Source organism: Ranitomeya variabilis, chromosome 8 (assembly GCF_051348905.1).
Source record: "Ranitomeya variabilis isolate aRanVar5 chromosome 8, aRanVar5.hap1, whole genome shotgun sequence".
Lineage (NCBI taxonomy): Eukaryota > Metazoa > Chordata > Amphibia > Anura > Dendrobatidae > Ranitomeya > Ranitomeya variabilis.
Genome location: NC_135239.1, coordinates 44,541,129 through 44,603,447, shown reverse-complemented (window position 1 = coordinate 44,603,447; position 62,319 = coordinate 44,541,129). Strand labels below are relative to the sequence as shown.

Below are 62,319 nucleotides of genomic sequence, written 5' to 3'. Positions count from 1 at the left end.
GCACCTGATACCCCAATACTGAGCCGCTGCTGCCGTATGTGTCCCTATTACTGCACCTGATACCCCAATACTGAGCTGCTGCTGCCATATGTGTCCCTATTACTGCACCTGATACCCCAATACTGAGCCGCTGCTGCCATATGTGTCCCTATTACTGCCCCTGATACCCCAATACTGAGCTGCTGCTGCCGTATGTGTCCCTATTACTGCACCTGATACCCCAATACTGAGCCGCTGCTGCCATATGTGTCCCTATTACTGCACCTGATACCCCAATACTGAGCCGCTGCTGCCGTATGTGTCCCTATTACTGCACCTGATACCCCAATACTGAGCCGCTGCTGCCGTATGTGTCCCTATTACTGCCCCTGATACCCCAATACTGAGCCGCTGCTGCCGTATGTGTCCCTATTACTGCACCTGATACCCCAATACTGAGCCGCTGCTGCCGTATGTGTCCCTATTACTGCACCTGATACCCCAATACTGAGCCGCTGCTGCCGTATGTGTCCCTATTACTGCACCTGATACCCCGATACTGAGCCGCTGCTGCCGTATGTGTCCCTATTACTGCACCTGATACCCCAATACTGAGCCGCTGCTGCCGTATGTGTCCCTATTACTGCACCTGATACCCCAATACAGAGCCGCTGCTGCCGTATGTGTCCCTATTACTGCACCTGATACCCCAATACAGAGCCGCTGCTGCCGTATGTGTCCCTATTACTGCACCTGATACCCCAATACTGAGCCGCTGCTGCCGTATGTGTCCCTATTACTGCACCTGATACCCCAATACTGAGCCGCTGCTGCCATATGTGTCCCTATTACTTCACCTGATACCCCAATACTGAGCCGCTGCTGCCATATGTGTCCCTATTACTGCACCTGATACCCCAATACGGAGCTGCTGCTGCCGTATGTGTCCCTATTACTGCACCTGATACCCCAATACAGAGCCGCTGCTGCCGTATGTGTCCCTATTACTGCACCTGATACCCCAATACGGAGCTGCTGCTGCCGTATGTGTCCCTATTACTGCACCTGATACCCCAATACTGAGCCGCTGCTGCCGTATGTGTCCCTATTACTGCACCTGATACCCCAATACTGAGCCGCTGCTGCCATATGTGTCCCTATTACTGCACCTGATACCCCAATACTGAGCCGCTGGTGCCATATGTGTCCCTATTACTGCACCTGATACCCCAATACAGAGCTGCTGCTGCCGTATGTGTCCCTATTACTGCACCTGATACCCCAATACTGAGCCGCTGCTGCCATATGTGTCCCTATTACTGCACCTGATACCCCAATACTGAGCTTCTGCTGCCGTATGTGTCCCTATTACTGCACCTGATACCCCAATACAGAGCCGCTGCTGCCGTATGTGTCCCTATTACTGCACCTGATACCCCAATACTGAGCCGCTGCTGCTGTATGTGTCCCTATTACTGCACCTGATACCCCAATACTGAGCCGCTGCTGCCATGTGTCCCTATTACTTCACCTGATACCCCAATACTGAGCCGCTGCTGCCATATGTGTCCCTATTACTGCACCTGATACCCCAATACTGAGCCGCTGCTGCCATATGTGTCCCTATTACTGCACCTGATACCCCAATACTGAGCCGCTGCTGCCATATGTGTCCCTATTACTGCACCTGATACCCCAATACTGAGCTTCTGCTGCCGTATGTGACCCTATTACTGCACCTACTCTGTGGTTCTCTGTACCCTCTAAATTCTAAAGCACCCCTCTATAATATAGTAATGCCGGGTGCAAGTGCCCTAGAAAACAGAGCCCACATTTTGCCCTTCTGAAAGTAATAATGCCTTCTGTGTGCCCCTTTGATAGTCACAGTAACCTGAGTTCCCCTATTACAATAAGTGCCCACTTTACATTTAACAATGTCCAGAGTCTCCCCCCTGTACAGCTCTCCTATACACAGTATAATGCCCCCTAACTGTATAGTACCACCCACACAGTATACTGACCCCTTAGTAGCCTTCAAACTGTTTGATGGCTCCAACACTGTAATCCCCACACTGTATGTTGGCCCCATAGATAACCTCAATATAGTATAATGTGCCAGATAGTCCTCAATATAGCACAAGGCAGCACCCCTATAGACAGACCCTGTAGTATAAGGCAGCACCCCCCATAGGCAGATCCTGTATAATAAGGCAGCACTCCCCCCTATAGGCAGATCCTGTACAATAAGGCAGCCCTCCCCCCCTATAGGCAGATCCTGTATATAAGGCAGCACTCCCTCCCCTATAGGCTGATCCTGTATATAAGGCAGCACTCCCTCCCCTATAGGCTGATCCTGTATATAAGGCAGCACTCCCATCCCTGTAGGCAGATCCTGTATATAAGGCAGCACTCCCCCCTATAGGCAGATACTATAGAATAAGGCAGCACTCCCCTCTATAGGCAGATCCTGTATATAAGGCAGCACTCCCCCCATAGGCAGATCCTGTATATAAGGCAGCACTCCCTCCCCTATAGGCTGATCCTGTATATAAGGCAGCACTCCCCCCTATAGGCAGATACTATAGAATAAGGCAGCACTCCCCCCCATAGGCAGATCCTGTATATAAGGCAGCACTCCCCCCTATAGGCTGATCCTGAATATAAGGCAGCACTCCCCCTATAGGCAGATCTGTATATAAGACAGCCTTCCCCCCTATAGGCAGAACCTGTATATAAGGCAGCACTCCCCCTATAGGCTGATCCTGTATATAAGGCAGCACTCCCCCCTATAGGCAGATACTGTACAATAAGGCAGCCCTCCCCCCTATAGGCAGATACTGTACAATAAGGCAGCACTCCCCCCTATAGGCAGATACTGTACAATAAGGCAGCACTCCCCCCCCCTTATAGGCAGATACTGTACAATAAGGCAGCACTCCCCCCCCCTTATAGGCAGATACTGTACAATAAGGCAACACTCCCCCCCTATAGGCAGATACTGTACAATAAGGCAGCACTCCCCCTATAGGCAGATACTGTACAATAAGGCAGCACTTCCCCCTATAGGCAGATACTGTACAATAAGGCAGCACTCCCCCTATAGGCAGATACTGTACAATAAGGCAGCACTCCCCCTATAGGCAGATACTGTACAATAAGGCAGCACTCCCCCCCCCATAGGCAGATACTGTACAACAAGGCAGCACTCCCCCCCCTATAGGCAGATACTGTACAATAAGGCAGCACTCCCCCCCATAGGCAGATACTGTACAATAAGGCAGCACTCCCCCCCCATAGGCAGATACTGTACAATAAGGCAGCACTCCCCCCCCCCATAGGCAGATACTGTACAATAAGGCAGCACTCCCCCTTATGGGCAGATACTGTACAATAAGGCAGCACTCCCCCTATAGGCAGATACTGTACAATAAGGCAGCACTCCCCCCCCATAGGCAGATACTGTACAACAAGGCAGCACTCCCCCCCTATAGGCAGATACTGTACAATAAGGCAGCACTCCCCCCCCCATAGGCAGATACTGTACAATAGGGCAGCACTCCCCCCTATAGGCAGATACTGTACAATAAGGCAGCACTCCCCCCCCCATAGGCAGATACTGTACAATAAGGCAGCACTCCCCCCCATAGGCAGATACTGTACAACAAGGCAGCACTCCCCCCCCATAGGCAGATACTGTACAATAAGGCAGCACTCCCCCCCCATAGGCAGATACTGTACAATAAGGCAGCACTCCCCCCCCATAGGCAGATACTGTACAATAAGGCAGCACTCTCCCCCATAGGCAGATACTGTAGAATAAGGCAGCACTCCCCCCCCATAGGCAGATACTGTACAACAAGGCAGCACTCCCCCCCCTATAGGCAGATACTGTACAACAAGGCAGCACTCCCCCCCCTATAGGCAGATACTGTACAATAAGGCAGCACTCCCCCTTATGGGCAGATACTGTACAATAAGGCAGCACTCCCCCTATAGGCAGATACTGTACAATAAGGCAGCACTCCCCCCCCATAGGCAGATACTGTACAACAAGGCAGCACTCCCCCCCCCCCTATAGGCAGATACTGTACAATAAGGCAGCACTCCCCCTATAGGCATACTGTACAATAAGGCAGCACTTCCCCCTATAGGCAGATACTGTACAATAAGGCAGCACTCCCCCCCCATAGGCAGATACTGTACAATAAGGCAGCACTCCCCCCCCATAGGCAGATGCTGTACAATAAGGCAGCACTCCCCCCCATAGGCAGATACTGTACAATAAGGCAGCACTCCCCCCCCCATAGGCAGAAACTGTACAATAAGGCAGCACTCCCCCCCATAGGCAGATACTGTACAACAAGGCAGCACTCCCCCCCCCCCCCTATAGGCAGATACTGTACAACAAGGCAGCACTCCCCCAACCTATAGGCAGATACTGTACAATAAGGCAGCACTCCCCCTTATGGGCAGATACTGTACAATAAGGCAGCACTCCCCCTATAGGCAGATACTGTACAATAAGGCAGCACTCCCCCCCCCCCCTTATAGGCAGATACTGTACAATAAGGCAGCACTCCCCCTATAGGCAGATACTGTACAATAAGGCAGCCCCCATAAAAACACAGTAAATAAATACTCACCTCTCTAACTCCTTGTTCCAGCGGTGCTTCCTGCTCTGCCGCAGAATGTAACTGTCGCTCATGATAATGGTGGGGATGTCAGCAGAGAGAAAGTGAAGAAGCCATAATACAAAGTATAATAAAATTGTGAAATCAAAGTTATATATTTATACATTTTTGCTGGTTGACAATCAAGAAATGTCCTACAAATGGGACTCCATAATGGAAGAAAAGGATGGATTCCATGTAGACCATTTCGATTCATATTTTGGGAGAGAATTGTCTGTAAGAGCTAATGCTAGTTCAATCATGTTGTGTTTGTGATTTTGTCAGTTATATTATTAATAGTGGGAATATTTTTTGCTTTCTTTTTCGCTCCGATGAGTAATTTGGCAATTGCAAAAATATGCAAAGATTTGTTTGATTTCTCTTGGAAGGGAGTCTGCTTCTAGGGATCAGGGAGAAAGTTGTGGGGACATAAGTATTTATTGTTTCCCTAATTAATTTAGTAAATCGTATATCTTTTTCCATGTCCCCTTTTGAAGAGTTGAGAACGAGTGAAAACCGAGTGTCTTCTGTGTGCTCGAATATGTTAGAGTCCCCGTAGCTGCATGTCTTGTGGGTGTTCAAGAGGAGCAACACATGTAGGGATTTCCTAACAAACAGGCCGTCATTGCATGTGTTGTGTATGTCGAACAGCCGCCAGACATGCAGCAGCGGGGACTCGAACATACTATTCGAGCACGCCAAAGACACCCTATTAGCACCCGCGCATGCTCAGATAACACCTTATCCGAACGTGTTCACTCATAACTAGCTGTTGGTTGTTAGGTCATGTACTCTTTGTATCAATCTGTGAAAGACAAGTACCGAACATAAGGGAAACACGAACGTCTGAGGTTTAACTGTGAAAAGAGAGAGGACAATGTTCAGCTGCAGGATCTCTAAGGTTAACCATTCATCAGACATCTACCTCTGTATAATTGGCTTAAGGCCATGTCCCCTTGTGCAAAAATGCTTTTCATTCTGCAGGTGGCAGCCCCAAAATATGCAAAGGCAATCAGCTGTGTTTTTGTGATTTTTTTTTTTTTTATTAGAAAATTTCCCTTTTATTAATTAATTTTTGGTACAAATTCGACACAGCATTCTTTTAGTTCAAAAATGGGATTCTGCACTTGAACCACAATTGTTTTCTCTTTAGAAGCATTTGTTCAGGCTCCACATAGGCAAAAATGGCACCAAAAATGGACAATTCAACAACGTCTTTACAGTGTCTTGCGAAAGTATTCGGCTCCCTGGAACTTTTCAACCTTTTCCCACATATCATGCTTCAAACATAAAGATACCAAATTAAATTTTTGGTGAAGAGTCAACAACAAGTGGAACACAATTGTGAAGTTGAACGAAAATTTATTGGTTATTTAAAATTTTTGTGGAAAATCAAAAACTGAAAAGTGGGGCGTTTTCCGTTTTTGATTTTCCACAAAAATTTTAAATAACCAATAAATTTCGTTCAACTTCACAATTGTGTTCCACTTGTTGATTCTTCACCAAAAATGTACATTTGGTACATGATGAGATAAAGCCAGATTAAAAGTCATTGGAAAGACGCTCGGAACATTAGGAACGCTTGTTCCCCAGTTATGTGCCGGTCTAAAAGCAGTACTATACCTCATTCACAAAAGTCTATATTTTTGGGGGCGTTACACATACCACCATGCCAATTTCAGTATGTTCCATTATATGCTGTATATCCGACCAAGGTGTCCCATAGAGAAAAACAAAAAAAGTGAAGAAAACCTCACTAAAAACTAAACATTTTGTCTAGTAGAGCTTCTTCTGATGGTCGAAATAAAACCACAAAACATGAATTTATCGCAGATCTGCTAGACCTGAATCTTACGGCCAAGTCCCTTATATAGGGGCAAACAAACTAGACGTAAAAAGCGTTGATTGACATAGGAAGACGATCGGCACTTGTTGGGAGGTTTGTACAACTGACGAGGTAAGTGCTTGATAACGAGTGTCCATTTCGATAAATGTAGGAACCATCAAAAACTTTTTTTACAAAGTGAAACATTCCTAAAATTTTGACTATTCCAATGTTTTCCTTTCCGCTCCTCCTTACTTCTCCCTTAGATATAACCCCTCTCTCAATATGTCCTAGGGCTATAATTCCAGGCCATCTTCCCTCTCTGATGAGTTGGCTTGCGGCTTCAACACTTCTAGGTCTTCAGAAGCCAGCTGTGCTCTTGTGTACCCAGGGCTGGTTAGATATTGACTGAGAAGTATACGCTTACTGGGGCAGAGAGGGGGTGAGAGTTTCAGTCAGAGGAGGAGGGAAGGAGAGAGGAGGTCATAGGCAGAGTGAAGGAAGGAGGGGAGGAAGCCATGGCCAGAGAAGGAGACACGGGATGATATGGAAGCAATGTGGGCTACAAAATAATATAGAAAGCGAGGATCAGATCTGATGCTAGAGGTCGTGAGTTTCCCCTAGACCTCCTGGCACATCTGGACGCTGTGCATTCTCCAGGCTGGGATGGAAAGGATCAGCTGAAGCTGCCAGGCTCTCCGTCAGAGATGTGCCAGGGAGTCAGCCATAGCAGACAGCAGCGTGCTTCACTATCTCAAGACCCCTGCAGCAGAAGCCAGGTGTGCCAGTGGGCTCCAGAGAGCTAGAAGGGCCACAACAACACATGGAGACAGAGGAGGACTCCAGAGACACTGGACAACTGGTAAGAAAGATAATGTTGGCCTCCAATGCCCTGGAGGATGCCTCGCTGTCATCAGTAGGCTCCAAACGTAGCGGAAGCCCTACATAGGCAAATACCGAAAGGCGATTTCTCAAGGGTTAAAGTCCCATCTCGTTACTCAGAATGTCTGGAAAGTATCAGACCTGTTGGCACAGAACTCTTTTTGTGTGAACAGTCTCCACTGCACAGTTACTTTAACTCTTTCTGATCCGTTGAGGCCCAGTCCCAATTCGTAAACCCACAGCGTATATGTAATTCCTCAAGGCGTTTCCTTAGCTCTCCGCAAGGCAACCAAAATACTAATTGCTGATTTAGTTAATTCTTCTCTTATTGCTTAAACCCAGGTTGAAAAATAAAAAAGCTTTCTACTAAGGAAGAATATGAAAGTTCTGCTGCTTTTATAGCTCTGAGCCAACCATACCCACTGCACCCGATGGAGCAAGACACCATTAAAGACATATTTCTATAATACCTTGTTGGTAACGTGGCTCGGGGTTGTTGTACTGCATATTTCTATGTATGTTATGTGGCCACCTTCTGTGAACAGTTTATACATGCATAGGATGTCGATATCAAAAGACAAAATGGCAATTCTCATAAGCTAAAATATTAATGCCACATAGTAGGCAGGTCAACATGAGTGGGCAGTGATGGCGCATAACCGTGCTCAAACCATCGGTCTCTAAACCTGAAGTGCCCATATTTATAGAACCCACGTGATCGCTAATTCTGTAAGATGCCCCTTAAAAAGGATTGTCGGGTGCAAAAAAATGTCCCCATGTGCTTACTAATTTAAATTACACAAAATACTAACATAGGAAGAAGGCGGTTGGAGAGCAGCACATTCATCTGGTAAATATTAAAAAACTTTTATTTCAATTTCATTAAAAACTAGCAAAATCCATGAAAGACCTTAAAAAAATGATGCGTTTCTGGCAAGAACGTCCTTAGTCATAGTATATACACTATACAGAGAAAAGTACTGGAATACATGTCTTCATTATTACATTCAGGTTTCTCATTCAGTCCCATTGCCCCCCTTTGTATAACATTTGGCCCCATTGCCCCTCCTGTGTATAACATCCGGCCCCACTGCCCCCCCTGTGTATAACATCCAGCGTCTTCCCCCCCCCACGTGTATAACATCTGCCCACATTGCCCCCTGTGTATAACATCCGTCCCCATTGCTCCCCATGTATAACATCTGGCCACATTGTCCCCCCTGTGTATAACATTTGGCCACATTGCCCCCCCTGTGTTTAACATCTGGCCACATTGCCTCCCCCGTGTATAACATCTGGCCTCGTTGCCCCTCCCTGTATATAACATCTGGCCCCATTGCCCCCTCTGTATCTGGCCCCATTGCCCCCTCTGTATAGCATCTGGCCCCACTGCCCCCTGTGTATAACATCCGGCCCCGCTGCCCCCCTGTGTATAACATCCGGCCCCATTGCCCGCTGTGGTTAACATCCGGCCCCATTGCTCCCTCGTGTATAACATCTGGCCACATTACCCCCCTGTGTATAACATCCGGCCCCATTGGTCCCCCGTGTATAATATCCGGCCACATTGCCCCCCCGTGTATAACATCTGGCCACATTGCCTCCTCCACGTGAATAACATCTGGCCACATTGCCCCTCGTGTATAACATCTGGCCACATTGCCCCTCGTGTATAACATTTGGTCCCATTGCCCCCCCTGTGTATAACATCCGGCACCATTGCCCCCGTGTATAACATCCGGCCCCATTGCCCCCCTGTGTTGAACATCTGGCCACATTGTCCCTCGTGTGTAACATCTGGTCCCATTGCCCTCCCTGTGTATAACATCTGGCCACATTGCCCCTCCCTGTATATAACATCTGGCCCCTTTGCCCCCCTGTGTATAACATCCGGCCCATTGCCCCCCCCTGTGTATAACATCCGGCACCATTGCTCCCCCATGTGTAACATCTTTCCTCATTGCTCCCCGTGTATAACGTCCGTATTACTTTCCCTTTGAATGTTTGTGTATATAGTCATAAAAGCTCTTGTAGGTGTAATGTTGAAATGCTCCAATACTTTAATCCATCCATTGTACTTTGTCTCCAAGGGTTTCTGATCTTCCGCTATAAAGGTCTGGTCCAGGAAGATTCTTTTTGGTTTGTGACCAAAACAGTACAGTATTTCCTGTATTGGCACATGATAAAGATTTGTGAGGGGGCTGGCTGACTGCTCATTGCAATAGATAAGCCAGCCCCCTTCTCTATGCATCTGCCATGAAATTATGGAAGCAGGACAAATGTGGCTTGGAATGCGGCTTTGGTTTTTTTTTGTCTATTGGGTCATTTAGGATACTCAGTATACTCCACACTATATGGAGACTTGAGTTGTATCACCACGTCTGGCAGAGAAGATTTATATTTGTTTTCCCTATTTTGTTTTGTGAAATGGATGAAAAAAACTATTGTGTGATTTCCTTCGCATTATTCATTTCACTGTCAGCGTGCCAAATGTGAATAAGAACATATCTGACGTCAGATGATGTATGTGTGAGTTACTGACACATTGTGTCACAGGTAAAGTATGCCTTTACAAGCTCCTATAGATGCTGTGACGCATGACCACATCGTCTAGACGAGGCCGGAAAAACCTTCCTGCAGAATACTCTTTGTGGTCACAGACTGCCCAGTATGCACATGTGTAATGTTAATTTGTAGAAAAAAGTATGTAAAAAAACATTTTTTTAAATAAACTTTCAATAACTAGAAAAAGCGTTTTCTGATGATGAAAGTCATATACACACTGTATGTACGAAAGTATTGGGACACCTAGTGAGCTGTATGGCCTCCCACTGTAAAGCCATAGGAGTTGGTCTCCAGTCTGAAGTTACAGCAGCCCACTCTCCTTGGAAGGATTTCTATAAGATTGTGGAGGTGTCTGTGGGAATTATTGTCCATTTATCCAGAAGAGCGTCTGTGAGGTCAGACTCTGATGTTGGAGGAGAGGCCGGGCTTACAATCTCCATTTTAGTTCATCCCAAAGATGTTGGATGGGGTTTAGGTCTCTTTATGTTTTTACGGACCTTGTGTATGGAGTAAAGTCATGGGGCATAGAAAATAGCCTTTGCCAAACTGTCCCCACAAAGTTGGAGCATACAATTGCCCAAAATGTCTTGTATGCTGAAGCATTAAGATTGCCCGTAACTGGAACTAAGGGGCTAGGGTCGACCCCTGAAAAACAATTCCCTCCTCCACCAAATTTTGGTACAATAGTAAATTTCTCGAGGCATTCACCAAACCCAGACTGCCAGATAGGGAAGAGGGATTCATCACTACCTCGAACACTCCAGTGGTGGAGACATTACACCACTACATCTGACACTTGGCATTGTGCTTGGTGGTGTAAGGCTTGCATGTAGCTGCTCGGCCATAAAGCTCCCCGCGGGGGCATAGTTATTGTCTTGTGAGGAGACTCCAGCTTCATGATCACGATGAATCTTTGTTTCCAATGTGAAGTCGTACAAAGACGTCAGTGCAATTTAAAAATCGAATGAAAACATCCATCGACGCGTTTCAGGTGGGTGCACCCTTATTTTTCGCGCTGATGTGCTGCATGTATCAGACACTAGCTGTATGATTTCAGCTAGGTATATTAGACTCTCAAATACCGACAATTAGCCGAGGTTACTACATAACTACACTCGGCCCAATCCTTGTACCCACGGCAGATGAGCCATACTCAGGTCTCCGTGCAGGACACCTCTGACGGCATTTCCCCGGCTCCTCTCTTCACTATCCACCTACATCTCAGCCTACTACGTAAAATAAGGTCTGGGCCATTCAGTCTAGACCATTCCTTACAATCCAGAAATTTATAAGACAAATGTTCCTACTGAACAAACATCTTTTTAGTCGAGCAAACACTTGCAAGTTCCTTGGGAGGAATGCTTTGATGGTCTATTCGCAGCTGAACTATTCAGGAGCTGTAAAGCGGCTGTAGGGTTAGACTTTGAAATAGAATAACAAGTGTCCTTTTGGGTTTTATTAGCAAAAGTGTATTTTAAGGCTGTTGTTTAACCCTTAAAAAGCTAAGGGTGCACCTTAACCCCTTCAATCCAATGCAATTTTTTTTTTGCCCATTTTTTCCTCATCTTCTTCCGAGAATCATAACTTTATTTTTATATCAACATTAGGGATGAGCGAATAAACTCGTTACTCGAGTACTTGATTACATGTGGGGATTCCCTAGAAACCAGACAACCCCCACATGTACTTATGCTGGCTAACAGATGTAAATCTAAACTAAATCTCCGAGCACTAAAAAATACTCGGAGGACCCCCGAGCGTGCTCGAGAAATCTCGAGTAATGAGTATATTCGCTCATCACTAATCAACATAAATGTTTTACTTTTTTTTTACTGCGGTATCAGCTGTGTATAGAGCTGTTCCTTTTTGTTGTAATTCTGGCTCTGATGATAATGACCCTGCTGAAAACGCTTCCTGAAAGCAGTTGCTTTTTTTATTTTAGATGCACTGAAGCATTGAAAAACGTTTGCAAAGGTTGCCTAACTTTTAGGATCAAGGAGAATCTATTCGATTAAATTATGAGAGGTTAAAGAGATTTAAATAAATTCTTAGAACAGTCGTTATGATAAAGCCTGTGATGACACCGCACCTCTTATATCGGTACAATAAACTATTTTTTTTCTTGCACAGCTTCATACCCTTTTTTTCAATACTCAGATGTTTCTTTTAAATCTGCAGATAAGATTTATTTGTGGAAAAGATGGAGATGGAGGTTAACACACGAGAATGTGTCTCCCCCACTGACAAAAGAAGATCCACAGGACGGGTTAGCAAATCCCCAAGAAAAGTAAGACCTGCAAGTGTGAAGACGAGAGGTACGGAACAACCTGAGAAATCGGGGAAGCATGAAGAACGTGGAATGACGACAACTGTATTGCAGGGAAAGGTGAAGGCCCTGAAGGAAAAACAGATGAAGGCGAAGGAACCGAGAGGCCGTGAGAGCCCCGGCAGTGAAGACCACATTGCTGAAGATGCGCTGGTGTCTCCACAGCTTCGTACTTACCTGACTGAAGACTTGTTGGATTGTAATAAGCAGGAGCTGTTTTCTGGGGCTCGGCCTGAGATGTGGAGAGCTGATGAGCTTTGGGGGACTTGTGACATCGGTGGATCTACCTTGAGTCACTTCAACAACTGCCAAATGGAAAACTTGTCCAACTCTGTTCATAGTAATGAGGACAGTTCACAATCATGTTCTCACGACTTATTACACTCGTCGTGTGATACCCCAGGCACTACTGGGGACCCCCACTCTTCGCTGAGCCTGGCGGAACGAGTAGAAAGAAACCGGAAGGAGCTGAGATGTAAATTGAACCAAACAGCCTGTCACAATGTGGACAATGCAAATGGCGGTTCAGCCAGCCAAGGGCATGTGTCCAAAGACGCCACCTGTGAGTATAGATGTGTGCGAGACTGGCTACACCTCAGTAGTCTACAGATATACATTATATGGAATGACTAGTGTTTTGTATTGTAGGGTTGTTCCCTGGAGAGATAGACGCTGACTCTGGTGTATCGATACCCTTAATGGATGACTGCCGGTGAGTAACACCACATAACTGAGGCGTATTAACCTCTGACTTCTGATGATGGGGGCATCCAAACTAAATTACTCCTCCAAGGTTTTCCTGCCGTTGTTGCATTTACTTCAGTGGAACAACGCTGCAATATCTTGAAAAGTCACTTAAAATATGTATTGTGAAAACAAGTACAAACCATCCTACCGTTGCTGTAGGCAAAGAAAAGGCTGCCACTATGGCACCGCAGCCTCTTCAGACACATGATTGGAGGGGTTGCTGATATTTAGACCTCCAGCAATTTTATATTGGTGAAAGCCATCATTTTCAAAAGTGTGGATACATCTTTAACATTTATCCTCCACCTTATTGATCTTCCCACATTCCTGTTTGGGATTGTATAAAGCAGTGTTCCCCAACTCCGGTCCTCAAGACCCACCAACAGGTCATGTTTTCAGGATTTCCTTAGTATTGCACAGGTGATAATTGCATCACCTGGACAGGCAAGCATTCAATCACCTGTGCAATACTAAGGAAATCCTAAAAACATGACCTGTTGGTGGCTCTTGAGGACCGGACTTGGGGAACACTGGTATAAACTATGGCTGCTTTCTTTCAGTCACTGCTGTTCTGCTTAATTAAAGTGAATGGGACTTGGGTGCAATACGAGACGTAGTCCATGGTTAAGAATGGGGCTAAAAGAAGCATGTCCATGTTTTTGTGACCCCATAAAACTCTTCAAAGTGGAAATCCACCTTCAGACATAATCAGATTACTTGTTGGATAAGCTTTTTGCCCCAGACCGATGATATCAAAGATTTTTAGGACCAGGAGTTGACTCTGTGTGGGATTTGTACAAGTCCAGGAGTATAGCGCCTTCACGCAGTCTTCTTTTCTTTTTCCATTTTTTTTAATGGCCTTTGGCTCGGTCTTGAGCCATAGCGACTTGATGGATGAACGCTCTGTAGGAAGATCGATCTTGTGCAAACCTAGATAGGTCCACCAGGGTCTTCTGCATCGTAATCTTGAGGGTATCAAGCCATAGTGTTGCTGGTCTTCCTTTTCGCCTTGTTCCTTCTATTCTTCTGACCATGATGTCCTTCTCCGGTGATCGCTCTTTTTGTATGATGCGTCTAAAGTAGGCAAGTCATAGCCTGGTGATCCTTGCTTCGAGTGACATGTTTGGCTTTATTTTCTAGCATTTTAAAATGGCATTTTTTCTTATACGTAAAAAGCTTTTTTATGATGTTTTAATGGATTTATCTTCTTTACTAATGTGTCGTGTTATACCATGTTTAAAAAAAAAAATGCTAATCCACAAAGTATCAAGCTGTTTGTAGAGATGAATTTGTACCACCTAGTCCATCAGCCATGAGGGTGGTGTATGTCGGCTGGATTATAGCGGGAGAACCGCCTCTTACAGCATCTGTGGCTCTTCTTTTGAGTATCTGGGCCAGCTAATCAGAAGAGGAGCCGGGGATGCTGTCAGGTAAGAGGAGCTTCTTTGGCTTCCGTCCAGGGAATGAAGACTACCATCGTGACCGGTGAACTGCGTGGTGCAAATTGATTTGCACCAGCTCTAATTGTATGTAGTATTTTATACCCTTTACCAGTGACCTGAAAATGGCATACAAATTTATCAAAATCGCTGCAAATCCAATTTTGGGTAGCTTCTATAATTTTCAAGTTTGTCTAGAGTCTTCTTTTAACGTAGGTGAAATTCGGGAATGTTGTGTGGTGCATGGCAGATATTTTTATGCAGGAGAAGCCGATGTTGGGTTGCTAGCACTCGGCTCTTCTTTAGCTGGCAGCATCTGCTGGTAGATGGACATCTACTTACTGACTTACGACAGATTCCCCCCCCGCTGAATATTAATATGCAGCTAGAAGTGACCAACGTCTGTAATCTTTAAGCCTAAACCATATGTCCATGTGTCACAATCCCTATCTCCTTTCCTAAAATGGGTTATGTCCTAGTTTCGCAGCTTGCTGCATTTTATTTTTGTATTTCTAACAAAAATGCATTAGGGGGCACTATCAGCGGCAGTCTCCGCTCTCACCCTGGTTTTTTTTTTTTTCTATACAGTCTGACGTTGGCTGATGCACTCAGGGAAGTGGCGTCATTATAAAATCCTTTCTAATCCTCTCCCAGGGAGCTCAGTGTCCGTCACGAACAGGCCAAGCAGCTGCTACACAGAGCACGGATGAAAGCAAAGGGGGCTAGTCCCTTGCGAGCCTCCCACTGCGTACTACCACATCCACACTCGCAGCCTCCGCCACGCCGGTAAGCAAAAGGGAATGGGGGGTGGGGGAGAGTGCGAAAAAAAAAGAAGAGAAATGAAGATGGTAAAATGTAGGAAGGGACCACACAACATAGAGAATGGGATTGAAGGGATTAAGATCAAAATCCAAAGCAAGTCATAACAAAAGGGAGGATGAGACGGTGAGAGTCGCCCGTATCACCGGCATCCTCCGATCAGTCGCCCCGTTGAGTATATCTGACATTATCTATACCCTTCCTATAGGTTGTGATCGAGCCGCCATGGTGAATGAGCTCAGACAATACCTATACCCGGCCGCCTGCCTCCATACAATACCCATGTTTGTGCCGTTGTTTCATGTTGGATTACTCAGCCCATAAACCTGTTCATTAGAAAGACGATGCTAATGAAACGTTTCCAGCCGTCATCTGCACAGTAATTATTTCCTACAGAGGTGTCGAAGAGCAAGCGGCAAAGCTTCATGTATGACAGTAATGATCCCTGCCTTGCAATAATACCCCAATAATACTGTCTATATTGTGTAACCCACGAGAATGCGCTGCTGAAGATCTTCCCTCGTTTCTTGGGTTAATCATTTGTAAACTTCAGCAGGAATTCCTGCATAATTTACCAAATGTTGAGGAAATCTCGTTCAAAGCCATCAGTAAGTTACGTCTCCGCATGCCAGCAACAATACTCGTTTTCACAGGGCCATTTTCATTGATACACCCCTGCCCTATACATGGATGCCTTGGCTGAACGCTCGCAGACACGTGCATGCTCAGGTAGCCAAAGTTACATGTTTTCAATGGAAGGAGGGGGATAAGTTACTGCGGCAACTTTGGTGGTTTCTTATCTATTGACGTTGAAAATCAAGATCACCAATCCTTATTTAACCCTGACGACATCTGCTGGGATAGAGTCAGGAGGTCCGCATACACATTAGGTGGTCAACTGGTCCCACTGAGCTCGATCACCATCTTTCTTTCACCAGGACAAATATTTAGTTTAACTTCATGATCGCTGTGGGGTCTGACTGCCCGGACCCCCCCCCACTGATCTCGGGAATGGGGCTACAGAGCACTGTCAGAATGGAGTGAAGGTTGAACATGTGCCCCCCCATTGAGTGTGGAGATGGGCTGATTTTTGGCATGCCTATTAAGAATTAATGGAGCCGAGGTGTGCATGCTTACCCTCCGCTCGATTCAGATGAGGTTGTACTCGCGATCGGTAATGGTCTTGGCAATTAGACCACCAGTGATTGGAAAGTTATTCACTATCCCATCCATAGGGTATAACTTCTAAACTTAGTACAATCCCATTATAGCCCCCCATACACTTCAGACTAAAGTTGTCTCAACCTGTCGATATTGGCTAACAGTCTGTGTATATTGGAACCTCTTGATACCCAACCAACAGATTATTGGAGATTCAACTGGTGATTCTTTTATATGGCGGGAAGATAAGCCAAGCCGCAGGCAGCATGAATCAGATCCTGGCTGCACAATTTCAGCCAGGTATATTTTTATCTGAAACACTGAGGATTTTCAGAGAGGATATCCTTTGTAAATCAGACCTGGTACCATGTCTTTTCCAAGCTATATGTCCTGGTGATTAACAGGTCTGTCACTATGGGAGAGATATGTCAATCACCAGCAGTGGTGCTGGGAAGAGCCGGCCAGGAGCAGAGCCGGATTAGTCTCATCTCTGCCGACTGTCCCGAATCTTCTAACTATATCTTCTCTGAAATATCGGAGCCTTTCAGGCCGTATATGTCTCTTTACACGGCTCATTGTGTACATTATGTAAATGAAAATGACTTTTCCTACAACATCAAGTATTGACCATTGTCCTACCATGCCCATTGCCACAGACCACTAACCAAGATGTTCACATTATGTCCAGAAATTGTGAAGTCATCCTGAAAATTGAGTTTTGACAATGTACTTTCGGGTATATTTTCTTCTGCTTTCAGTGCCACTGGTGGTGTGACCGACGGGGGATCTCAAAGTGACAGCTCAAGCAGTGACTATTGTTCTTGGCACAAAGGTTCTCGTGGGAGTTCTCCATCTCATGTACGGTTTCAGGATGAATCTGAGAGGGATGTAGAAGAGAGATATCGAGAACGGCAACATGTTCCACAGACTGCTTCTCTGAACAACACTCCTCCACCAAAGAGACAGGCAAATGGGTCTCCTTCCTGGGAGGAGCAATTGTCACCATCTGGTCATGGACAGTGTGGAAGTTGTGGATCCAACATCAAAGTATCAGGACCCAATCCAGCTGCTACTCATGGTACTAACTTACGAAGTGTTCACTTAGGGTCAAAAATTACTCAGGATGGCTCCCTCAGCTCACCTATGGGGGTCAAGCCCTCTCCTCACTGGATTTTACCTTCCCAACCATGGCGAGTTCATACCGAGCTGATCCGCGAGACTCACATTGGCGGGGACTCTACTGCAGACTCTTCTGGAGAAGAAGATGGCAGCAGGACTCATAGATGGGGAACACACAAATTATACAACAGTTTACCAAATACACCTGAGCATGGCGCCACGTTACGCCCAACGCGCTCATTCTCAGATGCTCCAACAAAAACTGGAGGATCAAACTCGGAAAAAGTAATTAAAGGAAAAAATGGTACCTCTGTTTTTGCTCTAGAAAGCAGATTTAGGGAGAAGTCTTCTATTTTCGAACCTAATTCTGTTCTAAAAATCTCAGAATCTAATCCACAGTTGGGTGCCATGACTGGTGGGTACTACGTTGATTCTATAAGAACTGGTTCAGCAAAAATGCCACAAGACCTGGAAGCTAAAACCACAAGAAAACCCAAGAGTTTCAATCTGGATATGGAGAAGGGGTTCAACACATTACATACAGAATTAGAAACAGGGAACATTGTATTAAATCTAGATGGTAGACAAGGAGCAATGGATCAGACAGACGGTAGGGCCCATATTGCTCCCATGGTTCCTTGTATGCCATTTGTGGTCCCTCCATCAGATTCTGGCAAGATGCATGGTGGTCTCTCTAACCGTGTGCCTATTCCTCCACCGGGAAAAGCACCCACCGCAGTGCTATCTAGAATGGGTAGATTGGCAGTCCATACTGAGGGTACTAACCAACAGCTATTACATGGAGGAAATAAGGTACCAGTGTTTCAGGACAAAAAGGGAATTCACTCCAACTTGGTGCCAAACTCCAAAGTGATTAATCCTGATGTTCTTGGAGACATAGACAACCATCATCTGTCTACCTCCAGCGTGAAATTAATGGAGCCTCGGGGTAGAGAAGCATCTTCAAATTGTAGGAAACAGTCAGAGGAGAAGAGGAGCAAGGAAGCTAAGGAGAACAGAACGGCTTCTGGGAAGAAAACGGTGAAAAGGGAACTAAGAGACAATGACAGCTCTCACCCCGGTAACAGACATGTGCACTGCGAGAGAAATAACCCAACTAAAGAACTTCGGGAATCTGGGCCTGGTCCTAAGGTCAGTAGTCAATCCAGGGAGGAGACCTTAAATGAAGAGAGTTTCCTGAAAAAAGAAAAGTGCACGGAGAAACCTCGAACAAACCGCCAACAATCTGCAAACAATGAGCGCATTGGTAAGAAAGTCTGCTATTTATCATGGTCTATATAATATAAAGTCTATATTTGTGTATGATATGAGCCATAGATATTCAGAATCTAGGCCAGAACTGGAGCCGCAGGAGGTATAAGGGTAAAGCTAATCTGATACAATATTCTGTAAGGGTTTGCAGACGTGGTGAGAGTCATTATGGTTCTGGTTAATGATACATTTCACTTACTGTTTGCTTTTTTTTAAGGTTTTGGTCCAGTGATTGCAACTAAAGACCGATGCATAGAGCTGGTGCCAGAGAGGTGAGCCGAGAAGGCACATTTATCCATAAATAGTAATCCTTATATTGTTCTGCTTGATTATTGCAGTTTTTGGGTGTAACGATTTCTGCCAAAGAAGGTTGACCACAATGGTCACCATTACTGCTCTTCACACAAGTTAAGATGTCCACACACATGAGAGAGCTGTGTGCCGAATGCTGAACCCTGAATCCCCCAAATCTTTGTGTCGTCAATGAGAATGAAGACCAACAGGATCGGGAGTCTAAAATGCAAACTGCCTGATCCTGCTCTGCCCCATCATCCTCTGTAGAGGAGAAGTCAGGGGGTATCTATACAATTAGATCGTTGGCTAGTTCTGCTGAAATCAACTTTGAAGGGGTTTTCCACTGCTATAATATTGGTGACTTATTATTCGGGAGAAGTCCTCATTTTTAGAAAGGTTGTGATCAGACACCAAGCAAGTAAACAGAGTACAGAGCGGAGCACCACTGCTCCATCATATATAACGAAGCTGACAATCCCTGCTGTACCTAAATTGGCAGCCATGTTGGTTTGATCGAGCTCCCCAAGAAACAAATATGATTGTGACTACAAATATCCTGGTGCAAGAGTGGCGGCTGTGCTGGTCATTAGTTTTCTGCTCCTTAAAGGGAAGTTTTTTGATATGTAATTTAAGAGTTACATGATGTAGGGGTAGAGAGCTTAATTCCAGCAATGCATCACTTACTGGGCTACTTGGTGTAGTTTTGATAAAATCCCTGTTTTCTCTGTTGTAAATGTAGCTGTGCTATGAATGCTGAGCTATGTATAACCCCGCCCACACCACTGATTGGCAGCTTCCTGTGTACACAGTGTATTGTCAGCACCCTGCCAATCAGTAGTGGGGGCGGGGTTACATAGATTAGATGGACTGCCCTGCACGTGAGGCCTAGTCCAGCAATTATAATCTCTTGCTGATAAAATACTGATTGTATTAAAACTACAGCACAATAAGTGACACGTCCCTGGAATCATTGTCTCTGCCCCTGCTTTACACTGTTTTCAGATTAAAAAGCAAAAACCTAGAAAAGGTTTTGGGGAGGGTTACAGGTTATGGGGTTTTATTATTGTTTATTTGCCTTGTTAACTTTTGAAAAATGTAATAAACAGAATTATATAACAAAAAAAAAGCAAAAACCTGCTAACATATTCCCTTTAATGTGGCTTGAAAAGAGGATTTCCCCTTTGCGGAATCATCCATTTCGTATTCATGGTGAAGGACCCTGGTGCTAAACAATCTCCATCTTGTGATCTTTTTCACAGCAAAGTTCAATCTGAGGTTAAAAAAGCAGACCTTCGTAGTGGAATGAGAAAAATCTTCTCCAGCATTGGCCTAACGTCAAGACCCAAGTTGGAGCGGTTCCAGTCTTCTAGTTTGGAGCATATATCTCCTCCAGACTTCCATAAAGGACCCACAACAGCAAATGGGGACAGTGATTCATATGTTGGATGTGAGAAGCTGGGAGCGATAAAGAAGAGTCCATCACTGCAATCTCTGAAGCTGGTGAGTAGAGCAGCATCCCAGCTGAATAAACATGAATGACAGCTTGTTGTGTGTGCACAGCCGCTGATAAGTGCCTGTGGTGACACCTCCTTATTGCCTGCAGACCCTTATCTGCCTTCTGCACCTGCCTTATCTCTGCATATATGTCCTATATACAAAGCTCAGACACTTGTCCTACACTGCTAATAAGGATCTATCATCGGATCTGACACGGTGGCTCCAAGACGTTAACCCATTTACTCCCACACAGTTTACAATTGATATTGGGGCTCCCGATGTCAAGTGCATGAGATCAATTTCTATGATTTTCATGTTGATGAATAGCCATCATTATTAGATCGGCTGAGGTCCGACCACTGGCATTCCCGCTGATCACCTGATTGAGGAGGATGCAGTGTTCCGGTGAGCTCAGCGCGGCCTCTTCTAGTTTACACTGCTCCCTTCACCAGCATGTCATACATTTTACAAAGGCTTTGCCTTATATTGCATGCATGTCTAGGGACGGACAACTGAAGTGCGTGCCTGGGTGCTGGGTGCCAAAGGGAGCATCAACAAGCAACATCACCTTGGCCATGGTATATGCTGTAGATACAGGGCTGAACATTTGCCCCAGGGAAAGGAAAACCTAGCCACGGCTCTGATAGGTGTGGCATTGTGCAGAGTGGAGGGGGTTCACAGTGAAGAAGATGCAGCTCTCCAGGGGGCGACACAGCCACTTCTATTGGCTAATTGTTGGGGAGGTAAAATACTGACCCCCACCAATCTAATATTGATGTCCTGTCATCGTAAGGATAAGCCATTACTGTTCAAATCTTAGAAAACTCCTTGAAGAGTAACTAAACTTTCAACATGTTTTAATAACTCTGTCCAGCATGGAAAGTTATGAAACTTTGTAAATCACTTTATTAGGGGATTTGTCTTCATTCCTATAGAAAATAAATTACATGTAAGTGGTTTCCAAACCCCGGCTTCTCCCCAGTCTATGTGCCTGCATTCAGCTGCATTCCTAACTCAATGTGAATTTGGAGTACAGATGATGGCAGTGATTTGTCAGCCCCTGTCTCCTCCTGAGTGTTCTGTGTATCACAGCGATCTCCTGCAGCAGCTAACCCCCAGAGTTAGTGAGACACAGGGGCTGAGCTGACCCATCACTGCCATCATCTGTACTCCTGGTGAGCACATTATAAGAGCAATGCAGATTGGGGAAAAGCAAGAGGAGAGGTGGGAAACCATCAACATACAAATTTTGTTATTTTGCTACTTGAATGAAGGAAAATCATAAAGTGATTTGCAAAGTTTGCTAAGTTTCCATGCTGGAGAAAGTAATGAAAAAAAACAACTTTAGTTATTCTTTAAATACCTTCTAATTCTACTGAAGCTTCCGAGTGGTCAAGTGCATGTGACTACCCTGATAATGAGAGCCCATGTGATGCAGCAGGAGCCGCTCTGTGCAGGCACGGTACACTCAGGATAGAAGAGGATACTCTGTGAAGGTGACCGCCCTCTGACGCCCGTATACTCTGAATATGAACAGGGGTTGTCGGGTTGGGATACTTTACATAGATCTCCCAACCATCCCTGATTCAGAATGACTCTCCCTATTTTTGGGAGCTGTCCCAGGAATATAGGGATATCTACTGACTTTAATTGCATCTTCAGGTGCTGCAGCAGAGTTGGGTGTGCTGTGCTGCAGCAGAGTTGGGTGTGCTGTGCTGCAGCAGAGTTGGATGTGGTTTGCTGCAGCTGAGTTGTGTGTGCTTTGCTGCAGCAGAGTTGTGTGTGCTTTGCTGCAGCAGAGTTGTGTGTGCTTTGCTGCAGCAGAGTTGGGTGTGCTTTGCTGCAGCAGAGTTGGGGGTGCTTTGCTGCAGCAGAGTTGGGGGTGCTTTGCTGCAGCAGAGTTGGGGGTGCTTTGCTGCAGCAGAGTTGGGCGTGCTTTGCTGCAGCAGAGTTGTGTGTGCTTTGCTGCCGCAGAGTTGGGTGTGCTTTGCTGCAGCAGAGTTGGGTGTGCTTTGCTGCAGCAGAGTTGGGTGTGCTTTGCTGCAGCAGAGTTGGGGGTGCTTTGCTGCAGCAGAGTTGGGGGTGCTTTGCTGCAGCAGAGTTGGGGGTGCTTTGCTGCAGCAGAGTTGGGGGTGCTTTGCTGCAGCAGAGTTGGGCGTGCTTTGCTGCAGCAGAGTTGGGGGTGCTTTGCTGCAGCAGAGTTGGGGGTGCTTTGCTGCAGCAGAGTTGGGCGTGCTTTGCTGCAGCAGAGTTGGGCGTGCTTTGCTGCAGCAGAGTTGGGCGTGCTTTGCTGCAGCAGAGTTGGGCGTGCTTTGCTGCAGCAGAGTTGGGCGTGCTTTGCTGCAGCAGAGTTGGGCGTGCTTTGCTGCAGCAGAGTTGGGCGTGCTTTGCTGCAGCAGAGTTGGGCGTGCTTTGCTGCAGCAGAGTTGGGCGTGCTTTGCTGCAGCAGAGTTGGGCGTGCTTTGCTGCAGCAGAGTTGGGCGTGTTGTGCTGCAGCAGAGTTGGGCGTGCTGTGCTGCAGGAGAGTAGTTTGTGTGTGTTTCGGAGTGACACTGTTGTATCTATTTTGCTGTAGCAAAGTTGTGTCTGTGTATAAAGCAGAGCTGTGGGGGGCATAAGATTATGTGGGGGGGCTCTGTGGTTAGAGTCTGAGTAGGGCATCAGACTGTATGGGGGGAATGTACATGGGGGCCTTATACTGAGTATGGGGGCATCACAATGTGTATGGGGGACAACATAATTTGTGCGAATATACTATGGGGGTATACTACTACATGGGAGGCACATTTGGGTCCGTGAAAGTGGTGCAGTACTATGGGAGGACACTAGTGGTCTTCAGTGGGGTAATATTTCTGTGTGGTGCATATAAACAGCTGGGTGAGATTAGGGCTTTGACTTGGTGCAGAATAACCATTGCTGGGGTGCGCTCTGCCTCGTGGCGCCCTCTTTCTCAGAGCTGGCGGCTATAATGCATCCTGCTTTCTTTGCTGTCTGCTTGCAGAGCTGCAAGGTCACAGCTCTTTAGGCATTTCCTGTGCCTTGTTCGCTTGCCTGCACTTTTCCACACTAAAATAACAAATGCAAGCTGTGATTTCTATGGGACGTGTCCCCAGGGATAAATAACCTGCTGTGTGTGAATAGTGCTGACCTCAGGAGTTGGATAACAGAGGTAACACATGCAGACCACACTAGGATTGTTTGTAGCCCTACAGTATTAAATGAATGCACAGGGGCACAAATCCGCTACGTGGCCAATATACCGCCATATACATACACAGTGCGTCAGCACACTGTGACTAACCAATACAGGAGCTGCAATATTGCTGCAATCATTACACATAAGGTACGGGATTAGTCGCAGTGTGCTGGCGCACCGTGTACGTGTATCTCTGCAGCCTGTAATCCGGGCACAGCGGCCGCATCCATCATAGGCAGAGACGTCGGCAAAACAAGACCGAGCCCCGAAATCTACAAGTAGAAATGTATTCTTCTGATGTAAAAATGCTGCTGGAGTTATTGATTAGTGCAAAACCAAAAAGTGCAGCCAAAGAGAAATGGAAGCAAAAAGGAAGAACTTCTCCTCTTTGCTGGATCCATTTCTGGCATCAATAACGGGAGCCATGTTTTTCCAAAAGTTGGTGAGTAAATACGAAATGCAGCTGCTGGGGACAGATCCGGCTGGGGAAATGCGTCTTCAGAGGGAGCAATGCTTCACTTTGCCTGGCATTCTTGGCCTTGACATCCTGTGTCTGGCATCTTTGGCCTGGCATCCTTGGCCTGACATCCTTGGCCTGGCATCCTTGGCCTGGCATCCTTGGCCTGGTATCCTTGGCCTGACATATTTGGCCTGGCATCCTTGGCCTGACATCCTTGGCCTGACATCCTTGGCCTGACATCCTTGGCCTGACATCCTTGGCCTGGCATCCTTGGCCTGACATCCGTGGCCTGACATATTTGGCCTGGCATCCTTGGCCTGACATATTTGGCCTGGCATCCTTGGCCTGACATATTTGGCCTGGCATCCTTGGCCTGACATATTTGGCCTGGCATTCTTGGTCTGACATCATTTCGACAGCGCTGCAGCCAATCAGTAAACTCAGTGGCTCAAATCGGACAGAACCACAGAACACCTTTCATCTTCTCATAAATTAACACTGTGTTGTCCAGACTCATTGTATTGATGGCCTCTCATCAGTATCAGATCAGTGGGGGTCTGATAGCCGGCACCCCCACCAATCATCAGCTGTCATCAGTCCCAGTAATGGTCAGATATACGCCGCCCCTACAAGCTCCAAGTTACGTCACTGACACACGGCAGATCATATTTTTCGGTAATTACTCTGTGTTTTCGTCAGACTGGATAACCCCTTTAAATTTTTGGAAGAAAAAAAAAATGATTACCCAAAACTTTGCAGTTGAGTTTCTGCAGCTTTTCTTCTTCCCTGCAAATGACTCAGTCAGGAATATAACTCATTAATGCTTCCGAATTCTCCAGATTTTCCCCTTCTTTAATATCCTGTTCCCTCCAGCACCATCCTTGTCACCCCTGACATTGACTAGGGTGTCACCATTAAAATAAATCCCCGTGGGCATCCAGCGAGTGCGTGCAGGCGGCAGGTGACACCGTGCAGATCAGCAGAGCCTGCAGGGACAGTGCTGACAGCGCACACTAATTGCTTCAGCATTACATTATACCGGACGCTCTGCTGCCGACCGCCGGCATCTTTGCGATAATTGCCCTAAAGACTTTCATGTAAATTAACTTTACTCGCTGCACAATGAAAACTTCTGTGACTTCTCGCCAATTCCAGATCTTTGCTTGCTGCAAGTGAATAGGAATATTCTTTTTTACGCTCAGCCGCTGGAAACCCGTCACCCTATTTGTGCTCGGTGCTGGGATCTTATAGCGCCTGCACTGTTAAAACCACCATGTAGGAAAGTATTAGGACGGCAGAGAACATGGTCTCCTGGTATTTAGCAGAAGAGCCACTGTGCCAGGGATTGTCCTACTCACTGCAACACCGGTCCACCCATTGTATGGGGCTGCGCTGTACAGATAAAGGGGGCGCAGACCATCCAAACAGCTGATTGGCAGCAGTGTCAAAAGTCAGACCCACCATCAATCTAATATTGGTGGCCAATGGCATAACGATCAGATAGGATGCAACTGTGACTGGGTCACGATGGACGGACAAACCGCTAGTCTCACCTGTGCACCGTCCTCAGGATGTGTATACAGGTGATCCAGGTGCCATGAGTCCCCTGCCCCTCTACTCGTGACGGTAAGTCACAAGCTGCTTCAGGCCTGTAGCCCCCAGAGGATACATGTACGGTGAAGATGTCAGGCCATTCAATGGGATCACTTCATCTCCTCGCACCACCTGAGCCGGGACGGAAGGAGCAGCGGAGGGGTATTGATAATAGATGGAGGAACAAAGGGGGTATTATTGATATATGGGGCATTAATAATGGAGACACAAAGGGGGCATTATTCATATATGGGGACATTAATAGATGAAGGCACAAAGGGGGCATTAAGAATATACAAAGGCACAAAGGGGGTATTATTCATATATAGGGGCATTAATAATATACAAAGGCACAAAGGGGGTGTTATTCATACATGGAGGCACAAAGTGGGCATTATTCATACATGGGGGCAGCATCACTGTAGCATTAAAGCAACAAGGTGATGGTGGTGGAAGGTGGGCCCCTAGGACTCTAGTTACACCCCGATGGTGGCCTTTTCTAGAAATAGGTCATAATTTTTAAAAAACTGAATTGTATTGATATAAATAATGATTTTTAGTAACCAAGTAATGAGCAAAATTGTTGTGCAGAGTTTTAATAGTTGAGGTAAAATTAAAGAAGTTTGAAGGAGCATCTTATACATTAAATCGTGCAAGTTAAGTTTTTTTATATTTATTGATATGTTTTCTAGGTAAATTTTGGAAATGATCAGACACTTGGTAGTTTTGGTGCTCAGTCATGTGAAGTATAATATCTAATGTGTAGTACTCTCAATTTACCACCAGATGTCACCATTTAACCTTCCCAGAAGAGCATCCTCCGTTCAGAACCTGCTGGGGAAATCGGACCGCTCTGCCGCATACATTACCGGAGATGTGAACACTGCTCCAAGGTATGTCACCGGTGACCGATATACGGCAGCCATGCAAGAAGAAAACCTTTGCATTACCAAATCCACAGACATTGATGATGTACAGCATCTATGACGTCTGTGCTATGCAGTATCAGTCACCATTTTCTTGCACCCATAGGCGGGCGCTCAGCGTAGAAGACATCGGATCTCCTGCTATGGCGCGGGCACTGGGGAAGGTAACAGAGGTTTATCCAGATGGGACTCGCCTTTTGGAACTGCATTGTCTAGAAAAAGGAGGTTTCGGCTTCAGTATTTCTTCTGGGAATGGAAGGCCAGACTCAGGTAAGCGAAAGACAAACATGATCTTATAGGTTTCCCATCTTCATAGATGGCTATTGTCGGAAAGAACTTGTAAAGACAAGAACTTTTTCAATTTATTGTGTTTTAAAATTTGCCGCCGTTCTTGAGATATTAACACTTTTCTTTACAGCTTGTCGCCTAGGAGACCGACCACTGCTGCTCTCTAGCTTGTAAGCACTATGCTGAAACTTGTTTGAATTAGGAGTTAATAGCGCCCTCTAGTGATCCTCGCCGGCTGCAAAACAAGGCTTTTAAGCCGAATAGAAAAGAGCTTGTAAGCCCTGAGCATGTTCTGCTGTCTAGCAGTGGTGGTCGGTCTCCAAGGCAACAAGATGTAAACAAAAAGTGTTACTATCTCAAGAATGGCTGAGAATTTTACTAAGCAGTAAATTGCAAAATTGCTTGTATTTAGTAGTACTATCCGACAATACCCATTTATGAAGGTGGAAATAACCCTTTAAAATGATGCTAAAACATGTGTGCTCGTCCCTGCAGGTATCTACGTGCAGGACATGAGTGACGCCAACACTGCCAAGCTTTATTCTGGCCTCCTGAGAGTGGGAGATGAGATCTTGGAGGTGAACGGGGCCAAGGTGTCCACACTGGGACTGGGAGAGCTGAGCGACATCCTGCACCGTGAATCCGTGTTGTCGGTCCGCGTTTTACATCAGAGAAGGACCAAGTGCTGACCGATCCCGCGGCGGCACAAGTCACATGGTACTTACACTTAGGAGATCTGGAGCTGGCGATGTATCTGGTGACATGGCCACTCGCTCCCAGCCTGGAGCCCATGTTATATTTTTGGGTCGTCTTTGTTTACCGGACTATTTTGCACTGTCATTTGACACTGGTGTGACACCGTGAAGAGCCGTACACCCGTCTGTAGTCTCCTGTAATCCTCCGAACTGTTATACCGCGCAGTATTAAGTGGATGGGACACAAGATGTCGTCATTGTCCGTTTTGGATCCCCCCCACCCTTTGCACAGGTCACGCTCAGTGTTTTTTTTGTGTATTTATGAAGCCTCCTCTCCTCACTGCCTATTCTGATTTTAATATATTAAACATTTCTGTTTATGAGTCAACTTGTGGTGCGCCATGTGCTGAGTGGTCTACCTCCAATTCACTCGGCGCACTAGTCATCAGGAAACGTCATTTTGTGGCGGGCTGTTCGCTTGCACCGTACAGTCTCCAACTCACTTGGCGCAATCGTTATCAGGGCAGACCACTCCATGGCACGTCGTTCGCATGCGCCGAGCAGTCTTCCTCCAACTCATTTGGCGCGTTTTATGACAAGGAGCACATCTTGTGGCGGCGTTCCATGCGCATGCGCCAAGAAGTCTTCCTCCATCTCACTTGGCGCGTTTTACGACAGGGAGCATATCCTGTGGCGACGTTCCATGCGCATAGCAGTCTACCTCCAACTCACTTGGCGAGTTTTACGACAAGGAGCCCATCTTGTGGCGACGTTCCATGCGCATGCGCCAAGAAGTCTTCCTCCAACTCACTTGGCACGATTTACGACAGGGAGCATATCCTGTGGCGCACCATGCACATGGGCCGAGCAGTCTACCTCCAATTCACGTGGCGCGTTTTACGACAGGGAGCCCATCTTGTGGCGCGCTGTCCATGTTCGCGGACCCTAGCAGGCGCAGCAGCCGAAGATTATGATGAACCCTTCCCTGCTCATGCTTGCCTGCCGCACCAGCAATCAAGCCCTGTGGTGGCGCTTCCAGACCCAACGCACCTGTGTCACTGCCAGGTAAGCCGCTCTTCCAGCCACTGAGTAAGGCCTGGGACCTTTTTCCAGCTGCACCTTCATCTTGAGGGGTCTCATCAAGGACAGGAAACTGAACTGATGCGGAAGAGAGGTGCCGCCCTTTTATTTCAGTGGGTTTCCTGTCCTGGATAGGCGGATCCTCTCTCTCAGGTGGTACGGTCATGGGTGAAAGGGAAAATATCTAATTTATGTGATTGGAGATGGGGAAAACCTATTCACACAAATGGGATGTGGATTTAGGCACAAAATCCACACCATGACCAGGCATTGTGATGTTACGGAGCCCCCAATACACATTGGATATCTGTTGGTTGGGACCATTGTTGAGGCAGCAGCCATCGCCCACAGCTCCCACATACATAGGAGCACTCACTCTGCCGATCACTGTGTTCTCTATGAGAGCCGCTGCCGACATCTCTAGCAGTGACTTGTCTCAAGAGAACAAAAAGTCTGGCAGTCTGAAATCTGACATGCCTCATCCTGAACTCCCCCACATCACCTAGCTGGGGGACAGGTAGGAGACCCCATACTTATTACACTGTCAGCAGAGTCTGACGATATCGGTGGGTTCGCCCGCCGTCAGTTTAAGGTGTATGGGGGTCTTTGCAGACTCTGTGCCATGTAAGATGTCACTTATGCCAGTGGCAGGGCCGTTCCTCTGATCCGGCTGGCATAGCACATCTGTGGCTTATAAAGCCATTACTGTGTCATCTGCTGACTGCTTCCAGAAAACCAGAAGGACTAGACCGGTGAGATGTCCTGACGGAGACGGAATATGGATTTTATGCTGGTACTGATGATGTGATAGGCGTATATGATAATAAAGCAGATAAAGCGTACGCTGACCACAGCGCGGGCAAGAACGGCATAATATATAGTGATCATTGTGGAGGCTACGGGCAGGAATCGGTCTATTCTCCAATCTGTGCCGGCTACTGACCTCACAGATCGGTGGCCAAGCCTAAAATCTGACCTAAAACAGAAGACATGAATAGCTCAAAGGATGAATGAGAGGAAACTCCTCCGGCCCCACACAAATCAGCGTAAAGTCAGCCCAGCCTGACCGACCAACCATCTAATATGGACAGCGGCTCCTGGACTCCTGTTGTGAATTCTGTTTGTGGGCTCCCCCGGTGGTGTTTTATGGTATTGCCACTTATTTGCCTTCTTCTATCCTTGATCACCTGTTGACACCCATTAGGGGAGTTTCCTATTTAAGGCTGCTTGGCTGCTGGTCCGATGCCGGCCAACAATGTATCAGTAGCATTCTGTTGCATTCTCCTGCCTCAAGTTCCAGTTCAGCTAAGTTGAATTTTGTTCCTAGTTAATGTTATTTTTTGTCCAGCTATCTGCAATGTGACTCTCTGCAGCTGGAAGCTCTCGTGGACTGAAATTGCCACTCCAGTGGCATGAGTTGTCACTGGAGTTTTAAAGTAATTTCAGGATGGTGTTTTTGAGTAGTGTTTTGAAGTTGACCGTGAAGTAACTCTTTCCTGTACTTCTGCTATCTAGTAAGCGGACCTCACTGTGCTAAATCTGCTGTTCATCCTACGTATGTCTTTTCCTCTTGACTCACCGTCAATATTTGTGGGGGCCTGCTATCTCCTTTTGGGGTTCATCTCTGGAGGTAAGGCAGGCCTGTATATTCCTCTGATAGGGGTAGTTAGATCTCCGGCTGGCGCGTGGTGTCTAGGGCATCGTAGGAAACACTCCCCGGCTACTTCCAGTGTTGTGTCAGGTTCAGGTCACGGTCACTTTAGTTTCCATCACCCGAGAGCTAGTCCGTTTGTTATTTTTGATTTCCCTGCCATTGGGAAAATCATAGCAGTTTGGCCGGCCACATGTGTTAAAACTATGCACTAAAGCAGGAAAGGATATGAAAAGGCACCAGAGCATATGCAATGCGATAGTGTATTGTCTAGAGGCGAACGACAGAATTACAGGCGCAAAAATGGGTTGTGCTTCTATTGTGGAGATCCAGCTCATGTTATATCAGCATGCTCTAAACGCATAAAGAAGGTTGATAAAAAGGTTGATAAATCTTTTTCTATGGGTACCTTGCAGTCTAAATTTCTTTTGTCCGTGACATTGATTTGTACTTTATCATCTGTTACTGTGGATGCTTATGTGGATTCTGGCGCCGCTCTGAGTCTCATGGATTGGTCCTTTGCCAAGCGTTGTGGGTTTGATTTAGAGCCTCTGGAGGTTTCTATTCCCTTAAAGGGTATTGATTCTACACCTTTGGCTAGCAATAAACCACAATATTGGACACAAGTGACTATGCATCTTTCCCCAGACCATCAGGAGATTATTCGTTTCCTTGTGTTATATAATCTACATGACGTATTAGTACTTGGATTACCATGGTTACAAATTCATAATCCAGTCTTGGACTGGAGATCAATGTCTGTGCTGAGTTGGGGATGTCGGGGGATTCATGGGGATGCACCTTTGGTTCCCATTTCTTCATCTACTCCCTCTGAGATCCCAGCATTTCTGTCAGATTTTTATGATGTCTTTCAGGAGCCTAAAACTGATTCTCTCCCCCCTCACAGAGAGTGTGACTGCGCTATTGAGTTGATTCCCGGTAGTAAATTTCCTAAGGGTCGCTTGTTTAATTTGTCTGTACCTGAACATACTGCTATGCGGGAGTATATCAGAGAATCTTTGGAAAAGGGTCATATTCGCCCCTCTTTGTCTCCATTGGGGGCAGGGTTTTTCTTTGTGGGTAAAAAGGATGGTTCATTGAGACCTTGTATCGACTATCGACTTCTGAATAAGATTACTGTTAAATACCAGTACCCGTTACCTTTACTGACTGATCTTTTTGCTCGCATAAAGGGGGCGAAGTGGTTCACTAAGATCGATCTACGTGGTGCGTATAATTTGGTGCGGATTAAGCAGGGGGATGAGTGGAAGACCGCATTTAATACGCCTGAAGGCCATTTTGAGTATTTGGTAATGCCTTTCGGTCTCGCGAATGCCCCTTCCGTTTTTCAGTCCTTTATGCACGATATTTTCCGTGAATATCTGGATAAATTTATGATTGTGTATTTGGATGATATTTTGATTTTTTCGGAGGACTGGGAATCTCATGTTCAACAGGTCAGGAGAGTTTTTCAGGTTTTACGAGCTAATTCTCTATTTGTGAAGGGCTCAAAGTGTATTTTTGGGGTTCAGAGAATTTCCTTTCTGGGATATATTTTTTCCCCTTCATCTATGGAGATGGACCCTGTTAAGGTTCAGGCTATTTGTGATTGGATACAACCTACTTCTCTAAAGAGTCTTCAGAAATTCTTGGGATTTGCTAATTTCTATCGCCGATTCATAGCGGGTTTTTCTGCCATTGCTAAACCTTTGACTGATTTGACCAAGAAGGGTGCTGATGTTGCTAATTGGTCCTCTGCGGCTGTGGAGGCCTTTCGGGAGCTTAAGCGCCGCTTTTCTTCTGCTCCTGTGTTGCGCCAGCCTGATGTTTCGCTCCCGTTCCAGGTTGAAGTAGATGCTTCCGAGATCGGAGCAGGTGCAGTTTTGTCGCAGAAAGGTCCTGACTGCTCAGTGATGAGACCATGTGCGTTTTTCTCTCGAAAGTTTTCGCCCGCTGAGCGAAATTATGATGTTGGAAATCGGGAGCTCTTGGCCATGAAGTGGGCATTTGAGGAGTGGCGTCATTGGCTTGAGGGTGCTAGACACCAGGTGGTGGTCTTGACTGACCACAAAAATCTAATTTATCTTGAGTCAGCCAGGCGTCTGAATCCTAGACAGGCGCGCTGGTCGTTGTTTTTCTCTCGATTTAACTTTGTGGTCTCATATCTGCCTGGGTCTAAGAATGTGAGGGCGGATGCCCTCTCTAGGAGTTTTGAGCCTGACTCGCCTGGTGATTCCGAACCTACTGGCATCCTGAAGGATGGGGTGATATTGTCAGCTGTCTCCCCAGACCTGCGGCGCTCTTTGCAGGAGTTTCAGGTGGATAGGCCTGATCGCTGTCCACCTGGTAGACTGTTTGTCCCTGATGACTGGACCAGTAGAGTTATTTCGGAGGTTCACTCTTCCGCGTTGGCAGGTCATCCTGGAATTTTTGGCACCAGGGATCTGGTGTCTAGGTCCTTCTGGTGGCCTTCCTTGTCTCGAGATGTACGTATTTTTGTGCAGTCTTGTGATGTTTGTGCTCGGGCTAAGCCCTGCTGTTCCCGGGCCAGCGGGTTGTTGTTGCCCTTGCCTATTCCTAAAAGGCCTTGGACGCACATCTCTATGGACTTTATTTCTGACCTTCCTGTTTCTCGTAGGATGTCCGTCATCTGGGTGGTGTGTGACCGTTTTTCCAAGATGGTTCACTTGGTACCTTTGCCCAAATTGCCCTCCTCCTCTGAGCTGGTCCCTCTATTTTTTCAGAATGTTGTGCGTTTGCATGGTATTCCTGAGAATATAGTTTCTGACAGGGGTACTCAGTTTGTGTCTAGATTTTGGCGGGCGTTCTGTGCCAGGATGGGCATCGACTTGTCGTTTTCGTCTGCATTCCATCCTCAGACTAATGGCCAGACTGAGCGTACTAATCAGACCTTGGAGACTTACTTGAGGTGTTTTGTGTCCGCTGATCAGGACGATTGGCTTGATTTTTTGCCATTGGCAGAGTTTGCCCTTAACAATCGGGCCAGTTCTGCCACTTTGGTTTCTCCATTTTTTTGTAATTCAGGGTTTCACCCTCGCTTTTCGTCCGGTCAATTGGAATCTTCGGATTGTCCTGGAGTAGATGCTGTGGTTGATAGAATGCATCAGATTTGGGGACAGGTTGTGGACAATCTGAAGTTGTCCCAGGAGAAGACTCAACAGTTCACTAATCGTCATCGGCGTGTCGGTCCTCGTCTTTGTGTTGGGGACCTGGTTTGGTTGTCTTCTCGATTTGTTCCTATGAAGGTCTCGTCTCCTAAGTTTAAGCCTCGGTTTATCGGCCCTTATAGGATTCTGGAGGTTCTCAATCCTGTGTCCTTTCGTTTGGACCTCCCAGCATCTTTTACTATTCATAATGTTTTTCATCGGTCATTATTGCGGAGGTATGAGGTGCCGGTTGTTCCGTCTGCTGATCCTCCTGCTCCTGTGCTGGTTGAGGGTGAGTTGGAGTATGTGGTAGAAAAGATCTTGGACTCCCGTGTTTCCAGACGGAAACTTCAGTATCTGGTTAAGTGGAAAGGCTATGGTCAGGAGGATAATTCTTGGGTGACAGCATCTGATGTTCATGCTCCTGATTTGGTTCGTGCATTCCATAGTGCTCATCCAGATCGCCCTGGTGGTTCTGGTGAGGGTTCGGTGCCCCCTCCTTAAGGGGGGGGTACTGTTGTGAATTCTGTTTGTGGGCTCCCCCGGTGGTGTTTTATGGTATTGCCACTTATTTGCCTTCTTCTATCCTTGATCACCTGTTGACACCCATTAGGGGAGTTTCCTATTTAAGGCTGCTTGGCTGCTGGTCCGATGCCGGCCAACAATGTATCAGTAGCATTCTGTTGCATTCTCCTGCCTCAAGTTCCAGTTCAGCTAAGTTGAATTTTGTTCCTAGTTAATGTTATTTTTTGTCCAGCTATCTGCAATGTGACTCTCTGCAGCTGGAAGCTCTCGTGGACTGAAATTGCCACTCCAGTGGCATGAGTTGTCACTGGAGTTTTAAAGTAATTTCAGGATGGTGTTTTTGAGTAGTGTTTTGAAGTTGACCGTGAAGTAACTCTTTCCTGTACTTCTGCTATCTAGTAAGCGGACCTCACTGTGCTAAATCTGCTGTTCATCCTACGTATGTCTTTTCCTCTTGACTCACCGTCAATATTTGTGGGGGCCTGCTATCTCCTTTTGGGGTTCATCTCTGGAGGTAAGGCAGGCCTGTATATTCCTCTGATAGGGGTAGTTAGATCTCCGGCTGGCGCGTGGTGTCTAGGGCATCGTAGGAAACACTCCCCGGCTACTTCCAGTGTTGTGTCAGGTTCAGGTCACGGTCACTTTAGTTTCCATCACCCGAGAGCTAGTCCGTTTGTTATTTTTGATTTCCCTGCCATTGGGAAAATCATAACAGACTCCCCTCCCCGGGAAGGTAATGTTAGCGCAGGGAAGATTTGGGTATTTTTAATTTTCAACCATTTTTCTCTGCAGATAAGCCACCACCATGGAAGTCTGGAAGCAGCCTACTCTCCTCTCCCCCTGCAGAACACATACATGTTTGGCCAAACTGAGCGTGTATCTAAACGAGGAAAGATCAGAAGAAAAAGTATTTGGTCGACAAGCATTAAGGCAATGATTATCTGATGTGTACAGCCAGGGCGAGTCCTCCATAAGTAGAACATACAAACGTCTTGTAGACGTGGTCTTTGGTGGGATTAGAATCACAGTGCTAGCCACTGAGCCATTTACAACATATGTGCTATCTGCCGTCGCCACTAGAGGGAGCATGTAAGCTGCCTGCGTACAGTATTGAGTTTTGTGTAAACAGACTCGAGTGGGCGCCCTCTAGTGGAGACTTGGCGCTCCAGCCCTTGTAAGGTATATTACAGCAGCCAGCAGACTTTACAAGATATGTAACTGGACCATTGACCAGGCGCTCCTGTACTATATGGCTCCTGATCCTGTGTGCCCTTTCATGACACATTGAGATTACAGATGCCATGCTGTTATTTGGGGGAAGTCACGCCACCACTGCCCAGGGGCCGCGTCTCTTAGGCTAGGTTCACATTAGCATTTCTGGGAGCAGTGTATCATCTGCATGCCAAAACGCATGCAAAAGCATGCTTACTCCTGCGCATCATCTTGAGCAGGCAAACAAAAATGCTGCATGTCTATGCGCTTTGGCATGCGTTTGCTTTTTTTACGCGCATGGTGGAAGCGGTGACATTTTCTGGACATGCGCAGTCTGAAGTATGCGTTGTGTATCGAACGCATGTCCTTGCGTACCAATGCATTTCCATAGACAGTAATGCAGTTTTTTGACGCACTCCTCCACATGCCTGTGCATATTTAACGGATTTTTGAAGCCTCCAAAAATGCAACATGTTGTGTTCGCCCAGCCGCACACCGTGAAACGATGCATGTGTACGCAAAAGCATGCAAATGCATGTCCATGTGTACACCATGTTAAATATAGGTACGCATGACGCATGCGGATCAAATGCTGCGCACAAAGACGCAAATGTGAAACCAGCCTTAGTTGGGAGCAGGGGCGATGCCGGTGTCAGTGCGTCTATAATGGTGGGCCGGCATGAGAGCGGCATGCTGATCACAGCTGTGAATTAGGCGGCTGGGCAGAAGTGTCCCGATAATGGCTTCAGGTCTGCAGAGAGCGAACGTCTCCGGGGCTGGAGCGATGATTAATCCACCGATGCTCCAGTGATCCACAGCAGGGACACGATGAATGCCGGAGGCGCCTGGCACTGACCGGGACGATCTGCCATCATTAATAAAAAAAATCCTTACCGCCGCCCTTTCTCCATTCTTTAGAAGGGGATGATGAAAGCAAATCAAGCACCAGGCCCCAGCGGAGACCCTCACGGCCTGCCGAATAGGGAGATGACGGGTGTTCATGTCATGATCTACGCCACTCGTACGCCGAGAACCTGACCCAACATGTCAGCGAGCGACGGGACGTCAGACCCAAATGTAGGCGCCATGTGCGCCTGGAAAGTGAGGGACCCTCCACCACGTACAGTCCTGGCGGGAAAATGGAGACAAAGATTGGTGATCAGGCCATCAATACGGGTTTGATTTCTGAGCCCCCTAAGGAAATGGGGAAAGCTTACGCCGGCCCCTAAAAGAATAATATTAGCTTGCTGGAAGGGGTTTGCCGTAGTGAGAACCACTGCTTGCTAGCGAGGACCCCTCTATCGTGTCCATACGGGGGTGGAAATGAAGTAAACTCTTCCTGATATGAATTATGAGCCCCCATAGGCCTCTAGACAGGTGCGAGGCTGCAGCCACCATAACGTGCTGCCGGGAATCTAGTCCCAGAAACGGATTTGATGGCATCAAGTAATCGGGAATTTTTTTAGGGGGGAAAGCTTTTTAGATTTCACTCTGGGCACTGAATTAGGCGGCAGCGGCCCTCGTATTAGACACGCACAGCGCCACCATACCGTGCCCGTCCCCAAAATGTCAGCTCAGGATATAGCCACATTTTCCTACAGACGAGGCATCAATGTCGCTGCAGTGAGACGGTAAAGCTCCTCAGTTCTCATCACAGGAGCATTTCTTCCACTCACAATACCTCCCACTGTGGAGAGCCGCTCGCCCCATCCTAGTGCCCCCCTGACTGCAGCCGCCATAGTGAAGAGCCCACACACAGAATAGGAGTCAGCTCCCCTCCCCCACACACCGATCATCACCTCTCCCCTGCCGCCCCCCTTGTGTCTAAACCTAAAGAGCCTGAAGCGCACCCAGGAAGACAAAGCACAAGTCATCCATGGCTGCCCCTTCCCCCCACACATCCTCCATCCCCCTCCGCTCCCCTCAGGCGCTGATACTGGGATTCCTGTCACAGTCACTTATAAGATGCGGCTACTTTGGATAATTTGTGGAGCTGTCAGTTTAGCATAAGGACCCAAAACAAGAGGCAGAAATCCCCCCAGGGGACGCGCTGCTCCCACGCATAATCCTAATTTGCTAATCTGTAGGTAAATTAATTACTTACCTGCAATTCACAGGAGGTTAACCCTTAATAGTAAGGAGGGAGGGGGATCGGTGTCAGACGACCGCCACTGATTTCATTCAGGATTTTCACACGCAGGGATTTGCATAATGAGAAGTTTTTGGTGTCGGGATCCTTATGGGGTCTTCTCGCCAACTTGAGTGTCACCCAAGACAAAAAAAATATATATGCAAGAATAAATGAAATGTTGAGTGATGCGCATGTACCCGGCGTCTCCCCATAGGCCTAAGACCAGGTACGGACTGGGGCTGAAATTCAGTCCTGGCATATGACATCACACAGGCCCATGTTGTCCCCGTCCCCAAGCACCAGATGGGATATATTACTATTAGCCTGGATGGAGGAAAGGAAGATTTTCTACACGACCAATATTTCTAATGATACCCGTGGCTGCTGGGGTAAGTGACAGAGTCAGCAACGTTGTGCTCCATCACAACTCATTAACAGTATGGGTCAGGGCCGGACTGGGACCAAAATTCAGCCCTGGCATTTGAAGTTACACAGGCCCACTTGTCACATGGTGACTGTATAATATCTTTGTACACTTGTAGGCAGGGCCGGTTTTAGGCAAAGTGGGGCCCTAGGCAAAGTTTAAAATGGGTCCCCAAATGCTAACATATTGCACATCACACAGAAGCCTTTCTGTTGTATTTACGTGCGCTGAGTTCAGGCCGCTAAACGAGTTTGATCGACAATACTGAAGTTGTTCAACGCTTGTTTCCCGGCCTCTTTCCACCAGCTGAGGAATAATGATGGGACAGAACGATCACTAATAGATCACTAACAGATCACCATACAGTATCATGTTTTCAGCAGCACATCTACAGTTTACACTGGCAATGTGCTGCTGACAACAAGGCTTTTTGTTCCAGCAAAAACAATCCGAATATGCAGCATTTTACTTGTTTAGTTAAATACACCCCATAGTCCTCCATATATTATAATGTGCTCCATAGTCCTCCATATAGTATAATACACTCCCTATAGTCCTCCATATATTAAAATACACTGCTCAGTCCTCCACATAGTATAATACACTCCTCATAGTCCTCCATATAGCATAATACAATCCTCATAGTCCTCCATATAGCATAATACAATCCTCATAGTGCTCCATATAGTATAATGCACCGCCACAGTCATCCATGTAGTACAATTCACTTCCCATAGTATAATGCACCCCATAGTTCTTCATATAGTATAACGTATTCCCCATAGTCCTCGATACAGTATAATGCAGCCACCCCAGAGTATAATGCAGCCACCCCAGAGTATAATGCAGCCACCCCAGAGTATAATGCAGCCACCCCAGAGTATAATGCAGCCACCCCAGAGTATAATGCAGCCACCCCACAGAGTATAATGCAGCCACCCCAGAGTATGTAACCCCCATAGAATATAATACAGCCCACCTCCCCATAATATATAATGTAGCCCCCCATAGAATATAATGCAGCCCCCCATAGTATATAACGCAGCCTCCCCCATAGAATATAATATACTCCCCATAGTATATAGCAAAGTCCGCATATTATATAGCACAAACCGCATAGTATACAGCACAGCCTGCATACTATAGCACAGCTCGCGTAGTAGATAACACAGCCCACACAGCAGTATTCAGCACAGACCACACAGTAGTATACAGCACAGCCCACGTAGAAGTATACAGCACAGTCCACACAGTAGTATACAGCACAGCCCACAGAGTAATATATACAGCACAGCCCACAGAGTAATATATACAGCACAGCCCACAAAGTAATATATACAGCACAGCCCACAAAGTAATATATACAGCACAGCCCACAGAGAACTATATACAGCACAGCCCACAGAGAACTATATACAGCACAGCCCACAGAGAACTATATACAGCACAGCCCACAGAGAACTATATAAAGCACAGCCCAGAGTACTATATAAAGCACAGCCCAGAGTACTATATACAGCACAGCCCAGAGAGTACTATATACAGCACAGCCCAGAGAGTACTATATACAGCACAGCCCACAGAGTACTATATACAGCACAGCCCACAGAGTACTATATACAGCACAGCCCACAGAGTACTATACACAGCACAGCCCACAGAGTACTATATACAGCACAGCCCACAGAGTACTATATACAGCACAGCCCACAGAGTACTATATACAGCACAGCCCACAGAGAACTATATACAGCACACAGTAGTATACAGCACAGAGCACAGCCCACAGAGAACTATATACAGCCCACAGTGGTATACAGCACAGAGCACAGCCCACAGAGAACTATATACAGCCCACAGTAGTATACAGCACAGAGCACAGCCCACAGAGAACTATATACAGCACAGAGCACAGCCCACAGAGAACTATATACAGCCCACAGTAGCATACAGCACAGAGCACAGCCCACAGATAACTATATACAGCCCACAGTAGTATACAGCACAGAGCACAGCCCACAGAGTACTATATACAGCCCACAGTAGTATACAGCACAGAGCACAGCCCAGAGAACTATATATAGCACACAGTAGTATACAGCACAGAGCACAGCCCACAGAGAACTATATACAGCCCACAGTAGTATACAGCACAGAGCACAGCCCACAGAGAGCTATATACAGCCCACAGCAGTATACAGCACAGAGCACAGCCCACAGAGAACTATATACAGACCACAGTAGTATACAGCACAGAGCACAGCCCACAGAGAACTATATACAGCCCACAGTAGTATACAGCACAGAGCACAGCCCACAGAGAACTATATACAGCCCACAGCAGTATACAGCACAGAGCACAGCCCACAGAGAACTATATACAGCCCACAGCAGTATACAGCACAGAGCACAGCCCACAGAGAACTATATACAGCCCACAGAAGTATACAGCACAGAGCACAGCCCACAGAGTACTATATATAGCACACAGCCCACGGTAGTATACAGCACAGAGCACAGCCCACAGAGTACTATATACAGCCCACAGAGTACTATATATAGCACAGAGCACACAGTAGTATACAGCACAGAGCACAGCCCACAGAGAGCTATATACAGCCCACAGTAGTATACAGCACAGAGCACAGCCCACAGAGTACTATATTTAGCACACAGCCCACGGTAGTATACAGCACAGAGCACAGCCCACAGAGTACTATATACAGCCCACAGAGTACTATATATAGCACAGAGCACACAGTAGTATACAGCACAGAGCACAGCCCACAGAGAGCTATATACAGCCCACAGTAGTATACAGCACAGAGCACAGCCCACAGAGTACTATATTTAGCACACAGCCCACGGTAGTATACAGCACAGAGCACAGCCCACAGAGTACTATATATAGCACAGAGCACACAGTAGTATACAGCACAGAGCACAGCCCACAGAGAGCTATATACAGCCCACAGCAGTATACAGCACAGCCCAGAGAGCTATATACAGCCCACAGCAGTATACAGCACAGAGCACAGCCCACAGAGTACTATATACAGCCCACAGCAGTATACAGCACAGAGCACAGCCCACAGAGAACTATATACAGCCCACAGCAGTATACAGCACAGCCCACAGAGAGCTATATACAGCCCACAGTAGTATACAACACAGAGCACAGCCCACAGAGAACTATATACAGCCCACAGCAGTATACAGCACAGAGCACAGCCCACAGAGAACTATATACAGCCCACAGTAGTATACAGCACAGAGCACAGCCCACAGAGTACTATATATAGCACACAGCCCACGGTAGTATACAGCACAGAGCACAGCCCACAGAGAACTATATACAGCCCACATCTCTTCTCTTCCTCCCCTCCCCTCCTCCGAGAATGGCCCCACAGTCCAGAAAAAAAAAAAAACTCTCCTCACCTCTCCTCGTGCCCAGCGTTGCTTCCTGGTTCCTGCTCCTGTCTCAGCAGCTGCAGTCTGCCCGGGACACAGCAGGTGCGCGATGATATGACATCATCGCGCACCCGCAGTGTCAGAGGCAGAGCGGGGAATGATGGGAGAGGAGCGTCTGTGGACGCTCTCTCCTCCATCATTGCATTCAACTGTACCGGCGTCTATACGCCGGTATAGTTGAATGCGACGGCGGGGGCGGCGGATTGAGCGGCCCACCACTGGCACCGGCCCTTCTGGCATTTGCCAGAAGTGCCCTATGGCCAGTCCGGCCCTGGTATGGGTATCTGGGAGAACACCGATTCTGTTGGTCGCTTTGGGATGCAAGCACTTGCTCCATTGATGGGACTTTCTGCAGCCAATCCCCCTCACAGCTCATCTCATATCCTCTGGACAGACCACATTTTTCTTGCATAATTCACTCTGGCAGTCAACAACCTCACCCATTACACGATGTCAGCAGGAGCGCTGGAATGTTCTACAAAGATGAAGGAAAAAAGCAGCTGAAGATGGAGCAGTGTTTGCTTTCCTATGGTAGGAGAATTCATAGGAGGCATCACATCTAACAATACTTAAGGAGCATTCCTAGAGTTGACAGCTATTCGCTGGTCTCCGGCACAATCCTTTTTTCAGGGAAGATGAGACGCCACCACGAGATCCGTTCACCTGCAGCTTTCACGTTTCCACCGGGTTGAAAACGAGTGAGCCGAGCGTTCATGTGTATGGGGGGAGTCAGGAGAGGCGAACGAACGGCTGGAAGACGCGTGTATGGCCTCCACATCTAGATTTACAATACCTCAATAATCCCATCTGTACAAGCTCTGATTATAACGGCCGATGAGAGACTTAAACGACCGCCAACGTTTGATGGTCGGAGGACAAGAGCCTGTAGAGAAAAGCCGACTGCCCTTCAGATGCACAGAGGACGATTTATTACAGATAGTTTGCCATTGTTCTGGGCAGCATGATGTGCTGCCGAGAACGACAATCTCTTTAGAGAAACCCAAAGATCATTTTGCTCATTCGTCGGCTGAACGGCAACCTGTTTACACTGCGTGATCTTCATGAAAGGAGCATAACCCCGCAGTGTACCATTAGTAACCTGTAATCCATCACACCCCACAAGATATTCTCTATAACCTAACCATCCCTGTACACAGCGGCATAAACCAGACCGACATGAATGCATCGTATGTAAAAGAAATCGTTTATTTCATCACTGGAGCGTTGGTCTAAAAATTCACAGACTGAAATCATACAAAAATAATACATGAAATGGAAGTCGACAGACATCTCGAAGACGTATAACAGGCAATCGTACGCCCGCCACGGCATTTCCACTCCATATTCTACACATTACACATCCACAGGACAATGAGAAAAATAACGAAATATATAAAAAATACTGCAATATTAAGTAAAGTCAGACACTTTACCTGTAGTGGGTTTCTCTATAGTGCTAAATCAGCGGCCATTACAGTCATAGTACCAGGCTGGCTACATTGTAAATCAAGTCGTTCAGTGCATTAGAGTTGGTGCAAATGGATTCGGACGACCTGGTCCAGCGGCCACGAAAGTAATCTGTGGCTGCTGGACAGGATCCCTGAGAACCACCTCTTACCCGACAGCATCCATGCATCTTCTTTTGATTAGCCAGCCTGGTACAACATCACATGTGTCACACCGCAATGATGAAGTAGCGGCAGGCCAGCTAATCAAAAGAAGCGCTGCAGATGCCGGCACGTAAGAGTATTCTCGCGGCTCCCGTCCAATGGCCACAGATTACTGGCGTGGCCGACTGGGCCCTATGAATCGAATCACACCATTAGAACTAGCCATGATATAGGGAATGTGTGCTATTACCATGGAGAAGTGTGGTCTACTCTTTACACTGTGGTAGACTAGAGAAAGAGTGCAATCATTCAGGGGGTTTCACAAAGGCAATCCCCCCGCCAGGTCAGCTTGTCACCCCGGGCAAATGATGACCGCAAAAGGCAACTCCTAAAACGAATCCATTTCGCATCAACAGCCGGCCATCCCTCCTAATGTTCCTCTTAGTGTCAGGCAGATTCAATATTAAATAAATAATTAAAAAAATATAAATGCAGAAAACTAGGACTTGGGTGGATGAATCTCAATGCCAGAAACGAGAGCTCAAAAAAAACCCAAAACAAAAAAATAAGATTTGTTTAGTGTTTGGTCGAAAAGAACGAGGATCATTACAACACATAAAAAAGGTACAAAGCGTCAGGAACAGATCGCATTCAGTAAAACAAAGACAAGGCAGGCAACAGACAGAGGCTCCAGACAAAAGACCACGGTGTGGAGAGGGGGCTTGAGAAGACACAAAGGGCCTGCCCGTCATGAAGAAAGCAGGTTCAGTAGTATCCGCACTGGTGTCAATAATGCAGTCATTAGAATTGTCATTGTTCACACCACTAACATCCAGAAAACGTCTTAAAAGTATCCTGAAGATGCAAACGGGTCCTGTAGTAATCTTATCTCAGCAGCTAAAAATGATGCATTGCAGAGCAGAGGTACGGAACCTTCAAAAAGCCGCGGCGGCATTATCAGACGTAGCAGAATGATTCTGGAAGTGTTATATAACCTCCTACACAATCTCGCCAACATCAACCCATGGAGCTCAATGCTGTCAGCTGTAAACATCTCGTGGTGAGATTCTCCCGGAGCGGGTCCTGTAATTTATTCCAGAGTCCTAGAAATAAACCAGTTACTAAGCAGATCTCCAAGCAGCGCCAGCACTTCCCACATGATTTAAGGCTTCCACCTTTAAAAAAAAAAAAAAAAAAAAGCTGCTACGCACGGGGTCCATGGCCTCCACTCTGCGTCAGATCCGTGCAGCATGTAAGCTGCGGTATGGCTCCCTTGGAAGAGAGAATGAGGCAGATGTGACAGATAAAACACTGCAACAGTAATCCAGCGAGTAAACTGCGGGGAACCTCGTAGTAGAGCGGCGCTATGGTGCGTACCCCAAAACGCCCGGGCACCAGAATGGTCAGAGCAGGGAGTAGATGAGGTCACGGCTCGCAGCCAAAATGTCTTATACATCACAAAATGCCCACTTGTCACGGCAATGCCACTTCACACGGGAAAACATCCTTGTTCATTGGGAAATAAGTTATTTGTGAGACGTCCCATGGAAAACGAAAGCTCATGTCACAGCGTAAAAAACAGGATCAGCACCACCAGGAGCAGAGCGAGGAGCACAATAATGGCACACCACTGCCGCCGATCTACAGGGAGGAACACAACCGTTATTATTATTAGCGATATAGCACAGACATATTCTGTAGTATTGTATACACCATGTAACCAGTCACATCAATCACATTCCCAGCTATAAGCCTGCATGATGACACGTTATCTAGAGTTGGTGGGAATCGATTTGCAAGACCCGGTCCATCACCACGACGGTGATCTGTGGCCACTGCATCCACACAAGAGCCGGGAGAACAGCGCCTTAACTCCCGGAATCCCTAACTCGTCTTTTGATTAGCCGATCTGCCCCGCTACGCCAGCTGATCAAAAGAAGAGCAGCGGGTACTGTCTGGTATGGGACGATTTATGGGTCCCTTCCAGCAATTGAAAATTAGTCTCGTGATCGACGGATTGGGTCATTTCTAGTTTTATCCATACAAATGTCTCATCACATGGGCTGACCAGCAGACACTGCCACTGCCAAAGGGGGCGCACATCAGAGTTATAATATTCAGCGACTGTGGGGCCCAAGAGAGCAGAAGGAGCCCTCTTAAGGCTTTGCATAGAAAGCGAAGTGGTACCAATGCACCTGAATGTTGGGATCTAATGGCATCAGCCACCAATAGCAGTGGACCCCATTTTTGGTTGGGTCACCGGTCCCCCTCTGCACTTGCCATGTAAACTCACTTTGTAAATGATGAAAAATAATGATGCCGGTGAGCAGGAACCCAGATGTGAAAATAAGGCAGTCGTCTCCATTCCATTCTCAGTCTTGAAGACGAAACTACTATGTCTGCCGTTCACACCCGGGATTCACAAGCTCAAAATAAACGGCATCCAAGTTATTTCATGAAACAACTGCATCATTTGCAACAACGGCAGAAAGATACAAAGAAAAGCCGAGAGAGGATCCGCTCATCCACTTGGCACTTTGTCTTTTTTTTTTTTATCAATGTGTTTCAAGCCAGATCACCCCCGTCAAAATCCTGCGGCAGATGGCATCCCTACTCACCGCTGGTCATGTGAGACACCTTCGCCAGCTTCTTCAGAACGTTATCCATGCGAGACTGCGCCGAGTCTAATTCATGGGAGAAGTCATCAAGCATCCTACACGGAAATAAAAAGAGTCAGGAACCGGATCAATGTTCTGTTTTGTTAATGGATTAACAACATTGCGTCTGTGTGTCCTTCACTGAGCCAGAAATCTACTTTATAATAAAGGGGCTGTCTCACATCACATATTTATGGTGTAGACGCAAATGTCTATTAGATGCGGGTACCATATATTTCCAGAGAAGGTCCTACTACCTAAAAAATAACTGTGAAGTATGATAAGTCCAGGTGGGGCTACACTGCCTTCGTTTACACAATAGCCGGAGAACATTCCGTAATCAGTGAATTTATTTTTTTTTTTCAGTCATATTGGCCCCCCTCACGCCGTCTGCCTGTACTAACGTGTGACAGCAGGGCTGGTGGCAAATAGCTCTGACACTAGGAGCTTCATGACATGGGTTTCCAAGGCCGAGCAGATGCATACGGCCTTAAACAACCAAGCACAATGCCAAGCGTTGGATGGAGTGGTGTAAAGCCGCCATCATTGGACCCTGGAGCAGTGGAAAGAGGAACTCTACTGCCACCTGTAGGGTAGAGTTCTAGTCCTCTTCCACTTTGTATAGGATATCTGCATGCTTAAGTACCAAGAGGAGCACTGCATGACCTATAAGGCTCCTTACGCCAGCTTGGTGTTCTCAACAAGAAGAAACCTCTCTTTAGACCCACTGTCAAGACGCCTCACATCCAACTAACCAATTATGCTTTGCACCAATAGAGGGACAAGCTCCCAGAAACATGTGTCTGCAAGTAATGTTTCTGCTTTGGCTTCTTATCCCAAATCATGTAGCAAGGCTAGTTAAAGGGTCGATTCTGACCTTTAAGATTGCTACTTTCTATAGATGGCACTAGAGATCTTGCCGTTTTCCTCAATGAAGAGGTATCGTGCATGTTCTGTGGAGGGATCGAGCTTCTTTCTCTGGCATCTGATGGTTGAGTCTGGGTTTGGTGAAGGCCTGGAGAACGTTACCTGCCTGACTGTATTGTGCCAGCGGGAAAGTTTGGTGGAGGAGGGAAGATACGATGGGATTGTATTCAGGGTCAGCCTGTTAATTCCACTAAAGGAAAATCTTAATGCTTCAGCACAAGACATTCTGGACAATTGCAGCTTCTATCTTTGTGAGAACAATTTGGGGGAGGACCATGTATGTTCACCATGACTGAGCTCCATGCACAAGGTCCATAAAGACATTGTTGGGGGAAGTCAGTGAAACATAGCCGCGCAGAGCTAGGACCTCAGATTGAACACTTTTGAGATGACCTAGAACAGAGATTGTGAGTCCGTCCTCCTCAAACACTAATGTCTGACCCGACAAATGCTCTTCTGGATGAACGGGAAAAAAAATTCCCACAGACATTTCCAAATTATCGTAGAAAATCTTCCCAGAAGAACGGAAGCTGTTATAGCTGCAAAGGGACCGGCTCCTTATCAACAACTATGGATGTAAGATGGGAGGACAGAAAAGCTCCTCCAGGTGTAATGTGGAGGGGGCACATACACTGTATGGTGAGAAGTATCTATGTGCTGGTAGACAATGGCTGAGAAACCAGAATGACGATGCTAGAAATGTCACACAGCTGTGACAAAGTGATGATGTACAGATCTCTGCTGTGGAAAAAAGGTAGGTAAGGACTGTGTGTAACCAGGTACAACAAGGCTGTAAACGTGTAGGAGATGAGAAACAGTGCATAGCCTGGAAGCAGAACCGTCCTCCATAGGCCGCCTGCGGCAACAAGCTCTGCCGATATATGTGACCTGTGCAAACACTGACAGAGGTCCTCCTCCATTACATGGTATTCTGTTTACACACAAGCTTCCCTCACCACCTCATACACGTGAGCGTGCACCCAAACATTCCCACACACACGTCCCCCTCATCTCCTCATACAGGTGAGCGTGCACCCAAACATTCCCCTCACACACGTCCCCCCTCATCTCCTCATACACGTGAGCGTGCACCCAAACATTCCCTCACACACGTCCCCCTCACCTCCTCATACACGTGAGCGTGCACCCAAACATTCCCACACACACGTCCCCCTCTCCTCATACAGGTGAGCGTGCACCCAAACATTCCCTCACACACGTCCCCCTCATACACGTGAGCGTGCACCCAAACATTCCCTCACACACGTCCCCTCACCTCCTCATACACGTGAGCGTGCACCCAAACATTCCCTCACACACGTCCCCTCACCTCCTCATACACGTGAGCGTGCACCCAAACATTCCCACACACACGTCCCCCTCTCCTCATACAGGTGAGCGTGCACCCAAACATTCCCTCACACACGTCCCCCTCATACACGTGAGCGTGCACCCAAACATTCCCTCACACACGTCCCACTCACCTCCTCATACACGTGAGCGTGCACCCAAACATTCCCTCACACACGTCCCCTCACCTCCTCATACACGTGAGCATGCACCCAAACATCCCCCTCACACACGTCGCCTCACCTCCTCATACACGTGAGCATGCACCCAAACATCCCCCTCACACACGTCCCCCTGATCTCCTCATACACGTGAGCGTGCACCCAAACATCCCCCTCACACACGTCCCCCTGATCTCCTCATACACGTGAGCGTGCACCCAAACATTCCCCTCACACACGTCCCCCTCACCTCCTCATACACGTGAGCGCGCACCCCAACACACCCCTCACACATGCCCTCCTCACCTCATCACGTGAGCGTGCACCTAAACACCCCCCTCACCTCCTCATACACGTGAGTGCGCACCCCAACATTCCCCCCACATACGCCCCTCACCTCATACACGTGAGCGTGCAACCAAACATCACCCTCACCTCCTCATACACGTGAGCGTGCACCCAAACATCCCCTTCACATACGTCCCCCTCAGCTCCTCATACACGTGCGCGTACCCAAACATCCCCCTCATACACGTGAGCGCGCACCCCAACATCCCCCTCACCTCCTCATACACGTGAGCGCGCACCCAAACATCCCCCTCACCTCCTCATACACGTGAGTGCGCACCCCAACATTCCCCCCACATACGCCCCCTCACCTCATACACGTGAGCGGGCAACCAAACATCCCCCTCACCTCCTCATACACGTGAGCGCACCCAAACATCCCCCTCACACACGTCCCCCTCACCTCCTCATACACGTGAGCGCGCACCCAAACATCCCCCTCACCTCCTCATACACGTGTGCGCGCACCCCAACATCCCCCTCACACACGTCCCCCTCACCTCCTCGTACACGTGAGCGCGCACCCAAACATCCCCCTCGCTGTCACACACATAGCCCTCATCTCCTTGTACATGCGAGCACGCGCACACATGTCCTCCTTGCAGTCTTCTCCTCACTCGCGCACACATGCCATCTTCATTCACACACAACCTGCGCACGCATACACATAACCCTCATCCACACACAAGCCAACCCCACCTGCACGCACACACCCCACCCTCACCTCGCGTACCCACAGAAACTGCCCTTGCCTCCACGCGTACCCACACACACCCTGCCTTCACCTCCTCACATTCCTACATAAAAACTGCCCTTGCCTCCTCACGTACCCACACAAACTACCCTTGCGCCTCTGCCCTACACACGCATACACACACCAGTCTCACTCACTCACACCACCCTCACCTCCTTGAACACACACACACAAGCAGCCTCGTTACACACATGCTGCCATTGCCTCGTGCGCAGTGAGTGGCATAACGCCACCATCAAAGCACAACCCAAGTCCTCAGTATAGGATAAACGTTCCTGCCTGGGTGAGAAGATGACACTATAGAGTCAATGCACCTTTTCCAAGATGAAAGGAAGGATCACAATGAGGTTTACTGCCGACTTCCTGACAGATGGAGGGCAACAAAAAACTTCACAACTGAGCAAACATTTCCTTAAAAGCTTTTGTGTGGAGGGAGGTGAGCAGACGTAGGAGGCGCACGTCTTACTGGGCTCAGGCTGCCCACGGCTGAGGACGGTTAGGAACGCTGCTCATCTGTAAAGGACATAAATGCTCCAGTATGTACGAGCCATAGAATAAAGTCAGCCAAACCCAACACACAATTTGTACTGGGAACTCTCCCTCAACAGATGATCGGGTGATGTGAATTCACACCCCACTCCTGCCGGATACGTCTGGGAGCGGATGATGGCGCACCAATACACTGCAGATGTAAGTTAACCATACCTGTCATTTTCGGCGGGTTTCACTTACCATCCAATGTGCATGGGAGCCACCCGTCCCTTTAAATGATGTTAAAGAAGAGAAAAAAGGATATGAAATTTCAATGGGCGATTCTTCTTTTCGGGCACGGAAATAAGCTGTTGTCAGAGGAGTCTCATCGAGAGCACAGGAGCGCTCGGCCGCGTGATTATGGGGAGTCGGGAGAGACTGACGTGGATGGGGGATTAGTGTGTTTCCCTACAGTGAACACTCGTGTGAGGGGGAGATCGCTCATCCCGCTGTCTAAGGTATATGTGCACCTCAACATTTAGGATTACCTTCATAACAACAGGTTTCATCCGGCTGAAATCCGTACATTTAACCTGTACAGAACTAATCTAATAAAACAAACAGTTTGATCCATATGGTCCCTATATGCTCCGTGCTCTGCACACCATTCTGTGCTGGTAGGATATCTTGAGGAATTTGTTGGGTGCTATTAATTCAGATATCGATATCCCAAGGACACTCACACTGCCTGCTCGTCCAGCTCATTGCCGATGCGTTGCGACATGTTCTTCAGCACGCCAATGCTGCCAGAAACCAACTCCAGCTCTTCGTCTTGTTGCTCCATGATCATCTAATAGAGGGGGAAGAAGCAACTATTTACAAGCGCTGGATTTTTAGAAAATCCAAATATCAAATTCAGCTCCAGAAGTAGTGTTGGAGAAAATGAAGCGGTCAACGTGCCGAGCAGTTGCCGATGCAGTCAGCCAGAGGTGGTCCTACGCCCCCGTCCTCACACCATACCTGTTGCTGCGTCACTTGTCCGTCAAGAAACTGATTGTTGGCCGACTGGATCTCCTGGTCCAGACCTTTGTATTTGTCCGGTTCAGACTTCCAGCCTTGTCTCGTCCCTTCTCCTAGGAGCGCCTGAAGAAGGATCACAAAATGAATCCACAATTAGACATTTCTATATAAAACTTAGAAACTAATTACCTGGAAGTTTCAGCACAAAATATTTCTTGTAATTAGCAAACAGAAAATTGCGCTGATGTTGAAGCAGCGGATTAGTCTACATCCCCTGCAAGTCCCCCCACGTCTACATCCCCTGCAAGTCCCCCACGTCTACATCCCCTGCAAGTCCCCCACGTCTACATCTCCAGCAAGTCCCCCACGTCTACATCTCCAGCAAGTCCCCCACGTCTACATCTCCAGCAAGTCCCCAACATCTACAGCTCCTGCAAGTCCCCAACATCTACAGCTCCTGCAAGTCCCCCACGTCTACAGCTCCTGCAAGTCCCCCACGTCTACATCCCCTGCAATTCCCCCATGCCTACATCCCCTGCAAGCCCCCCATTTCTACATCTCCAGCAAGTCCCCCATGTCTACATCCCCTGAAAGTCCCCCATGTCTACATCCCCTGCAAGTCCCCCATGTCTACATCTCCAGCAAGTCCCCCCACGTCTACATCTCCTGCAAGCCCCCCATGTCTACATCTCCTGCAAGCCCCCCATGTCTACATCTCCTACAAGTCCCCCATGTCTACATATGCGACTAGCAATGAAAGAAAATAACAGAAGTTGCTTCAGCCTCAGTTCCGGAAAACAATAGGTTGCAGTTTATTTAAAAAAAAAAAAAGAAAAAAAAAAAAAAGACTGCTTTGCTCACCCTCCCTAGGTCCGGTGTGGAGTCTCTGCCAGTGCTCTTGGTGTCAGTTATTGTTTGCAGCGCTGACATCACGTTCATAGCGCTGCAGCCAGTCAGTGAGCTCAGTGGCCCATGCAGTCAACTCGGGCAAAGCTGATAAGCTCGGTAACTGGCCGCAGTTATGTTGACCCAACGTCAGCACTGCAAAGGATAACTACACTGGAAGTCGTGATGGACCTGGGGATGGTGACAATAGCATTTTTAAAAACAAAGGGGCCTTTAAACAGAGGGGTTTTAAGGAACTAAAAAAACCCTTTAATGTGAGATATTTGGATATGCACTCTACAGACTCCATTGCTGCAGATGAAGGAGTATTTTCCAGAGGGCGTCTGCAGGCACCCAAGTCTGTACATGATGTCACTCATGGACACATAGGTAAATCCCATCTCTCCATCAATGTAAGACGTGGGTGGTCTGTTTGTAAATTGACTGTCAGTATGGAGGACGGATCGCACTGCTGACTGGCTCCTTTTTTCCAGCCCAGTGATTACTCTTTCAAGTGTGAGATTCCCATTACCAGGAAAGCTGGAAAATGCTCCAAACGCCATCATGTAAGACTTATGGTGTCTCAGCGGTGACCACCGCAGCCTGCAGCACCTGGGGGGACGACTTCTCTAAGGGGGCTAGGCAAAGGTCCTCAGCGCTCCTTCCAATTACATTCCAAGAGAGTTATTGATTTCCTATAAAATTGGCGCTAGTATACAGGAGACGGACGTGACCTGACCAGCATCAGGGATGGCGGGGATTACATCCAGTGTACAGCGCTGCAGAACATGTCAGAGATATACATGTGATCAGTATAATTGCTGGATTGGCAGACTTTGATAGAGAACCGTACAGTAGAGGGTGTGCGCAGACTTTGGCTACAATTCACGCTCTTCACACTGCTACATTGCAGTGAAAGGGGTCAAATGCAAAAAAAATCCAAAAATTGCCATGTTGCCCAGAGGAAGGGATCCATCATGTATGGAGGACATGCAGATGTTTTGGAGATTGGTGGAGTAACGTATTTTCACTACTAGATGACTCACGGAGAGAAGCGTGTAACCTGAGAGCGCGGAGGGTGATGCAGCGCTCCCTTCACGACACGACCTCCTCCAATTCACCAAGGAGACCAGTGTGTCACTAAACAAACAGCAGACGGAAAAATCCCCCGCCTCTCACCTGACGGCTCTTTTTTTCTGCCAGGGCCTGAACAGATGGAGTGGTCATCTGATCCTTCATTTCCTGGACGTGAACACAAGGGAGAAAAAAAAGTGAAAAGACAGAACAACTGAAGTGTAAATACGGTTAGAAAAATTGTGACATTTCTGTCCTTAAGGCCTGGGGTCACGGGACTGTAAATTCTCTCATCCGAGACAGTCGGGTCGTCAATTGTACTAAGAACAAACACTCTGGTCCGATTTGACCAATTCTCTCCGATGAGGAGAAGATGGAGAAAAAAAATGTCTATCTTCTCCATTCTTTCAGTGCACCAAAAAAAAAAATCGGACTGCACTCAGATGTCATCCGAGTGCAGCCCGCTGGTTTCCATGGACGAGTGTGATCCGAATATTGGATGCAAATAGGGCACCCTGCATTTTTTTCTCCGGACCGAGTAAAAAGTCAGACATGTACACGACCCCATACACTAACATTGATCCAAGTGCGATCCTTATGATGTGTCAGTGGGAGAGACGACATTAATTTTGGCTGTCAAATAATAGGTACAACAGCATGTGCTACACCTTAAGGTGGGGGGGGGGGGGCATGAAGAGTCACATAACGATGAAATTGCAGTGCTGCACTACAACATGGCATCTAAAGATCTGGTCCTGTAGTTCAGCCTAATGTCTGAGCTGCAATACTCAATGCAGCCTATGGAGAAAAGGGGAGCTGTTTTGCATATGAAAAAAAAAAAGTTACTTTCAGACAATCTCTTAAACATTAGGACCATGCTCTCAATATTACTGCAAATAACATTAGGTATACTTTTATGAGACATTGCAGAAACAACCGTGGTTTAGAAAATTGCACTAGATGATATACAGTCGCCATGAAGGAAGGAAATAGAAGCGCGTCTTTCCAGAACATCTTACACCAGAGGTAAAGCAGAAAATACAAGCGAGCTGCAGGTATGCGCGGACCCCGACGTCCTCCCGTGATTCCCCACCTTGACACACTGCCGCGTTTCATTGATAAACGCTTTTCTCTGCCTCATCTCTGCAGGATCCAGGCTGAACTTGCGAGGATTGGCTTCTACAATACGTGACCGGAGTTAAGGAATGGAACAAATGGTGATCAGGGCAATGTCAACCCCAAAGCAAGGACACATCAGCGGCCGAGGGGCCGAACGTACGTCGCAGCCTTTATACCTTCTCCAAGACTAATACGGCCAAATATTAGGGAAATAGTCATAGTATAGTAATAATGGACGCAGGTGCATGTTTCAGCTGTGGAAGGAGGTGTATGGACTGCCGCTGGTTGACATAACGTACACTCCCTGACAGAAGTTATGACGCTTATCCATGTTATGTAAATAAAAGCTTATAACCTGACGTTAAATTCACCCATTGGCTGTATAAATAATTCTTTTGAAAGCTGAAACCCTCCGAAATGTGGTTTAGGTTAAGAAAATAAATTGGCATCAATGCAGAAATATTGATCAGTTAATGGACACAGAATGGTCAGATTTTGGCAAGACAAAAGTTTTGTCGGCTGGTCATATAATGCACCCAATCCTACTTTACATCCTCACCTGTGCTCAGTAAATGATCGGTTAATGAGTGTGTGTGTAAAAAAAGAAACCCAGCACCCCAGACCTTCATTTGAACTGCAACTTGAGCTCTGTCAACATGCCAAAAATCCACCCTGCGACCAAAGCCTGGATTATCAAGAGGCTGAAGACCAGATCCACTGCAGAGGTGGCTGGCACCTTTAATGTGTCTCAGCGTCAAGTACAAAGACTTAAAAAAAAGATTTGAAGAGACTGGAGATGTGTTTGACAAGCCCAGGTCCGGCAGACCCCGCAAGACAACTGCTCAGGAGGAACGTTTGTTGGTTAGAGAATCCAAAGCAAGCCCCTCTTCCGCTGCAGAAGAGCTCCAACAGACCTGGTCACCTCAGGTCCCTGTGTCAACTAGAACAGTTTGTAGGATTCTGTCTCGAAATGGCCTCCATGGTCGAATCAGTGCCCAGTAGCCAGCACTAAACAAAAGGCAAATAAAAAAAACTGTGTGGCATTTGCAAAGTCCCACAACCTGCTAAACAGATGGACTCTGGAAAAGTGGCCGAAGGTGGATTACTCTAATGAATCTTCAGTAGAATTACACCACAGCTGCCGCAAATACTGCAGGAGACCTACTAGAGCTCGTATAGATCCAAAATGCACCCAGTTAAATTTGGTGGTGGAAAGATCATGGTCTGGGGTTACATTTAGTATGGGGGTGTGCAAAACATTTGCAAGGTGGAAGGCAATATCAATAGCCTAAAATATCAAGAAGTATTAGCAGCCACTTATATTCCAAATCATAAAAGGGGTCAAATTCTGCAGCAGGATGGTGCTCCATCTCATACATCCATCTCTACAACAAAGTTCCTCCAGGCAAAAAAGATCAAGGTGCTCAAGGACTGGCCAGCCCCGTCACCAGACATGAACATCATTGAGCATGTTTGGGGTAGGATGAAAGAGGAAGCTTGGAAGACAAAACCAAAGAATCTAGATGAACTCTGTGAGGCATGTAAGACTGCATTCTTTGCTATTCCTGATGGCTTCATTAATAAATTGTATGAATCTTTGTTGAACCGCATGGATGCAGTCCTTCAAGCTCATGGAAGTCACACAAAATATTAAATATGACTAATAGCACCACAACTTCATTCACCAATGTTATGCAACATATATTTGTATTTTAGGTTAATTATTTGTTTGAATAACACATTACTTTCTGTGGGCAACAAAACTTTTGTCTTGCCAAAATCTGACCATTCTGTGTCCATTAACTGATCAATATTTCTGCATTGATGCCAATTTATTTTCTTAACCTAAAACACATTTCGGTGGGTTTCAGCTTTCAAAAGAATAATTTATACAACCAATGGATGAATTTAACGTCAGGTGTGATGGTGGTTATCATTTTATTTGTATTAGTATTTTACTGATTTTCATGGTGTTCTCTTGTAGGATGCGTTATTTGATAATTGATGAATGGCTGTTGTTGCCATCTGTTATCAGCCCCACAGTACTGTATTGTTGTCTTCTCACAGGGTCAGTGAATAATTCTGTTTGCTAATATGCTATTGACATGTTGAACTAGCTTGATGAAACAATGAGCCCCTGCGACCCACCCCCCTAACCTGTCAATGAGGAGAGGGACTTGTAAAATATCAGGGAGGTGAGACACAGATCAGTCCTGTTTGGAATGATGTGTTCACAGCACCTCAGAGAGAAAGAAGAGTATATGGACTATGCTATCCTCTGTCTGCTGGATTGTTGGACTTTATCCGGTTACTGAACTGCATTCGGATTCTGGACTATTTTATCCATTGTGTGGTGGATCGTATATTTTTGCCTAAATAAAGGTCTTGGAATTGTTTACTATACTCTAGCTCTGCTGATTGTGGGATACGGGAGAAGGACCATGTGACATCAGGTTATAAGCTTTTATTTACATAACATGGATAAGCGACATAACTTCTGTCAGGGAGTGTATAGCCTACTAATAACTATAATCCATTTCTAATCTCTAGAGACTTTTGTACTGGGGCTGAAACATCTATAATAATTCTCCAATTGTGAAGGATATTAATGGTCTCATCAAGATCTTCCAGATCCCACTCAATGCTCCGCAGGTTGTTGCGCAGCTCATTGGTAGTCCAGTCCAGCTCTTCTCGAGTCACAATGGAGGGATCCTGGAGAAGATCGGTCCACCTCTGAAACAAGCCCTGGGCCGTGTTCACAGCTTTCTGCACCTCCCTAAAGAGAGAAAAAAGAAGTCAGTCTCTGTATAAGCCTCACATGACCCAACCCAACTCCAATGTATCATGAACAGCTTGACTCGCCAATTCCTCGCGGTTATTAAGATGCCACCTTACAGAATATGGTGGCAGTGCGACTTGCAAAATCATACAGACTTTTGCACCTTGCGATGACACCATTCACATAGGTAGCTGTGGCATGCCCCGTCCTTGGCCGCACCATGTGTCACGGCCAATGTCACTGTGTAGCACCAACCTTAGCAATTAGCCTCCCCATCCAGCATCTGTTCAGGCTCAAGAATCCCCCAGAACTTAAAAGTCGCAAACTTTTGGTTTGGCTCCTGGTTGAAGGGGGCAGCTGGTAACATTAAATCCTATCATTATAGAGGAGCACCAGGTCTTCTGGGAGCAGAGACACGAGCCTCCAGGACAGGCAGGTGTCTACATTGCACAGAGGACATGTGCAGGAACCTGCTGTAACGGATCAGACCTATCCCTGTGAAGCCCACCATACATAGGAGGACTGTGGGATGAACGTTGGCAATCTTGGCCGTCTCTCCCATACAGAGGGGCGCTCTTCTGGTGCAGGGCTCCTCTCATACACTTTCCAGATTTGCGGTTCTGTAAAAAACATACCCTACCAAAAATCACATAGTGATATCAAAGGGTTCTGCCGATCTGCTGGACGGGAAGTGACCCAACCCTGCGACCAACCACTGGCCAGATGACGGTCAGTCGGGACATCATCATTTGTATGTAGTCTGGTGAAGGCCGCCAGCGCCTGAGGAAGGAGCAGATCCCAGGGTGAGCATGGTCACTTTTCTTTTATCCGCAAAGCTCCCCAATTTTTGATAAGGCCGGAGGACCATTCCAGGGTGGACTACCAGAGGTGGTCTCCCATCACAGGCTTCACCAGTGTCATCAACCCCAGGCATGTCACACATCATGTCACAAGTTTTGGCCACCAGATTTCTGGAGAGGAGACGTCAATCCAGGGATTTATCAACAGGACAGGATTATAGGTGCGGATAGGAGCCTTTCTTCACCCTCGTGACCTAAGATCTTCTCACCTGCATCCATCACAAGATCATCTTCATTGCACTTTAACCTTAAAGGGATTCTCTGGCTTCAAAAACACATTTCCAGGTGTCGTCTTAGACTCCTCAATTATTTTGGCTAAGGAGCACGTGGATTTCTACCTGGCGCACGTGAGTAGATCCTTCAAAGCTTCAGAGGTGAAAAATACTGACCAAAGTACGCAAGTGTGAATGACGCCTGGTGCAGGAACGCGTCGCTCTCCCATTGACATCACTAAACGCTGCAGAATATGTAGGCGCTATATAAAAGGGGATGTGTCCACATATATAGGCGCTACATGAAAGGGACGTGTCCACACATATAGGCGCTACATAAAGGGGACGTGTCCACACATATAGGCGCTACATAAAGGGGACGTGTCCACACATATAGGCGCTACATAAAGGGGATGTGTCCACACGTATAGGCGCTGTATAAAGGGGATGTGTCCACACATGAAAGCGCAACATAGAAGGGATGTGTCCACACATATAGGCGATACATAAAGGGGATGTGCCCACACGTGTAGGTGCTACATAAAGGGGATGTGTCCACACATATAGGCGCTATATAAAGGGGATGTGTCCACGCGTGTAGGTGCTACATAAAGGGGATGTGTCCACGCGTGTAGGCGTTACATAAAGGGGATGTGTCCACATGTGTAGGTACTACATAAAGGGGATGTGTCCACGCGTGTAGGCGCTACATAAAGGGGATGTGTCCACGCGTGTAGGCGTTACATAAAGGGGATGTGTCCACGCGTGTAGGGGCTACATAAAGGGGATGTGTCCATGCGTGTACAGGCGTTACATAGAGGGATCCACGCGTGTAGGCGCTGCAGCAGTCGCCCGTCTATGTGAGACCACAGAAGTCTCGATTCCACACCAGCAAAATCTGTGACAAGGATTTCTACTTTCCACTGAAGTTTTAGAAGTGTATGCGCTGTCGGCCATTGATCCGCGGTGTAAAGACTAGGACACTGTCCCGCTGATGTATTACGCTGCAGCTTCTCTGCACAAAAACTCTGCGACATTTCTGCCCTGTGTGAATACGTCACAAAAGTAAATCCGCCAGCACTGATCAGCTGTGGAGCTTCCACTAAGGATTTTCCGGATTTCTGTGGTGGATTTGCACTTTGCTCTGGACGATACTGAGAGTTGCTCTTTTTTAGCTGCTGGTTTACAGGAGCAAAACACGCACCAGAATCAGCACAAAAATCCCTGTGACCCCTCAATATTCTCCTCGGCCCCCCGGACAGAATGCACGTACATCATCTATAATGATGAGGGGGATATGGCCCCAGTACAACTTATAGTGTAAGTGATGGAAATAAAGGGATAATTCCCCATTAAATCACATAATAACCGATATAATCCGCTCCAGAGAGACTAGGACTATATGACGGACGGTGCGGACCGTGCAGTGACTCCTCGGTGCCACCTGTAGCACTGCCTGCGGGCACAGCTCTCCATCACACAATGCCGCCGCTCAGCCCCATCACCCCCCGCCATGGCCGCACACACAGGCCCGAGGCCGCACTCACCCCTTCACGACGAAAAACGGGTCCTCCATAGACATGATGGCGGCGGCCGTGTGCTCCGCTCCAGTGTCCGCTTCTATTATCTCCGGGCTCCTGTCTGCGGCCTCCCCGCTCTTCCCCTCACAGCGCTGGAGACAGAGGACGGGCCGCCCCGGATGTCGTCACTTCCAGCACCAGAACCCAACCGCGGCCGGGAGAGAAGACGGGAGGACGGGCCGGGGTGTGCACATGGACCAGCGGTTTATTAACTATCTAGTATCTACCGCTGTGTACTGTGCAGACATATACACCCGTATACCGGCCGTGTACAGACATATACACCCGTATACCGACCATGTACAGACATATGCACCCGTATACCGGCTGTGTGCAGATACATACAGATATATACACCTATATACTAGCTGTGTACAGATATATACACACGTATACCGGCTGTGTACAGATATATACACCAGTATACCGGCTGTGTACAGACATATACACCCGTATACCGGCTGTGTGCAGATACATACAGATATATACACCTATATACTAGCTGTGTACAGATATATACACCCGTATACCGGCTGTGTACAGATATATACACCCGTATACTGGCTGTGTACAGACATATACACCCGTATACCGGCTGTGTACAGACATATACACCCGTATACCGGCTGTGTACAGATATATACACCAGTATACCGGCTGTGTACAGATATATACACCAGTATACCGGCTGTGTACAGATATATACACCCGTATACCGGCTGTGTGCAGATATATACACCCGTATACCGGCTGTGTACAGACATATACACCCGTATACCGGCTGTGTACAGATATATACACCCGTATACCGGCTGTGTACAGATATATACACCCGTATATCGGCTGTGTACAGATATATACACCCATATACCAGCTGTGTACAGATATATACACCTATATACTAGCTGTGTACAGATATATACACCCGTATACCGGCTGTGTACAGATATATACACCCGCATACCGGCTGTGTACAGATATACACTCACTGGCCACTTTATTAGGTACACCTGTCCAACTTCTTGTTAACACTTAATTTCTAATCAGCCAATCACATGGCGGCAACTCAGTGCATTTAGGCATGTAGACATGGTCAAGACAATCTCCTGCAGTTCAAACCGAGCATCAGTATGGGGAAGAAAGGTGATTTGAGTGCCTTTGAACGTGGCATGGTTGTTGGTGCCAGAAGGGCTGGTCTGAGTATTTCAGAAACTGCTGATCTACTGGGATTTTCGCGCACAACCATCTCTAGGGTTTACAGAGAATGGTCCGAAAAAGAAAAAAAATCCAGTGAGCGGCAGTTCTGTGGGCGGAAATGCCTTGTTGATGCCAGAGGTCAGAGGAGAATGGGCAGACTGGTTCGAGCTGATAGAAAGGCAACAGTGACTCAAATCGCCACCCGTTACAACCAAGGTAGGCCTAAGAGCATCTCTGAACGCACAGTGCGTCAAACTTTGAGGCAGATGGGCTACAGCAGCAGAAGACCACACCGGGTACCACTCCTTTCAGCTAAGAACAGGAAACTGAGGCTACAATTTGCACAAGCTCATCGAAATTGGACAGTAGAAGATTGGAAAAACGTTGCTTGGTCTGATGAGTCTCGATTTCTGCTGCGACATTCGGATGGTAGGGTCAGAATTTGGCGTAAACAACATGAAAGCATGGATCCATCCTGCCTTGTATGGAGCATCTTTGGGATGTGCAGCCGACAAATCTGCGGCAACTGTGTGATGCCATCATGTCAATATGGACCAAAATCTCTGAGGAATGCTTCCAGCACCTTGTTGAATCTATGCCACGAAGAATTGAGGCAGTTCTGAAGTCAAAAGGGGTCCAACCCGTTACTAGCATGGTGTACCTAATAAAGTGGCCGGTGAGTGTATACACCCGTATACCAGCTGTGTACAGACATATACACCCATATACCGATTGTGTACAGACATATACAGCTGTGTAGAGACACCTGTATATACACCTGTATATCTAATATATAAAGCTGTGTGTGTGTGTGTGTGTGTGTGTGTGTGTGTGTGTGTGTGTGTGTGTGTGTGTGTGTGTGTGTGTGTGTGTGTGTGTGTGTGTGTGTGTGTGTGTGTGTGTGTGTGTGTGTGTCCGGGATTGGCATCTGCACCGTCGCAGCTACAGCCACAAAATTTTGCACAGTCACACGTCTGGACCCCGAGAGCGTCATAGGCTATGTTGTGAGGCGACATTTTAACCCCGCGCGTTCCAATTCACCAAACAATTTTGCCCCTATCTACATAATGGGGAAAAAGTGAAAGGAAAAGTGTTGGAGGCAAATTGACAGCTGCCAGATGTGAACAATGGGGACTTAAAGAATGATAGCGATGGCGCCAAAGCAGTGGCGTAGGAAGGGGGGTGCGGGGGGGGCGGGCCGCCCCGGGCGGCACAATGCCGGGGGCGGCTCCGACCCAGAGAGGAGGAGGAAGAAAAAAAAAAAAAAAAAGACGCGGGCCCTTTAAATCTTCGGGCGGCGCCGACCGCCGCCACGACCAGGCCCCCCCCCTCCCGGTGCCAGCGCTGGCATTGGACCCCCCTTTAATACTCACCTCTCCTGGTTCCTGCGGCAGCTGCAGCGTCTTCAGCGCCCTCTGACTCTGCGACGTCTCAGGGCAGAGGGTGCGATGACGTCATCACTGCGCGCTCAGCCTCTGTCCTGAGCGTTGCAGAGCCGGAGAGACGCTGAGTGCACGGGACCTGCGCTGGGAACGGGAGAGGTGAGGATTTTACTTTTTTTTTCTTTATGTCTGACTCAGACAGACTGGGGGCAATATGCTGGAGACAGACTGGGGGTAATATGCTGGAGACAGACTGGGGGTAATATGCTGGAGACAGACTGGGGGCAATATGCTGGAGACACACTGGGGGCAATATGCTGGAGACAGACTGGGGGCAGATTGCTGGACGCACTGGGGGCAGATTGCTGGACGCACTGGGGGCAGATTGCTGGACGCACTGGGGGCAGATTGCTGGACGCACTGGGGGCAGATTGCTGGACGCACTGGGGCAGATTGCTGGACGCACTGGGGCAGATTGCTGGACACACTGGGGCAATGCTGGACGCACTGGGGGCGATG

The 62,319-nt window shown here is 47.3% G+C and overlaps 2 protein-coding genes across 4 annotated transcripts; one reads left to right on the top strand and one right to left on the bottom strand.

The window, feature by feature from the left end:
- The first annotated feature begins 6,907 nt into the window (after positions 1-6,907).
- KIAA1614 (KIAA1614 ortholog) lies at positions 6,908-28,141 on the top strand. Of its 3 annotated transcripts, none has more exons than XM_077277927.1 (10): positions 6,908-7,336; positions 12,100-12,809; positions 12,896-12,959; positions 15,088-15,219; positions 17,172-18,799; positions 19,022-19,076; positions 20,358-20,598; positions 26,631-26,737; positions 26,877-27,040; positions 27,554-28,141. In XM_077277927.1, exons 2-10 carry the CDS (start codon positions 12,122-12,124, stop codon positions 27,745-27,747), a joined length of 3,273 nt encoding a protein of 1,090 aa, XP_077134042.1. In that variant the 5' UTR covers positions 6,908-7,336; positions 12,100-12,121; the 3' UTR covers positions 27,748-28,141. The 3 variants fall into 3 exon arrangements, with proteins under 3 accessions (XP_077134042.1, XP_077134041.1, XP_077134043.1); XM_077277926.1 differs by having other exon boundaries at positions 6,969-7,336; positions 12,881-12,959; XM_077277928.1 differs by lacking the exon at positions 6,908-7,336 and having other exon boundaries at positions 12,104-12,236; positions 12,302-12,809; positions 12,881-12,959.
- Positions 28,142-42,599: 14,458 nt separating this feature from the next.
- Positions 42,600-59,364, bottom strand: STX6 (syntaxin 6). Its single transcript, XM_077277750.1, has 8 exons — positions 59,189-59,364; positions 56,397-56,566; positions 53,765-53,859; positions 52,777-52,839; positions 50,713-50,835; positions 50,436-50,542; positions 45,643-45,737; positions 42,600-44,665 (listed from the first exon to the last, which is right to left on the bottom strand). The coding sequence occupies exons 1-8, from the start codon at positions 59,221-59,223 to the stop codon at positions 44,589-44,591; spliced, it is 765 nt and encodes a 254-aa protein (XP_077133865.1). The 5' UTR covers positions 59,224-59,364; the 3' UTR covers positions 42,600-44,588.
- Positions 59,365-62,319: the final 2,955 nt, after the last annotated feature.

Bases quoted from the DNA above. Each gene is read 5' to 3' on its own strand.
- KIAA1614 (XM_077277926.1), top strand. From the start codon at position 12,122: ATGGAGATGGAGGTTAACACACGAGAATGTGTCTCCCCCACTGACAAA. The intron at 12,960-15,087 runs GTGAGTAACACC...ATCCTCTCCCAG, and splicing joins CCCTTAATGGATGACTGCCG to GGAGCTCAGTGTCCGTCACG. The intron at 27,041-27,553 runs GTAAGCGAAAGA...TCGTCCCTGCAG, and splicing joins GAATGGAAGGCCAGACTCAG to GTATCTACGTGCAGGACATG.
- STX6 (XM_077277750.1), bottom strand. From the start codon at position 59,223: ATGTCTATGGAGGACCCGTTTTTCGTCGTGAAGGG. The intron at 53,860-56,396 runs ATATCCTTCACA...AACTCCGGTCAC, and splicing joins AGATCTTGATGAGACCATTA to GTATTGTAGAAGCCAATCCT. The intron at 44,666-45,642 runs GTGAGTAGGGAT...TCCTCCCTGTAG, and splicing joins GGTGTCTCACATGACCAGCG to ATCGGCGGCAGTGGTGTGCC.